Source organism: Armigeres subalbatus, chromosome 2 (genome assembly GCF_024139115.2).
Source record: "Armigeres subalbatus isolate Guangzhou_Male chromosome 2, GZ_Asu_2, whole genome shotgun sequence".
NCBI classification, from domain to species: domain Eukaryota; kingdom Metazoa; phylum Arthropoda; class Insecta; order Diptera; family Culicidae; genus Armigeres; species Armigeres subalbatus.
In genome coordinates this window covers 201735644-201807732 of record NC_085140.1, presented here as the reverse complement: position 1 = coordinate 201807732, position 72089 = coordinate 201735644, and the positions used below count along the sequence as shown (strand labels likewise).

Here is a 72089-nt window from a genome sequence, read left to right as displayed (position 1 = left end):
AAGTCGAACGGTTTTGGGTGATCGAAGAGTTGCCCGACGTCCCACGGCGCACTCAAGAAGAACAGGACTGCGAGGAGTTCTTTCAAACCACATATTGCCGGCTGCCGGACGAAGGGAAAGGACGAAGATTTGCGAAGGCGCTACAACGAAGCAATACAGACGTATTTGGACCAACATCACATGACAGTTGTGAGTGAAAAAGATTTGAAGCACGATCATAAGCTCGCTTGCTATCTGCCTCATCATCCGGTTTTAAAGGAATCGAGTGCAACCACGAAGATTTGACCTGTGTTCGACGGTTCTGCCAAGATGACTTCCAACCCTTCTCTAAATGACAGACTCATGACGGGACCGTTGATCAAGATTTAGTTTTGCGCTTCCGCAAACATGCCGTCGCTCTCGTTGCAGACATCGAAAAGATGTACCTGCAAGTGAAGATTCCTCAACAACGTATTCTGTGGAGATTCTCGCCAGAAGAGTGGGTTGCGACGTATGAAATGGGTAGGGTCACGTTTGGATTAGCTCCCTCCTCGTTTCTTGCAACGCGGTGTTTGCTTCAGTTGCCAGAAGACGAAGGTGATCATCATTCACGAGCGAAGGTTGCGCTCGTCAACAATTTCTACCTCGATGGTTACATCTGGGGAGGGGATTCAGTGCAGGAATCCATATTGTTATTTGGAGCAGCTGATGCATAAAGAAGGTTTTAAGCTGCGAAAATGAGTATCCAATGCTAAAGGTGTGTTGGAAGGTCTTCAGGTGGACGAGTTAGAGACTCAGTCTACGCTCAATTTCGACCAAGAACAGGTGAAGGCGCTAGGAATTCATTGGAAACCAGGACCGGATTTGTTGGGCATTGATGTTTCCAATTCCCCTGCAAACGGACAGTGGCCAAGGCGCAAGTTATATTTCATCATCGTTCAGCTATGGAACCCTAGCAGTATTACGGCTCCAGTCATCTCTTGGGCCAAGATTCATATGCAGCTGTTGTGGGTAGCAGTGCAAGGTTGGGATAATCCTCTATCCCACGATTTAGCGCTTAGATGAAGCCAGTTCTACCAACGACTACCTGTTCTCTCAGTCATCCAGGTGGAACGACATGCTTTCACCAAGCATTCCATGCTAATCCAGTTTTATGTCTTTTCGGATGCTTCGAAGGCTGCTAACGGAGCGTGCATATATGTCCGTTCGATAAACCTAGCTGGACACAACGAAGTGGAACTTTTAGCAATCAAATCCCGACCAGCCAGCCTAAAGAAGACGACTCTAGCAAGGCTAGAACTTTGCAGCGCTCATGTGGCCGCACTGTATCGTGCTACCGTTAAAGCTTTGAAGATGGAGGATACTGAAACATGGTTTTGGTCGGATTCTACCGTTGTCCTTTCATGGCTCAAGATACCGCCGTACGTTTGGCCAACTTTCGTAGCAAATCGCGTTTCGCACATCCAGGAGCTAACGAAGGGACACCGATGGAACCACGTTAAGAGCGTTGAGAATCCAGCCGACCTCGTCTCAAGAGGAGTGATGCCAAAGGATATCATCGACAAGCAGCACTGGTTTCGTGGTCCATAGTGGTTGTCTCTACTCGATCAGCACTGGAATTTCGCTAAGCATTTGGAGTACGAGCCGCCATAGGAAGAACTGCTGGTTGGAAAAAAAATGTTCTAGATTTGGTGGAGCCCCAACATCCTCATCCACTGCTTGATAGATACTCTTGCTACTGGAAACTACTACGGATCACCGGTTACTGTTTGAGATTCATCCGAAGGTGTCAAGCACCAGCATCGCCCCCCGTGACCCCGAGCCTTACCGTTGCGGAACTACAAGAGGCAAAATACGCATTAGTACGCTGTGTTCAACAGAAACCTTTCTCTGTGGAAATCAGGGTTCTCGCCAACCATCGGATTGTTCCTGTTCACTCGCCCAATTCTTCACCTAATTCTGGATACTTCGCGTTGATGGCCGGCTGAAGCTAGTTAGTGAGTCGTATTCCGTTCGGCACCCCATGATTCTCCCTAGCAACGACTCGTTTACAAGACAAGTATCACATTCCACAAAATTGCACTCCATTTTGGCCCCCGCATGACACTCGCTCGGCAAGAATTCTGGCAGTTACGTGGTAAGGCATTAGCAACACACACATTCCGGAATTGCATTCGTTGCTTCCGGAGCAACCCTGTCCCTATATCCCAACTCCTTGGTCAACTTCCAAAAGCCCGTACACAGTTAAAAATTCTGAAAATTACACGCTATGGAAATATTTGAAATCATATTTTTGTGTTTAATAGCCTTTATTTTACGTCCAACTTTTTCTTGTACGCAATATTGAATACAAGCTGCATAGTAACGACAACCAGTAATTTTAAAAAGTGATGGAAAAATGAGTCGAATCAAACGGAGCCTTTTTGTTACATCATATATGCTGTAACATTTTTATACTGTGTACAACACAATCTCGCCCTTTTGCTATCACTGGCGTAGACTACTGTGGGCCTGTCTGCCCCAAGCCCGAACAGCATCGCAGAAGGTGAACATTGCCGTTTTCATGTACTTCTGCACGAAGGCGGTTCATCTTGAGCTGGTAGGGGACCTCACAACTTCGGCTTTCCTCGCTGCTTTGCGGCGATTCATCTCGCGTAGAAGTCTTCCTACTGAGATCCACTCGGACAATGGTCTCAACTTCAAAGGTGCCAGATACCAGCTTCGGGAACTTTATGATCTTCCACGCGATCCAAGCACTGCATCTGCAATTTCCAACGAAACTGTCCATCACGGAATCGTTTGGAAATTCATCCCGCCACGAGCACCAAATTTCGGCTGCCTTTGGAAGGCTGCCGTGAAGTCAGCTAAAACGTCACTTATCCGGGTGTTGGCCCAGCGAAAACTATCGTTCGAGGACATGGCCACGATTCTCATCCAAGTCGAGACGGCTATGAACTCGCGACCGCTCACTCCGTTGTCGGAGGATCCAGATGAATTGGACGTGCTCACGCCTGGGCATTTCCTCACCGGATCGTCGTTACTCGCGATACCTGACCCAGATTACACCGATGTACCCGTGAATCAGCTGCAGCACTACCAAGGATTGCAGCAGCTAGTGCAACAACACTAGAATCGATGAATGCGCGAATACATCTCGCAGCTCCATAACCAAAACCACCGATACCCGCAATCAACACGTCTCAAAGTGGTCAAATGGTTATTATATTTAAACGACGTGAATTGCTCTATCAAAAGCTTCAAAGTTTCGTATGCAGATGATTTTAAACTCTATCATGTAATTCGTACTGAAACTGATGCTTTGTACATGCAATCTCAGCTCAACGCGTTTGCCGAATGGTGTGTTACAAATCGGATGGCTTTGAATGCCTCTAAGTGCTCTGTTATTAGTTTTGCTCGCAAGCAATCAATTATTAACTTCGATTACAACATCTTTGACACAACCTTACGGAAGGACAAAACCGCGAAAAACTTAGGAGTAATGCTTGACTGTAAGCTCTCATTCAAGGACCAAATAGCGTATGATTCTTCAAAAGCGTCTAAAAATCTTGGATTTCTATTTCGAGTTACTAAAAACTTCACAAATGTGCACTGTTTGAAAGCTTTATATTGCTCTATAGTTAGACCAACATTGGAATTCGCAGCCGTAGTATCAATCTATCAAAATGGCATCCAACGCATTGAGTCTATCCAGCGTAAGTTTGTTCGTTTTGCTCTATGTCTCTTGCCTTAGAGCGATCCTCAGAACCTCCCAAGATACGAGGATCGTTGCAAACTCATAGTACTTAAACCGCTGTATGCGGCGTGATGTCGCAAAGGCTGCATTTGTATCTGACCTTCTGCTCTCAAACGTTGACTGTTGTAGTTTACTCCGTCTTATAAATATTGATATTCGTCGTCGTGATCTTCGTTCCCACAATTTTATTCGTCTCCCCATGTCCCGTACAAATTATGGTCAAAATAAACCAATCAGTAGTATGTGTAGAACTTTCAATCGTTGTTATAGTGTACCTATTCGATTTTAATTTGTCTCGTTCCACACTGAAGAAAAGCTATAGTAGATATTTGTCCAATTCTATGTAAGTTGAGCCTTTTGTTATGTTAGACGTAGTTATAATGTATTAAGATTGTATTGTAAAATCTAGTGTTTGTCATCAATTGTTAGTTTTAAGGTTATCATGTATGTATCATTTGGTTGTGAACTGTTGATATAAAAAAATAGAGGTATTATGCCTCCGGGAGAAGGAGCGTAATATTGCCTAAACTCCACTCCCGCCGGCTTTTCCCTCTCAATAAAAGATAAAAATGATAAAAGATCCTTAAAGAGGACACGTCATTCCCAGTGTTGGTAGAATCATGCTCAAATTTCACTCACTGAAGTCTCATGCGCGAGGTGACTCGCTTGCGATTCTGCATGGAGAGCATCACGCAGAATAGCATCTTTTCGCTCATTCGTCGAAAAATGATTTCGCTCTAAAAAGTGTAGCATACCACATTACCATTATTTTAATAAACCCTATAACCATTAACAGAACAATCACATACCAAGCCATCCTAGCACCGAATCAATAATCGAGCATAGAGATGCATGTTATGCAATTTAAACGGCACATATAGAAGTCATTCACCATCAAGCTACATTGCTCTATCGCCTCTTTCTCTACCTCCGCTTGCGAGGTCCGGAGCCGATAGCATGTAGTTCGAAGGAATCAAATTACAAAGCCAAGCCAAATTGACTACGACGCCAATAACCGATATTGCTGAGGGCGCAAGGATGAGCACTTTGGGTTTATTTGTCACTCCCGTCTCACACGACGCAACAAGTTACCTCCTATCATTGTAAACATATAAATATCAGTAATTCAATAAAGAAGGCCAGACCAATTCTGACTTTTGAGCTCGACTCTTCTGGGTCCAACCCTTAAGCCATTCGACAACTCAAAGAAACTGTTTTCTCTTGCGACCCAACTGGTGGACACCAGTATGGCCATCGCATGCCTTTAGAGAAAGCCCCTGAGGTCTAGTAATGTATTTATGGTCTAAAATCGTGGTGTTAAAACAAGTAGTTTATAAAAGTGTCAAAACCCAATCGAAGCGTATTTTATGTTTACGTATGGATTTATTATTTATTGTTTTTAGCAAAGAAAGTTATTCCGATGAACTGACCGAAGAAGAACATGGGAAAATCACGCAATGATCGCGAGTCGAATCATGAACGATTCTCTGGGCCATGAGTCGGGTAAGGTTTGCCTCGTGCTTGATGTGAGAGATTGTGGATGAGATTTGAGAATTCGAGCTTTTACCCACACTGGTGTTACTTACATTTTCCTATTTCTGGAGAATGGGTGATTCAAAAAAAAAGAACCATCTACTTTTTCACGCTATTCCGAAACAACAAGAAGTAGTCAATAATAAATTTTCAAAACGACCTATCTGCTTTTGTTAACAAAGAATTAACCGTAGTTTTGACGAAGATGATCACAATTCTGCGCTAACCAATACCATCAAAACGTAGGTGAAGGCTTCTGCTACCTGTTGCTGGTGTTGACTTGCGTGGGAATTCTATTAATTTTATGACATCAATGTTTGAATCTTTGTTTACAAAAGAAAATAAGTCGTTTTGAAAACTTGGTGGTCATCTATTGTTTTGCCTATTCCAGGCAAACACGCGCTTCAGTTTTATTAGCAGAAAACGGGAAAGGGGAATGTGTGTGTTTTTTTTAGCAAGGGTAAACGGAAATCTGCATCCAGACACCTGAGGAGGTTAACTCAGGTAGTGTGGAGATGGGTGTGTCATGTAACTCTTACCCGACCCACTAAATCCAAAACCCTTTCGCCAGTTCGTACCCCGGCCCGCAATTAAGCAATACATCAGGGGGGACTATTGAGAACGCTCACGCCTATGCTAACGCACTTGACGTTAATACACATCGACTTCAAGGGTGGTAACCTCACCACCCGTCGATCACAAGCTATGATAGTAACCTAGCGGTCCGTATCATAATCTCACGTTGGAGACGAGCACCCCGACAACAACCACCGCGCATGAATGCAAAGACCTCTATATCTACATACGGAGGTCCCACCTACACATTCTGGACACTCCGCAGAATCTGCGAAGCCAAACCTGTGTAGGAATTTTTTAAAGCAACCATGTTCAGACAACACCTGTGTTAGGTGGAAGTTGACCTGACCATGTTTTCTATCGACCCAGTTGGACACATCCGGAATCAGTCTGTGGGTTCAACGACCTTTGACTGCGGTGCCCCATGCTCTTTGCATTTGAGCAGCGAGGCTACTCTGTTGACACGTCGCACTTGCACCGAGTCCCTTTCGTTGTAGCACTCCACATCTTCCTAGTCTATGTCTATCGGCATCATCCCAGCTATAACGCACACCGCCTCATATGATATGGTGCAATATGCGATCGCGATACGTAGGCACATCAGCCGGTGTACTCTGATCAGTTTCTTTACATTGTACTCGGCCTTTAGTGCTACGGCCCATGCCGGTACGCCATAGTGGATGATAGACAATGCTACGCCCGCTATCAACCTACGCACTCGACTATGCACCGCGGATCTGTTGGACATAATTCGTGATAAAGATGTTATCGCCAATGAAGCCCGCTGACATGCATGATCGACGCTTATCGTCGATCATCACACCCAGATGTTTAAGAGACCTCACGGAGTTAACTGTGCAGGTCCCTACTCATATCCTCGCTTGCTGCAACCCATGGCGGTTATGCACCACCACGACTTCCGTCTAGTGATGTGCAAGGGACAACCGCCTACAGATGAGACCATCGCTCCACTCTGCCAATCGCGTATGAAACCTTCAGTTTGACTTCGTCGAGAGTGTCTCCTGTTACCTCTAGCATTACGTCATCCGCGAAGCCTTCTATTTTCACACCGGCCGGGAGACTTAAGCGTAATACTCCGTCGTACATAATATTTCACAGAACCGGTCCGAGGATCGATCCCTGTGGAACAACCGCAGACACTACAATCGACTTTTGACCCGCATCCGTGTCGTATATCAGCACCCTATTCTGAAAATAACTTTTTAGTATCCTGCACAGGTAATCCGGAACTCTCAATCGGTGCAGGGAGTCAGCAACAGCTGCCCAGCTAGCATTGTTAAACGCATTTTTTACATCAAGTGTAATCAATGCGCAGTATCTAATACCTCGCCTGTTCAAACCTCTCGCTATCTTGGCCGTATCCGTTACCGATCAAATTGCTTCGACGGTGGAACGACCTTTACGGAAGCCATACTGGTTGTTTGATAGCCCACCAGTACGCTCGGTATAGATCGACAATCTGTTCAGAATAACCCTCTCAAGCAGCTTACCAGCTCCATCGAGGAGGCAAATCGGTCTGTAGGCCGAAGGTTCTCCCGGGGATTTCTCAGGCTTGGGCAATAGCACCAATTTCTGAAGTTTCCAACGATCTGGGAAGTTTCCTTCATCCAGACAACGTTGGAGGCAGATCCTGAACATATCTGGAGCGGCATGAATCGCGTGTTTACGGGCCAGGTTCGGAATACCATCCGGACCTGGCGCCTTATTGAGCTTAAAACCTCTTGCGGTTTCGATAAGCTTCGATAGTCACTAACGGAACCACGTCAACCGACCTATACGGTGTATCAGGTCAGCCTGGTGAATCATGCTTCGGGAACAGCCCTTCAACGATCCTAGCTAACATCTCCGGCTCTCAGGAGGTGTGCTATTTGTTTTAGCCATCACTATCCTGTAAGCATCCCCCCATGGAGTGTTGTTTGTCATACTGCACAGCCTTTCAAAGCAGGCTCTTTTAGTACACTTTATTTCGTAGTTTAGAGCTCTGCTTGCTGTCTGCAATGTCCGACGTCTATCAAGTCGATCAATCTCGTTTCTTGCACGTCGTAGTCTTCTTTTGGCTTTAAGCCAAAATCTACGAAGTTCAGCTATCGCGTCAGTCCACCAGTACGCTGGTTTGCGGTTCCCATATGGCTTACACTTCCTTGGTATAGCCATGTCACAAGCTCGTGTCAAAACATCGGTCAACTCGTCACCATTAAGGTTCATGGTCCGATCTTCCCACTGTAATGATGAGGTGCGCCATCCTTGATCAGCACCTCTGACCTTTCTCGTAGCTCGAGATCCAGTGGGGGTATAGCTAACCATAAAACGAAGTTCCTGATGGTCACTAGCTCTATACCCTTCATGTACTCTCCAATGTACTCCAATGTACTCTCTCTCCTCTATGCGTTAATGTTGTCTTTCTAGTGCATTATTAGAAAATATAATTTCATAATTTTTGAGCTCATAGTCCGATCCAGCCCATTTTCGAAAGGGAACAATACAATAACATTCTCTGACAAATATCGGTTTAGGGTAAGTGCCCAAAAAGAGTTAAGATCATTTTTGCTCACAAACATACAGACATTCACACACACACACACACACACACACACACACACACACACACACACACACACACACACACACACACACACACACACACACACACACACACACACACACACACACACACACACACACACACACAGTAAACCTCAATCATTGCGACACTGCTCAGCAACTGTTGTGGCAGTCTACAACGGAATCTAACTGTGATGTCGCAATCATTGCAGAGCCGTATCGAGTTCCTCACGATAACGGTAATTGGGTAACGGATAAAGAACGGATAGCTGCGATACAAGTTATGGGCCGATATCCCATACAGGAAGTAGTCGATAGCTCACACGAGGGATTCGTAATCGTCAAAATCAATGGTATCTTTGTATGTAGTTGCTACGCACCGCCAAGGTGGCCTATAGAGCGGTTTAACCAGATGCTGGATGTGCTCACCGACACGCTAATCGGCCGAAATCCAGTAGTTATCGCAGGAGATTTCAATGCCTGGGCAGTAGAGTGGGGCAGTAGGCTAACCAACGAAAGAGGCTACAGTTTGCTGGAGGCTTTAGCAAAGCTGGAAGTTAGACTGTGTAACGAAGGGAACGTTAGCACATTCCGCAAAGACGGTCGGGAATCCATAATCGATATCACGTTCTGTAGCTTGTGTCTGATGGGAGATATGAACTGGAGAGTTAGTGAGGATTACACTCACAGTGATCACCAGGCCATCCAGTACAGCGTCGGCCAGAGAAACCCCACGTCGATACATAGGATGAGATCTTGCGAGAGGATGTGGAAAACGCAGTACTTTGACAAGGACCTTCTAGTCGAATCACTTCGTGCGGCAAGTGGTAATCTAAACCTTAATGCAGATCAGTTAACAGAAACTGTAGCGAGGGCATGTGATGCATCAATGCCGAGAAGATTGGAACCACGCAATAGGCGACGTCCGGCTTACTGGTGGAACGAGTCACTCAGGGATCTTCGTTCTGCTTGTTTAAGGGCAAGAAGACGCGTTACAAGATCGCGAACAGAAGAGGATAGAGAACAGAACAAGGTAGTATTTCGTGCGGCTAGGGCAGCATTGAACCGCGAGATCAAGTTGAGCAAGTTGAACTGCTACAAGGAGTTGTGCCGCGAAGCCGATGCCAATCCGTGGGGCTACGCTTATCGGACGATAATGGCAAAGACCAAAGGACCAACAACGCCAGTTGAAATGTGCCCGGAGAGGCTAAAGATAATAGTGGACGGTCTCTTCCCGCATCACAGCCCAACGCTGTGGCCATCAACTCCGTACGATGATGAAGACGACGCTGTTGATGCTACGGTCTCCAGCGAAGAGCTTGAAGTTGTCGCGAAAGCTCTGAAGGTTAAAAAAGCTCCTGGTCCGGACGGAATTCCCAATGTAGCATTGAGGACTGCTCTACTGGCGTTCCCGGACATGTTTAGGACGGTAATGCAAAAATGCCTGGAAGAAGGCAATTTTCCAGATAGATGGAAGATACAGAAGCTGGTGCTGTTGCCAAAACCAGGTAAACCGCCTGGGGATCCAACATCGTACAGGCCCATTTGCTTGTTGGACACCCTCGGAAAACTCTTGGAACGGCTTATTCTCAACAGGCTATCAAAGTACACAGAAGGTGAGCGTGGTCTATCGAATATGCAGTTCGGATTCCGGAAGGGTACATCGACGGTGGACGCAATCCGGGCCGTCATTCAGAGGGCCGAGATGGCCTCTAAGCAAAAAAGGAGAGGTGGTCGATACTGTGCTGTCGTAACAATCGATGTTAAAACGTGTTCAACAGCGCTAGCTGGAAGGCTATCGCTGAAGCACTGCATAGTATGCGTGTTCCGGCGGATTTATGTAGGATTTGGAAGAGCTATTTCTAGATTCGTGTTCTTACTGACGATACAATCATCGGGCAAAAGGTCGATCAGGGTCACAGCAGGAGTGCCACAAGGTTCTATACTCGGACCCATTCTTTGGAATGCGATGTACAATGGAATACTAACGCTTAAGCTGCCCAAAGGAGTCGTGATCGTTGGATTTGCCGATGACGTTGTCTTGTCGATAACGGGTGAGAATCTAGAGGAGGTGGAAATGCTGGCAGCTGAAACGATCGATATAATCGAAAACTGGATGGCTAGTGTCAGTTTACAATTGGCTCACCACAAAACACAAGTTGTTTTGGTGAGTAACTGCAAAGTCGCACAGAGTGTGGAAATTTCTGTCGGAGGGCACGTAATTCGGTCTCAGCGTTCACTGAAACACCTGGGGGTGATGATAGACGATCGGTTAAATTTTAATAGCCACGTTGACTATGCCTGCGCGAAGGCTGCGAAGGCAACCACAGCGTTAGCCCGAATCATGCCAAATGTTAGGGGTCCGAGGAGTAGTAGAAGGCGGCTTTTGACGCGTGGGGTAATGCGCTCAAAACCAAGCGTAACCAGGCAAAGCTAAAAAGCGTGTATCGGCTCATGGCTATGAGAGTCGCTAGCGCCTATAGGACTATATCGTCGGAGGCAGTATGTGTGATCGCCGGGATGATTCCCGTCGGCATAATGCTGGCTGAGGAGATTGAGTGCTACCATAGAAGGGACATTAGAGGTGTGAGGAAAACAGTGAGAATAGAATCAATGGCCAAGTGGCAACATGAGTGGGATAACTCGGACAAAGGAAGGTGGACCCACCGCCTCATTCCAAACTTGACGAGTTGGGTAAACAGAAAGCACGGCGAAATAGATTTTCATCTGACGCAGTTCCTGTCGGGACACGGATGTTTTAGGAAGTATCTACATCGCTTTGGTCACGCACGTTCACCATGCTGCCCGGTGTGCGAGGATACGGAGGAAACACCTGAACACGTTCTATTCGAATGCCCTAGGTTCGAGACCATACGAAGAGAAATATCAGCTTTGAGCGTGGAGAACATAGTCGGTGAGATGTGTCGCGATGAAGCCACTTGGGATGTCGTCAAAATGTAGTATCGCACATTCTTACGGAGTTGCAAAGAACTTGGAGACGGGACCAGCGAATGAATTGACAGCGACAGCGACCACGCGAAGATAGGGAGAGAGTGATACAATCGGTAACTGGGGAGGTTCCACTGTCGGGGAGCCTCTTGTCGGAAAAGGATAGATCCGCCGCCGGGGACTATTCGAGTAGTCCGCGATTAAGCTGGGAGCTTAATGGCTCAAGGTTATTGATTATCAATCTCGTAATAACTTTCGTCGCCGGGGAGGTGCGTCGGTGTAAGCTAGATCCACCGTCGGGGACTAAGCCGAGTAGACCGTGACGCGTAAGAGTACCGGGTTCGGGTCGTCGAGGCGCCATTGAACCGGACGTTATGCCCCACCCGGAATCTCTGGATAGACTTCGGCACTCGACCGGTCACTCGCTGAAGTGAGAAAGGACTGAAGATTGGAGAAGACAAATTAGATGTTAAGAGTAGTTCAGGCTACGCAACAGCCTTCCACGAAAGCGGGTCGTCGGTTTCGAGGGAAAATCCTTCGCCGGGGAACTCCCTGACGGAGTAGGATAGATTCGCCGCCGGGGATCATCTGAGTAGTCCGCGACGGAACTGGGAGCTAATTGGCTCAACGTTGATAGATGATGATGAATGGCACGAGAATGTTGTTAAAAGACTATGATTAGACCTATATCAGGCTAGGAGCTGAATGGCTCATAGACAAGGGAGAACAGATCCGGGGGAGATTTCGCCGCCAGGAAGTTTTTTCGTCGGTGTAGGCCAGATCCATTGCCGGGGACTAGGCCGAGTAGATCGCGACGCGTTGAAGGGCCGGTTTCGGATCGTCGAGGCACCATTGAACCGGACGCTATGCTCCACCCGGAATCTCTGGATCGACTTCGGCACTCATCCGGTAACCCGTTGACGTGAGAAAGTGCATAGGACCTGCTGACCAGGTGTATTAATGGTGTTGATAACGAAATAGCCTTCCAAGAATGCGGGTCGTCGGTTTCGGGGGAGCTTCCGCCGCCGGGGACTCTCCGTCGGAGTAGGATAGATCCGCCGCCGGGGATTATCTGAGTAGAGTGCGACCACGTTGGGAGCTAAATGGCTCGAAAAGGAGATGGTGCTGAATGGCACGAGGAAAAGATAAAGAATTTTGTGTGCTTACTGGTACAAACAAGAGAGCCAAATGGCCCAGAAGTAAATAGAAAATCGAAGTGAGGCGCCGTGGAACGTGCCATTTTGGGAGGAGTACATTTAGTACTGCCTATCCCCCAGAAGTAATACTGGAAGGTAGTCCCGGGGGGTTCAGGGTATTAGGGGAGAGGGTAACTCAAGTAACCTTCTGTTACTTGGGTGGGTTTAGTGGGTCCGGCGGTTTGGCCTTCTGCCTAACGCGTCAACCCCACTCCCTGAGTGATAATTTCAGGTGTCTGTATGCAGATTTGCCTTCATCCCTCTATAAAAAAAAAAAAAAAAAAAAAAAAAAAAACACACACACACACACACACACACACACACACACACACACACAGAGTCATCGCCTCAATTCGTCGAACTGAGTTGATCGGTAGACAACACTATAGGTGTTCGCGCTTTCGTTTAAATACTTTTGGAGCGATCATATAGATTTTTTTATCTCACTCAATTCGCCTTTGTGTACTACTTGTAGATAATATATACACAATTATGGACAAGATAATTATTGTGAACATTATCAAGCTCTTATGGACATTATGGGTATTATATTCTTGAAAATTATTCGCAAATTAGATATACTCCGTGATCGACCAGAACAATCGCAATTGCACAGGGAACCAATAGATGGAAGCATGGGGTTTGCTCTCCAGCCTCAATGTGCACAGTCCGAGAGCTCTAGTATTTTGGATGGTCGATAACGACGCTGGCCGCGTGCTCACGGTCATCGGGGATGGGAAGGAATTGATAATGCAGTCACTCGCCCACTACAAGCCGAGAACACCTCTGCACTCGCCACGAGTTCCTGCGGAATTTTATTGGAATCTGGGGGTTATGTTTTATGGCAGAGGTTCGTCTTGGTTTACGGGTTGCCAATTTGATAATAGTAATGAATGGATGGTATATTCTTATTGGATGTCGAAACGAGTTTTTTCGCTCATTTCGTATTTTAACAGTTGCCTGCTAGAACTAAATGTAGATGTAGGGATAGAAGATGGAAACGGTATGAAAACCCATGTCCAATTCTAGCGATTGCTAGAACATGAGAAAGGGCAGAAGCGGTAGTTATATTACTACCAAGCCCGTTGATTCATGGCTACTATTCACTAAAATATTCTGTACAATGTTGGATAGTGCTCCTTGTATATTTATAGCGTAATAAGCTCGATATATAAAATATGAGTTTGCATTTCTTTTAAGGCAATATAACTCAGAAATCATTAAAATACAATAATATGGTGAGATGTATGGAAAACTAATGCGATCGAACGAAAATTGATCTAGAGTGTGGCCAGCGGCGTCACTATAACTCATGAATTCACATTTAACATTCAATAAACGCGAACAACGCAATGTCGTTCTGTTAGTATATTATAAATAATAGTTAGTTTAAATAAAATAATCAAATTAAACTACATGACGAGCTCGCAGAATTTCCAAAAATGAACTCTTGTTGTGATAACAGTCTTAACTGGCGTTTCGGTTAATTCTTATGTAGGAACAACAATAGTATTTGTACTTATCAAGACTGTTATCACTATATAAATCGTTGAAATAATTTGTTCTTAATGGTAAAGCTGCAGTCGTCAACCCCCAAATTAGAAATCTAATTTTCTTTTCACATAGTTGTAGGTTATTCCATATTTAAATGTAAGCTCTTTAAAGTTAAACTTTTCACTCACATCTCTAATTGTTTCTTTATTACATCATCATACAACTGTAAATTGAATTGAATGTTCAAAATTATCCTTTGGAAGCCCGCAATACCAGCCTGTTATGTTGTTTTGTGAGAAACTTTCGAGCAGAACCGAAATGAAAGCAAACAAAAAACCTATTTTATTCATTCTATACTCTGTCGAAGCAGAAAAAAGCAGCGGAAAACTGTTTACACTTTTAGAGGAAAAGTTGTGCTGGGCGAGCATCGGCAGACAACAACAGAGCCGCAAGCCCGTGCAGACTTTGAAAACACCTTACCTTAGCAGTGCACCCTAACTGAACCATCAGAGCAGTGCAGAGCAACCGTGGCAGGAACTTGGTGGCAAATGTAAGTGCACTGTGTGCAACATCCGAGGTGAAGTCCCACTCCCGTCCACCCGTCCGCCTCGTTCCTAATGCAGCAGCGGCAATGTGGGAAGTTGAAATGTATGTCGAACTCACTCCGGTGCACTCTCCAGCTTCGTCAGATGTCTGCCGGAGCTCTTGTATCCAACTTTACCTCGGTGCCGGGGCCGAACAGGGCAAATCAACTTTTCTCTCTTGCCGGCAGTTTCTTCCTGTTTGGATATTATTAAATTTCGCTACTAACAGCATTAAATTTGAAATGTTTCTGCACAACAGCGTCTTTATTTGCGCTCAAACTATGCGTTCGGTTTAATTTTTCGTACGGAGAAAGCAGAAAAGCGGAACAAAATGCAACACTATGCTGTAATTTCTATGAAAAGAAAAGTTTCCGTTTCGGGAAAATTCTGTTTGCTGCGGTGGCTTCATGGTTCCGTTTATTGGAAATATTGACTACCGCAATTTTTTTCTTAATTTTTTTTTTTGTTCCTTTCTTTATTTGGTAGGCACTCTGTGTTACTTAACCGCTACTGTGCCGGAATCTACTGTGGTATTCTGCTGCCAGAATCCACACAGAATCTATTTTTAGATTTTTCCATTATTCATTATTGTTGTCGTTGCTGGTCCATCTCACTGTGAGTCCATTGTGTCCATTTGTCCGTGTCGTGAATCCAATGATCGTTGGCATTGTTCGGTTGCCATTTATCCGGGTACGTTGGAGGAATGCCTCCGAGAAGAACAATTTGTCAGTCGTCATCAGGCAGTCGTAACGGTAAGAGCGCTCCCCAATACGCCACCGTATAGGCTGCGCATCTGGCGACTGACGAGGGTTTGGTGGAGGGGCTGGGAATCGAACCCATGACCATTCGCTTGTAAGGCGAACGTGTAGCCAACTACGCTACGGGACCCCCCTATTTCAGAGAAGGTCATTGTCAGTTCACTTCTTTTATAATTGGAAGCACCCAGATGGAAGATCCATCCGACGAGCCGTTATTCATTAACTCAATCGACTACATGAAACGCAAATGAAGATTTTTGTGAATGATTTCCAATGCTCGTACGATGAAGTTTTGCAACACATTCATCATACGTACTTTGTCAATAAATTAAGCAGAGAGAAACAAATGAACAATATTTGGCCTCCCAATATGCTGGAGCTCATCAAATGTAACGACGCCATCAAAATGAGTAACGGTTTTAGCAGTAACCGTCGTCCCCCTCCTTAGTCATGGCTGAATGGCATCCGAACGCTTATGATAACCATTTGTCCGAGAAATAGCATTTCGCAGTCCGGAGGAATTAATTTATCCATCATAAACCGCACAATAATACTCTCGATTCCACAAATAATATCCGCACATCATTCGCCGAAAAGGATAACCGAGTGGGATGATGACCGGAGCGTGTGAAACACTAGATCCTTTAGCCAACAGCGTCCGACCGGATAAGGATTGGTGAACTCATGCCTGGTCCGATTTCTCTGCCCCGCAGTGGTCTCCACCGTCGTCGTCGGCCCGGTCGAATCGAGTGCGATCACTAATAGATTGCTTTTCCAATTGGTGCAAATATTTGCGGAACGTGCCGATATCAAACGACTGAATTCCCATCGCAACCCAACAATAACTCCCCAATCACGCTGGCACGGCACGAGGAGAGGCTTCGAACATGACGGAATCCCGACGGACGGTTTCGACACTCACTCGCGCCGCCGCTGTTGCCTTTTGCTTGTGTTGCTTTCATAACCGTTGCCACTTTCTGGCACCTTGGAGAGTGCAAATCTTTACCGCACTTGTTGGGTTTATCGACTCGAATGTTGCTCAATCAACTCCCCGACATCAGCACGGGCCTGGTAACCTTCAAACTTGCTAAATTACCGAAAGGAACTAATACCCTGCTCCATTTCAGCGACGGAACGTTTCTTTCAAAGCCACAGACAAATAGAAAGCAATTGGGAGTAGACAAACAGAGCATTGAATCTACCGCACGAGTCGTCTGATTCAATTAGACAAGCAATTTTAAGTGCAAATATAATTTACGCGGGAATTAATTTTGTTTTTGTTGATTTTAGGTTTAATGTATTTGCTATTTCTGTGTCAGTTTCTTTTGCTGCTGAAAGTGTCAGCGAAAACTGAATACGCTCGTAAAATACCAAGCCCGTATCATGAAGCATGGCTTTCTTATCAGCGCATAAGTTCTACTCTGACGCCTCGCAGCAGGATGTTTGATAAGCACTTCCACGGTTATACACTGCGAGGTTTCGAAGTCAAGTTACAATTTTCTTATTCGTTTACCATGAGGCTAATATTGTATGACCAGGAAAATCGGGATAATTCCCAACTCATACATTTCCTAGCTCGACCCGGGAGTCGAACCCAGCCACATTCAACATGGTCATGCTTTGTAGCCACGCATCTTACCTATATTCTCACATTCGTTACTTTATAGTTTTCCCGTTCAGATAAAGAACCTACATGCCTTTAGCTTAAATAAAAGGAAAATAATGTTAACGGAGAGTAAGTATATAATAAATATCAAAATCAAGCAATTAATTACCCTTGAATCTAAAAACGAATGACTAATGGATCATCTCCGCATTTTTCAGCTGAAACTATCAGAAAGTTTCAGGAATATTGAAGCCAGGCCTGTGCGCCGACTGAAATTTTATCGGCGGTGGCGTTATAGGGAAATTATGATTTTAGCAGGTTTTGTTCTATTATTGTCAGGGGGTTTTCTATGACTAATTATGCTCAAATTTGGCCTAAACATTCTTTGCATATCAAAGAATATTGTGGCCAAAGTTCATAATATTTGGTCAACAAAAACCCCCCTGACAATAATAGAACAAAACCTGCCGAGGTCGTCATTTTCCCTATATCATTTTCAACCGTTTATAATCAGCTGCAGCGTGGGCCAATTTCATGCTTCAATAATTTACCGGATTTCTTCGGAAGCTCATTCAAAAATTCCCCAAGAAGTTCCTCTGGAAGTTCCTAAAGGAATTATTCTGCAAGTTTCTTAAGGAATATCTCTGGAAGTTCCTCCAGAAATTCATCCGAAAAACCCTTCTGAAAATGTTTGGGAGTTTACGCTGAATGTTCTTCCAGTAATTCCTCCTGAAGTTTGTTCAGGATTACCAACCTTCCGAAGGCTTGTTCACAAATTACTCCAAAGGTTCGTCCAGAAATTCCTCCGAAGTTTCTCCTAGATTTTTTCCAGAAGTTCCTTTGTATGTTCCTCCGGAAGTTGGTACAGGGTTTTTCCGGAAGTTCCTACAGAAATTTTTCCAGAAGCTCCTTCGGGAATTCCTCCGAAAGTTTGATCAGAATTTCCACCGAAAGTTCGACCGGAATTTTTTCTTGAACTCCTCCGAAAGTTTCTCCAGGAATTCCTACGAGAAATCCTCCTGGAATTACCCGCGAACTTCCTCAGGATATGCCTCTGGAAGTTATTCCAGGGATTTTTCCGCAAATACATCCAAGAATTTATACGAAAATTTGATCAGAAATTCGTCCAAAACTACGTCAAGAATGTTCCTCAATAAGAACCCCCAAGAATTTCTCCTGAAAATCCAGAGTTTTCTCAAGTAGTTTCAAGAATGGTGGAAGAAGTGTTGAGCCTACCGAGTATAGCTATTAGACCCGAGTTTAACAGATGCCATCGGTCAGTCGTTTTCGAAAGAAACTGCTTTACCTGAAGAGAAGACCAAAGAAGCAATTAACACAAATGCAAATGGTGAAGTGCAAAAATGTGCCCAAACTGCTGCTGTACGTGAGCATCAACAAATCGAACCCTAATGGCTATCGGACACTGGGCACTGGGCAGTGCTGACGAGTAAGAGGATGATGGCGAAAATAAGAGCGGAAAGTTAAGGGGAAGAACTTTATGGAGATTGTTTTGTTTCTATTCGAAGTCGAAACAGGATGAGCGGTGGGAGAATCGCGAGTGAAATTCGTTGGTACATTTCGACGAGCGGAACATTTGAGCCGGTGTAACACAAATGATTACATACTGATCCGTACTACTACAACCCCACAACCAGAAGCTTCTTGTGTTGCTGTTCTATTTCCGTTTCCGCTTTACTATTCTTTGCGCTCGTGTAATGGGGAATGAGGAGATCAATATGGCGAATATGATGCATGAATTGGTCTGGCGTGTCCTGTTTTGGAGATGGACAAAATTTGCTTTAATTTGGTCAGCATGTTCCAGTTCCCTTCTTCTATATCATTAATTAATTAATTAATTAATATCATTTATTTTCTTTGGGGCTTTTTTCGAGAACCGCTCCATTTCCCCCCCCAGAAAGCACGGAGGATAATTCGATCGACCGTTTGAAGCGCAGCTGCAGTATAAAGAACCTCTCAATACGACAATGTTACAACAGAAAAGTGCGTGTGAATAGCCGACGCCATTTTGTCTCGGATTCCTCAACCGCTATTTTGCATCCCTCATACGGGAAAATCGAGGAGAAGAAGCGTGTCTTTCCTGGCCATCAACCGGTGTCCCGTTGCAGTTGTTTTCATTTGGCCAACATCCGTCCGAAATCATCGTCATTCGATCAAGGATCGCCATCTGTATTAATCCCCCGCCGAGAGCCCGTTGGCAGCCATCTGCCAACAATTGCCACTAACAAACCATCGATACAGGAACGCAGCTACCAGGTACCAGGTCGCCGCCATCGTCAAGAACGCCGCCCTCAGTACACAACCGACACCACCGTTTAGGAAGCCACCCCCGGTACAGAAACGTCGCCGTCTGTACCAGGCCGCCGCTCTCAGTACCGCCACCACCGTTCAGAACGCCGCCGCCACCACGAGCAACCTACAGACCACTACTGGCCACCAACCGCAAGTTTACCCTAGTGTTAGTGACGTTCTTAGGGGCTGATAGGTTTAATAAAATCAAAAATGTTGTTCAATTTTAAAAAGTGGTAGGCGAATAATTTACACGAGCATTTCCTTTAGTTGGTAAAATTATCACTTTTCTTGTTTCCGCTCTCCGGGCTCGAATTGAAGTTCTTCCTGAGGGCTTTTGAAGTCGTTTATAGAAAAAGCTTTAATTCACTTGTGTTTTTACTCGGGTCTTCAACAAAGGCAAGCGTTGCATTTTCCATTGAAATCCCGTCATTCAGTGAGTTCCTCAGAGTTGGTATTGGGAAGAGATTATAAGCTTATTGGAAATACGACCCTGAATGAAAGTCAATTCTTATTGACACTATTGAGAGAGAAGTTTCAAAGAATATTCGAATATCCAGAAGGACATTCCAATGGAAATTCCCAAAGTTTTTTTTCCAGTACATTAAAATCATCTGCACCATGTTCCTACAACTCAAAACTGTGAAAGCTGCTACTAAATGTTATGTGTACATTCAACGTTCTCTTATAATACTGGAAATCTAACGAAAATCCTGGAGAAAACTTGGAAAAATCAGGGAATTTTTATTTTGAAGATGAGTCGACGCACTGACTGACCCAGCTCCCGGGAGTTCCTGAAAGATTCCATGAAGCAATTTCTGCAGGATCTGGAATATCTGGTTTGAATCACTAGAGGATTTTCTAGATACATTTTTGGATGAATTTTCAAAGTACATACCCCATTCAATTTTGGCAACATTGAGTTTTGACATCATTCCATTTTAGCAACATTCGATTCTGGCAATTTTTTATTTTATTTTTTAATGTTCGATATTGTTTATAAACCGTTTTAAACTTATTTTCTTATAAAAAAAAATCCTAAGTATAAAAACCCGTGTAAAAAAATACGTTCAAAAAATAATAAATGAATTCATTAAATCGAGAACAGAACGAGGATTTCTACCCAACAGTAGCCCAGCTGTCGATTTGTTGTCGAGTAACGGCGGATTCAAGGTTCCACGATAAGTTTTAAGAAAAACGGCAAAGCGACTTCAGCATCTCTTCTCCTACCTTCAGAAGAGTTATCAATCATGTGTAATTATCTGTTAAAATACTAACCTTGCTGTTAAATTTCAAAACTGCAACTGATGGAGCAAACTGCAATCGAAAAAAGAGCAAGGGGTAATCTGCCCATGATCACATAGTTGACGTATAAGCCAAAATTACCAAAACACACTTTTTTGCGGATATGGATTCTTCGTATGATTATACATATGCTCCATGAAAAAATATTCATGTTTTGTTCGGAAACATTCGAGTTATGGCGATAATTGTTTTTGGAAAAATGGTCATTTGATCGCATAAGTTGACGTACCTCCATTACCTGCTGCAATATGGAGCAAAAACCTGTCTCATATTTTTTCGACATTTACAATCAACTAATTAAGCACAACAAAGGTTTTAGTTTTACTTTGTCGTCTTTCAGGACTACTTTATGATTTGGGCGTAACTGATTTTGTAATCAAAATCTAATAAGCAAGTTCCTGCTAAAGCAAGCATTTCTTGTAAAAACACATTAATAAAGCTTAAAAAAATTCTAGTGAAATCCACGGTATAATCCGATAAAATAAGCTTTCATCCATCGAGGTGTAGGCTTATTTGAAATAAACGTTTACATTCTTTTGAATCAATAAAAATATTGTGGCCAAAAGTTTTTAATTAAGACAATCGCGATGATTCAAAAGGAAGTATAATATAAAAGAAGAATGAAAATCCAATAATTATTGAAAACGCAGTGAATAGCTATTTGTGTCACACTTTTTTTAGAAGCATATCAAAATTGTGTATGGGAAATCACACTTATCTGAATCCCCATTCCTCCTCTAAAGTGTAGTAATTTATTTTTTGTAGCTTCATTTTTCGCGTGGCAGGAGAGCCACTGAGGACTTAACACATAAGAATTAGTGCGTGTTAAATGGCTTTTTATGTGTACCTCAGCTTAATAATATTGGTATGTACCTATATTTTGAGCACATTTACCGGGAAGGATCCTAGTATATTCCACGGCTGTTATTTTAGTTTTTACAATTGCAATGCAATTCTTATTCATGTTTTTCATTACCTTACCAGGACAGAACTGAATTATAAAACATGATATGGACTTTGATGTAAGATTCAAAAGAGCAGGCAAAATATCGAAGTGTTATTTAAATATCAAGATGTATTATGGATAAAAACAAACTAATAGCTCGAGATATTAATCACTTCTTCCAAATACCATTAACTGATAACCTCATGATATTTCAGAGCAGATTTGGATATTGTCGTCTGATATTTTATGCTTTTATATCCTACATATAAATCAGACCCATATCTCATTTTGCAATCTAATCACGATTGATTTACTTCTAATCCTCGTCTACTCGGGTATTTTAAAATAGGGATTGGAACCATTTTTGCTTTAAATTTGGTTGGAACGAGAGCTTTGGCCAATACATGAAAACGGTAACTGCTTGCACACTTGTTACAGAACCATTCTAATGCTGTAATATTGCAAAACTCCCCGTACGGTACTGATCAAATTCTTTGCAACACGAACTCTTCTACACATAATTTTATCTTTACCATATAATTTTAATTTTCACGGAAAGAGCTTTCCCGGAAACTCGAACTTTTCAAAAGATTTCCCTTCTTCAATCAATAAATCTTAAGAAAATTATTTTGAGCTTTTTAGTGGAATGTCTTCACTTGTCATAAGACGAGTTTTTACTATCCCATTTAATTCCACCACTTAATTGTACCTTGACAGAAACGTATTTCGACCTCAACAGTATGGTCGTCTTCAGTGTCTCGTAATTGACTCGACTTAAGTCGAGTCGAGTCAAGTACGAGACACTGAAGACGACCTTACTGTTGAGGTCGAAATACGTATCTGTCAAGATACAATTAAGTGGTGGGATTAAATGGGATTCTACAAACTCGTCTTATTACAAGTGATCAATAAATCGTTGGAACTAACTACAATTATTCTTTAGCGCTATATAACCACACGTAGTAGCCTGGTTTTTACGCCATGTTATGGGAACAAACATTTGACAAAACGATTGTTTGATCGCATAAACTGTCGTATGCATATTTTGACCACTTCAATCAAAGGAATAATAATTAATTCCCCGCGGCCTTTAAATAACTACTAATATTGTCCATTTAGACAGATTAGTTCATCTATTTTGTTGATTGATATGATGATTTGGGTAAAATTAATAAAAATGCGTTTTCCCAACATCGATGGTGCTGGTTGTTACGTCAACTATGAAATCATGGGCAGTAATGTTTTCAACATAACCGCGAGTAGTATAAACGTGACTGCATACTGTCGCTGTGCAGGTAAACACAGCGAACGAACAAACGAAACGAAAAATGCGCGAGCAAAATGCCCGTCAGTACGCGCTGCTGTTACAAATTGCAATGACTCGCACATGTCAGGCACTGCTTCTTTTATACACAAAGAAATTCCGGTAGACCCGAAGGCCCGTGACATATCGCATTCTGATGTCCGTGTTAGGACACTGAAATTTTTACTGGCTTTGACAAGAATTTAAATTTTCAATATCTTATCGTTAATAATCTTAAGTTTCAAAGAAATAGGCAAAGAGTGTCCGAATCGATTGATATAAAAATCCACCGAAAGATAAAGGCGCTAGTAACGTTCAAAATCTTCCCTTCCAGCGTAACGCTCTTAATTTCCAAAAATCTAAATGACACCCAGTATAGTGAAGAAAGACGTAAGTCCTACGTCAAAATATCACAGGGAAAGTAATATCCAGAAGTTGAAGACGATCAGTCCATTTTTAATCTTCTGTACTGAGCTGAAGCAAATGGGACAGGTCGTTTCTGACGAAAAACTGGTTGCGATGATCGTAGCTTGAACTTTAATTATACTCGCTTCTTCATACCCAGACCCAAACTCTATTCGAAAACGTGGCTGTATTTAGCTTTTGAACGATCGACCAAGCCCTCAGCTATGGATATTTCTTAAAGGATTTTTCATTGGCTCTCCATAATACGTAAAAGGAATGCTTCCATCTTGGGACCCAATGTTCTACGGATATATTGCGTGACTTTGTTAAAACCTAGGTTAAAACCATCGTTGCCAAAAACTGTTATATAATGAAATAATGTATCCCCAAGTTGGTGGTTTAACAAAGAATAAATTTATTGCTATTTGACATAATCACCTTGAAAATCATGGTTTGCTTGTTCTGCTCCAACGCTAAAGCTTCTGCAGTGTAATATTTTGAGGTAGGATTGCATTCTTCGGGAAAATAGGGGAGTCACTCTGCAGATTCAAATCTGAGACCGTCACGAAAGGTTTAGAGAGTTTTTGTACACTAGCCAGTTAGCGAATGCCGGAGTTCAATGCGAGATTTCTCTTGTTTCGGACACCAGAACGATCGCGCTATCGGCCGAAATATTGTGTTGTGTTGTGTCATATTGTGTTCTGCATTGCGCGGCCGGTAATAAAGTTATTCAGTTCAGTGCATGATTTCTCGTGTTTCAGATTCTCCAGTAAGCAGAGCGATTGGCCGGTCGTCGAAATTTAGTTTTGCTTTGTGCGGAAAGCAAAACGATCGGCTGGTCACCGAACTTTTGTTCTGCTTTGTGCGGGTGAGTAAGTTAATCAGAAAGTGAAAATTTAGTTCGCATCTGATAATTAAAATATTCAGCGTTTTTCGATTGTTTTTGTTTTAAATCAAACTACACGCTATACATGGCAGACCGTTTACCAAATCGAACCCTGCCACACTCCCTACCCCATATATCCAACATCCCAGTGATTTCTCGTGGAAGTGCGGATGACTCGTCGGCTTCTATCAAAGCGAGCATCACGTCAACAATTTCCTACCTATTCCTTAATTGACCTGCATTCGGACACGGCCGGCGCTGGTATTGCTTATTTTTGGGTCACCAGTTCTTACACATTGAAGATGATGTTAGTCCCAAACTTCATCTGTTGGTTCTATGTGTAATTACAGCTGGCCTGTCAATAACGGAGTAGCAACCGTGGGCGGGCAATCATGCTCATGCTTACTAGCCAGTTAGCGAATGCCGTTCGATAACTGAGACGCATTTTTGACGTCAGTTATCAGTGGACGTCCGATGCAATAAAAGTGCATCTGATTATGCAGCGCGATGCAACTTTAGTTTGACATCGTTTGAAGTTTAGCGGTCCGATAACTGCAAAACTGTTGCAGTTATCGAATTGCACACCCAAAAAACAAATCTGACAATTATTGTTTAAGTTCGTGGCATATACAATTCTGTAAGCTTTTTATACAGAATATAATACAAATCTGTAAGATTTCAATACAACAATTGTATAAAAATCTTCCAAAAATTATATATGCCACATTATTATACAGTTTCTGTAAGGTTCTTATGCAGAACTGTATTAAAATCTGCCATCCGCTGGTTGGGTGCAGCTTAAAATCATTGCAGTTAAATGTTAAATGACTTGAAGTTATCAAACTTCTACTGTATCAATCGATCGAATGACTTTTTAAGAGGTGCTCGATGAATTTACCCAGGGACTGTTAAAAATTGTTAAAATCCGGAATGAGCATCACTAGCACAGACATCAAAATCGTGCAACTAACGGGCTGCGCTCTTATCTTCAGCTCAATCAAAAATTCACGGAGAGCAGACGCGAGAGCCGTACAAAAGTGTTTTATTTTAGTAAAATACGCTAGGATAAATGTAAAAAAAATAGAATCCTAAAAAACGAACAGTGGGTAATGTCTGTGACATAACCTCTAAGTGGACGTAGGACTTGACTTGACCATGCCTTTAAGATACATAATATGTCCAAATTTCTCACATCAACTATATTGGATAAATAATCGGCGTTGCATACCATTCCTTGGCAAAATCTTCTCATCAAACCGACACAGAAATCAAATAAGAAAACGTAAGTAAGTAAGTAAGTAAGAAAACGATCTTTTCAAATAACCGTGAATTTCTAGTGATGGTATAAAAAAGACTGAATGCTCTGCGAGCGAATGCACTTTTCTTTTATACCTTATTTTGAATCTTCTCTGCTTCCCAATTGGTGGGCCAATCAGCTAGTATCTTGTATTCCGCTTCTTTGTCAGCCAAAGCGTCATCATCATCAACGCGTTCGAGAAGGGCTTCTTCTTTTTTACGCTTGTTGCTCGCTGCTGGCGTCTATTTCCTTACGGGATTTTTCGCTTGATACAGGCCAATAAGCCGGGCAAGCGAGCTTAGAATTGCAGTTCAGGTGGGAAGTAGGGTGTTCTTTTCTGAGACAACATTGTTAGTAGTAGAAGGAAGGAAACACCCGGACATGGGATTTCGGGTGATAAGATTAAGAATTCATAACATGGGACGATCATTCAGTCACGTTCGCTTTGTGTGCGGTCAGTATCAAACAATGTTTATCTACATATTTTTTTATCATTGCCAAAAAATCCAACATTTGATGAAAAATCGATTGGTAGTTTATTAATGTTTGAGCTGTTATCGGTGTTTTTTTTTATCCAAATAAGATTATATGAGAGATTTGGACATTTTATTAATCTTTAAAGGCATGGTCAAGCGAAGTCCTTCGTCCACTTCGCAGTTAAATCAAAAAAATTGTCCACTGTTAGTTTTGACGCTGTTTATGAAAATCACGCATAAAAATTTTATCTCTAGAATATGGGATTTGGCACCCAAGTACAATTTCTATCCCGAAGGGTATTGAAAGCATTTATATTGATCTCTATTATTGGCTCTCTGAAGAACCGTTTGTTTTTTGGACATACATGCTGCATCATGTGGCTTTTCTTCAGCCTGTCTCGTCTCAGCACCGATGCCGGCCGGTATCTGCTCAGCATTGCTGCTTTGTCGGGTCTGTAGGGTGGACTGCTGCTGTACTGGCTAGGTTTCGGCTGATGATGGTCGCTTCGATGTTGTCGAGCCGAAAAAGCGGTCGGTGCAGAATTCATTCCCTGAGTGAGTGCTGTTCAATCGATGATGCGGTTGCTTCGCTTGTCCCGGTCAGAATGAAGGGAAAAATCGCGTTGCGCTATTTTATGGCTTCTCGGCAGACCCAGAGGCTGCTTGTAGTAGGCAAGGATATGTAAGGATAATAGAGCAGGCCATGCTACGATACTGATTAATAAAAACCATTCATCTATTAAGCAACCTAACAACCAGACGTGTTATTTGGGAGCCACTACATTGGCGACGAGTGAAAAATCGGACGCACTGAAGAAACGAAATTAGTAAAAGCAAGAAGAAGAGAAAAAGAACTTTTGGAAAGTCGAAAAAAGGAATATTTTCCAGGAGTACAAGAAAAGAGTATTCGCTGTATTTGTCGGGACCTGAAAAAAAAATAGGATCCAATCGTCAAAATACATTTTGCATCGCAACACGAACATTATTCGGAGTCAACATGTCCATGGTAACGAGTTTTCCTAATAATATTTTCTTGACAATAAGTAGTTCAACAGGTTTTGAAAAAAAAGAAAAAATCACGAATTTAGTGGTTCTCTATCCAGTGGTTTGTAAAGATAAATCTAAATGAAAAAAAAAGATGAACCTAAATGAAGGGATTTTGAAAATCTAGGCCATTTAGGGAGATAAATGTAGGGAACATAGATTCCAGGCCATTTATCTGAGACTCACATAGATGAGGTAACTATAATGGTTCTAAATGTAGGGAACATGAGTTCCAGGCCATTTAGAAAGTCAAATGTAGGGGACATTGATTCCAGGTCATTTGACTTGTCCCAAAGGTGGACAAAGAAGAAGTGAGTTTGAAGTACAAATCACTGTCATAATTCAATCCGCTATTTGAAAAGCTATTGTATCGAGCTATATACATATATTATATATAATTAATATAATTACAGCTAAATTTCAATATCCTACCATTCCACGAAGCTGGTGATGGCCTTACGTCTGTACGATGGGACGAATGGAAAGGACAGTTCGTGGCATACTTGGCGTTGAAAGGAGTTATTGATCACGAGGAGCTGTACAATGCGCTAATGTGTTTTGGTGGCCCGGATGTTAGAAAAATAGCGAAAAATATAGAAGTTACTGGAGGCATATTGGATTACAAGTATAGAGCTGCAATGGAAGCCTTAGACAATTATTTCGCCCCTCGTATGTCGCTACGTTACGAAAGAAACAAGTTCCGGCAACTCCAGTGCAATCCGAAGGAGAAATTGGACCAATTCGTTTTATGTCTCAAGCAGCAGTATGCAACTTCGGAGAATAGGTTAATGAGACGATTATGGATCGATTAATGTACGCGATGACAAGCGACGATAAACTAAGGGCGAAATATTTGGAAGCCGATGTCACCCTTGAAGAAATGCTGAAAATTGGACGAACCCATGAATCTGTATCTGCCCAAGTGCAAGAGTTCCGTTCAACATCTTCCTGCGAGCCTACGGAGTTTCAAGATTTGCAAATGGTTTCTAAACCAGGTAAACTTACAAGTTATAGCAAAGGTGCGTGTAATCGGTGTTTGGGAAAACATGAAGCGAACGACCAACAATGCCCTGCTCGAGAATCGAGGTGCAACAATTGTGGCAAGATAGGACATTTTGCTCGGAGCTGCTGGAAGCCTTGGAAAAGCAGTAGTCCGTATAGCTGGCAAAATAATCGAAAACTGATGTGAAGAATTCGAAACCTCCAGTGAACCGGATCAAAGGACATGATATGACCAGGAAGCAGAAGTTTGTGAGAGAAGTTGATGATGTTTCTAACCAAGTGGAAATTCGCGAACTATTTCATTTGGACGGCAAACGAAAAGTAGTTGCAGCAGTTGGTGGCGTAAACCTCCAGTTTGTTGTGGATACAGGAGCAGATGAAAATATTTTATGTACAGCGGACTGGAAGACTTTAAAGAAGGTGGGATTTAAGGCATTCGATGTGCGAAAGGGTAGCAGAAAAATCTTTCGTGGATATGGATCAAATTGCCCCTTACCAGTTCTTGGTGAAGTAGACGCGGAAATCGAGATTGACGACCGGGCCTGTTCTACAACGTTTTTCGTAATTGAAGGCGGGAATTGCTCTTTGCTCTCCGGAAATACAGCTGAGAAGCTAGGTGTACTGAAATTTCTCAATGCAACGAGCAGCTGTGCTTTACCCTGTATCAAAGGTGAGAATTAAATATTGTTTTAATTTGTTCAGTAAATAATATAAACGAGAGTATGTATAGATATGACGGCATATGTTAAAATAGATAAATCGGTACCGCCAGTAAGGCAAGCTTATAGACGCATACCGATCCCCCTTGAGAAGTTAACCCTTCTAAAGTTGAAAGAGTTAGAAGAACAAGATGTGATAGAAAGAGTTCATGGAGCATCGGAATGGGTTTCTCCAATGCTGATTAAGAGGAAAAATGCAAATGAAGTTAGAATTATCATCGATTTAAGGGAAGCAAACAAAGCGATTGTTAGAGAAGTTCACCCATTACCGACTTTGGAACAAATGGTTTGTCATCTAAAAGGTAGCAAATATTTTACCAAGTTTGACATCAAGCAAGCATTCCACCAATTAATATTACATGAAGAGTGTCGGTATATTACCACATTCATTTCCCCATTAGGTTTGATTTATTATATATAAACTGGTTAAGAGATAATACAATTCAGATTTATTGCTAGGATTGATGCGGTACAAAAGGCTGGTTTTCGGCTTATCTGCTGCTCCAGAATTATTCCAGAAATGCATGGAGACTATATTAGCGGATATGCCATGGCTAATAATTTATATCGACGACATTTTAATACATGCACCAGATCCAGAAACTCTTAAATTCAGGACAAATTTGGTGAAAAAACGTCTAGCAGAGAAAAACATTTTTTTGAATAATGACAAAACTATTGAATGCGTTGAGGAGATAGAATTTCTTGGTTACGATCTATCAGCCAATGGTGCGAAAGTTTCCAATGGAAAGCTGGAAGCTATCAAACAGTTTCGTCAACCTCGTTCAGCAGAAGAAGTCCGAAGTTTTATGGGTTTAGTCACCTTTGTCAACAGGTACATTCCTAATCTATCCACTATTGCAAGTGTTTTATACAATCTCACGAAAAAAGGCGTACCTTTTGAATGGACCTCAACGCATCAAAAAGCGTTTGATGATCTGAAATCTGCATTAGCAAGAAACGAGACGCTAGCATATTTCAATCCCGACCTAGAAACTTTTGTTGTAGCTGACGCAAGTCCAGTCGGTCTTGGTGCTGTACTGTACCAAAAATCTGATGACGGATGTCTTAGAGTTATTAGTTACGCTTCCAAAACATTATCACAAGTGGAAAAAAGATATGCTCAAACAGAGCGGGAGGCCCTAGCCCTTGTATGGGCACCTGAAAAATTTCATTATTACCTTTATGGAAAACAATTCTGGATAATTACGGATCACAAACCATTGGTAACGATTTTTGGAGACAGAGCAAAACCAAGTGCACGTATAGAAAGGTGGAAGCTTCGTCTAATGTCGTATAATTACAAAGTAATATATCGCCCAGGAAAAACAAATATTGCTGATCCTTTTTCACGGTTATGCCAAGAAATAAATATTAGCAATCACAGTTTCGACGAAGAAAGTGAGAGAATCATACGCTTGGTGTCTTCTGATGCATGTCCTGTAGCTATACCATTAGAAGATATTATTGATGCTACTAGCCAGGATATTGAATTGACAGAACTTATGAGATGGATTTCATACCCAATTCGAAGATGGCCTAAGACTTTATCAAGATACAGAGCGGTTGCACATGATTTATCGACTGATGGAAAATTAGTATTGAAGAATAATAGGATAATTATACCAAGATCCTTACAAGCAAAAGTTTTGCAACTTGCTCATGAACCACATTTGGGCCGTGATGCAATGAAAAAACGTCTTAGGGAAAAAGTCTGGTGGAATCGTATGGATCTCATGGTTCAAGATTACGTTAGAGGCTGCACAGGATGTTTATTGGTATCAGAAGTAAATATTGAACCGATGACCAGAACAATTTTACCTGACGGCCCTTGGCGTAAATTGGCGTTAGATTTCACCGATGTTACAAATGGAGTTCATCTATTAGTAGTTGTTGACTATTTCACGATATCCCGAGATTGAAATAATGACTTCAACGACAGCAGAGGCAACAATATTCAAATTAAGAACTATATTTTCAAGATTCGGATATCCTGAAGAGATTGTATGTGATAATGGTCCTCCTTTTGCTTCAAATGAGTTCAATGAGTTTTGTAAGATAAGCGGTATAAAAATATCGCATTCTGTACCATATGCGCCGTTCCAGAATGGTTTAGTCGAACGACATAATAGAACTTTGTTAAAAACGGTGAAAATAAGTATCGCAATGGGAAGAAGTTGGAGAGATGATTTACAGGTTAGATTAAACTATCAAAATAAAAATAACTCGATTTTTTTTCAAGAGTTTAATTAATTTCTTTTATTTTCATGTTTATAGGATTTCCTTTTAGCTTATCGTAATACGCCTCATTCAGTAACAAATGTTACCCCTTCAAAGCTGTTACTCGGAAGAAATCTTAAAGATAAAATTCCTATGAACACTCCAGTTTATAATTCCGAATTCGGCAACAAATTGAGAGATTTTGACAAAACAAAGAAAGAAAAAGAAAGGATATATGGAGATACAAAACGAAGAGCGAAGGAATCCAAAATTGATGTTGGAGATCACGTTGTTGTGAGAAATTTGGGAAAACCGAAACAAATTGGAGACAAATTCCAATCCACAACCTCATGTAGTCGTTAAAAAAGTGGAACTCGTATTACTCTGAAGAATTTATCCACGGGAGTATAATTTGATCGCCATATCAATCATGCAAAACTTCTGATCTCTTGCAATCCTGTCAATACAAGAAGTACAATATTAGATGAAGTTATCACTAGTTCCACAAAGACGAGTATTGCTAATGAATTGAAGGAAGCACCGACCAATGGTCCTCTTGAAAAACGAAGTCAAAGGAGCAAACGCAAGCCAGAATATTTGAAGAACTACGAAGTTTATAAGATCACCAAACGAGACTACTTCTTCTTCTTCTTCTAATTGGCATTACATCCCCACACTGGGACAGAGCCGCCTCGCTGCTTAGTGTTCATTAAGCACTTCCACAGTTATTAACTGCGAGGTTTCTAAGCCAAGTTACCATTTTTGCATTCGTATATCATGAGGCTAACATGATGATACTTTTATGCCCAGGGAAGTCGAGACAATTTCCAATCCGAAAATTGCCTAGACCGGCACCGGGAATCGAACCCAGCCACCCTCAGCATGGTCTTGCTTTGTAGCCGCGCGTCTTACCGCACGGCTAAAGAGGGCCCACTAACCAACGAGACTAAGAATTGTTAAAAACAAATAAAATAAATTGTAGTGAAATAAAACAGTTGGAATAGATAAAAAAAATAGAGAGGAAGAGGGATGTAGTAGGCAAGGATATGTAAGGATAATAGAGCAGGCCATGCTACGATACTGATTAATAAAAACCATTCATCTATTAAGCAACCTAACAACCAGACGTGTTATTTGGGAGCCACTCATACGCCACTCATATTTGGGAGCTCATTCGCTGGTGTCTGCACCAATCAGAACGTGGTAATGGAATGATGCAAGAATTATGCGGTACCCATATTTATAGGTTCCCTTGATCTCAATGTTTTTCATTGAAAACAGTTTCATGCCTATTGAAACAAGTTTTTCGGGTCTTTTCAAGCATGGACATGGAAGGCATATTTGAAATCTGTCGATTGAGGGGCTTACCGCAGAAATTCGTCCACTGAGACGAACGCTATTAACGTTTAAAATCTTTCAACACAGCGTAACGCGGTCGATTTGAATATTTTGAAATGACACCCGGTATAGTAAAGAGAGACGTAAGTCCTACGTCAAAAAAATTCCACAGCGAGATATGGGATGCAATTCTCAAAATAATTTAAAAAATTTCTAAATGATATGTATTTGTAAATAATTTTGAGCACCGGGTTAGACTTTTGGTTATATACATTGTAAATATATTTATTTGATTGTTCATGATAATAAATGTTTTTCTCGAACTGATCCCGGAAATGGTACTATTTTTTATGTTTATTGAATTTAAAATCTTGAGCTTGAGCTTGATTGACTGCTCGTAGTTGCTACTCCATTATGACCAGATCAGCTGTTCTTGCACAGGGAACCAACAGATGTTTGCTTGGGACTAGCACACATCTTCAATGTACAAGTACTGGTGATCTCATTTGTAAGGTCATACTGGCGCCTGCCACGTCAGAATGCAAGTCAATGTAGGGAAGGGGCAGGAAATGTTGATGCAATCACTCGCCCACTGCAAGCCGAATATACCTCTGCACTTGCCACGAGTTCATGCGGAATTTGTTGGAATTTTTGGGTTAGGTTCGAGAGGCAGAGGTCCGTCTTGATTAACGAGCTGCCAATGTGATAGATAGGAGAATGTAACTGATGGAATTTCTAATTGGATGTAGGAAACGAGCTCTATAGTTCATTTCCAATTCTAGCAGATTACTGCGATCCTGCCAGTCTACTTTTTGGATCCTGTCGCTGATTTCATGAGGTGAGTTGAATTCAAGTGGTTAAATTGTTAAGAGTGATATATTTTAGTTGCAAAATCACAATGCGCGTCTCGAAGACCGTCGGATAATGGTTTGTGGTTTGCGAAATTACAAGATGCGTCTTGAAGACTGTCGGAAAATGGTTTGTAGTGGCGCCTCTGAAAGACCGCTGGAAAATAGTATAAGGTGTGTCTGAAGGGCCGGAAAATGTATTTCAATTTTTGAAACTACAAGGTTCGTATGGAAGACCAACGGAAAATGGTTTATGGTTTAGAAAATCTCAAAGTTCTGCAAGCATTGATTTTGTTTGGAACATATTTAGATTTCATGTAGCCACTTGGCGGCGTTAGTGTACATGACCACTGAATCAATATTCGAGCAACGCCCAACAATATACCATTTGTCGTCAACAGCGTTTGTTACTGACAAACGCATCTCGCAACAAGCCTTTGTCAGAACCCAAACACAATATGACTAGAATCATTTGGCTTGCATGCTCTGATAATTCCGAAAATACGATGCCAATTTTGTAATAATAGTTAGAATCTCGAATATTTCCATAAAAGCAGAGCCTACGGTAGCTTAAAACCGAAATTTGCTGCAAATATAATGCAAAATAACAGGATGAAAATTAAGCAACAAAATCTTCTTTTTTTGTTGCTGACAAAAAATTTTGGATCTTTGTCACTATTATCTGCGTCAAAAACAAAGCTTTGTCGTTGGTTCTCTTTTGTCGCTTTTTTCGTATGCGCATCCAAGAAAAATTGATTCCCTGTACATGACACAACCAATTGAGCTGTGATATAACGAAATCTGATTTGGGAGGAGGAAGTTTTGCCGCAGGAGTGGATGGAAGGTGTCGTGTGTCCCATCTACAAAAAGGGAGATAAGCTGGATTGTAGCAACTACCGCGCAATCACATTGCTGAACGCCGCCTACAAGGTACTCTCCCAAATTTTATGCCGTCGACTAGCACCAACTGCAAGGGAGTTCGTGGGGCAGTACCAGGCGGGTTTTATGGGCGAACGCTCCACCACGGACCAGGTGTTCGCCATTCGCCAAGTACTGCAGAAATGCCGCGAATACAACGTGCCCACACATCATCTATTCATCGACTTCAAAGCCGCATATGATACAATCGATCGAGACCAGCTATGGCAGCTAATGCACGAACACGGTTTTCCGGATAAACTGACACGGTTGATCAAAGCGACGATGGATCGGGTGATGTGCGTAGTTCGAGTTTCAGGGGCATTCTCGAGTCCCTTCGAAACCCGCAGAGGGTTACGGCAAGGTGATGGTCTTTCGTGTTTGCTATTCAACATCGCTTTGGAAGGGGTAATACGAAGAGCAAAAATTAACACGAGTGGTACAATTTTCAATAAGTCCGTCCAGCTATTTGGTTTCGCCGACGACATAGATATTATGACACGTAACTTTGAGAAGATGGAGGAAGCCTACATCAGACTGAAGAGGGAAGCTAAGCGGATCGGACTTGTCATCAACACGTCGAAGACGAAGTACATGATAGGAAGAGGTTCAAGAGAAGACAATGTGAGCCACCCACCGCGAGTTTGCATCGGTGGTGACGAAATCGAGGTGGTAGAAGAATTTGTGTACTTGGGCTCACTGGTGACTGCCGAAAATGACACCAGCAGAGAAATTCGGAGACGCATAGTGGCTGGAAATCGTACGTACTTTGGACTCCGCAAGACGCTCCGATCGAATAGAGTTCGCCGCCGTACCAAACTGACAATCTACAAAACGCTAATTAGACCGGTAGTTCTCTACGGACACGAGACCTGGACGATGCTCGTGGAGGACCAACGCGCACTTGGAGTTTTCGAAAGGAAAGTGCTGCGTACCATCTATGGTGGGGTGCAGATGGCGGACGGTACGTGGAGGAGGCGAATGAACCACGAATTGCATCAGCTGTTGGGAGAACCATCCATCGTTCACACCGCGAAAATCGGACGACTGCGATGGGCCGGGCACGTAGCCAGAATGTCGGACAGTAACCCGGTGAAAATGGTTCTCGACAACGATCCGACGGGCACAAGAAGGCGAGGTGCGCAGCGGGCAAGGTGGATCGATCAGGTGGAAGATGACTTGCGGACCCTCCGTAGACTGCGTGGTTGGCGACGTGTAGCCATGGACCGAGCCGAATGGAGAAGACTCTTATATACCGCACAGGCCACTTCGGCCTTAGTCTGATTAAATAAATAATAACGAAATCTGAGCGAAATGGAGAAATATTCTATGCTGCACTGCTCATAACTTTTCGGAAAGCCAAATGTTTTTTTTTTGTTAAATATCTTGGCTGTGCATATGCACAGCACATGTTTCGAAATGGACAAATTAATATTAAATTTGCGAAAAAGAATCCACGTGTCTTGGAGGGACTCGAACCCTCAACTCTCTAGATAGGCGTGATAACCCCTACACAACAAGACCACTTAAAGGTCACGTTTGCAGAAAAGCCATAAGAATCCGAGTACCAACCTCCACCGCGGTTAGCTCTCTTTTTTGCAAATTGAATATCTTTCGGATGCTTGATTTGTTCAATCTACACATGTGCTTTACTGTTGTATATCCCCAGTCAAGCGAGTGCACATTGTTTATTAAACGAGAGGATCGCACTACATGCCCCCAACAACGGGCTGGGCGGACTGGTATAGAATGCGAATAAATCGCACTCTGCTGTGCCAAAGGCTTGCTTGGCTAAAGCATTTGATGAGTTTGATTGCCATACGTGTGCGGTCGCGTGTACTCAGACGACTAATATCTGGAAATTTATTGTGGAAGAATGTACAAGATGAATACAGTAGGTACTAAGTGCTCCAATCTGACAAGTTTGTGGAAGAGAAGGCGGCGGGGGTGAAAAATTCATGTTCAGTGCAAAACGAAAACAAACCGGCTGGCTCCCCCATACTAAAATCCAAGATTACTGAACCGTGAATTCAGCAGATTGGAACACCTAGTGGTGTATTCATCTTGGTACTGACTTAGTTTAGCCAAAACGTGATCACCTGTAGAATCAGATATCATGAAATTAGCAAAGTTCGAATTTAGTATACGTAAAATTAGTTTGGAGTTATTGGAATTCCGAAACGTTGGTAACGTCTGCTATGTAAACCAAATGAAGCTATAACCAAGATGAATACAAACAGGTGTTGCAGTGTGTCAATTTTGTGATTCAGCCATCTTGGATTTTTGTATGGGACAGCTACCGAATATGTTTACGTTATTCACTGAAGATGAACGTTTCACACTCGCGCCAATCTCTACCATTTACTGTCGAAGTGCGTGAACCCTGATATAAGAACCCTGGTCAGGAGCGCAATCATTCTTCAACATTACTTGTCCTATATAATTGTACATAACCTACTCAAGAAATGCATAGGAGTTTTCCTATGGGGAATCTGCAAATCCCAACGCAAACGTTTTATCTGGGAGGCTACCTAGAAGGCCTCAGATTTCTCAGAATACTAATCAGTTCATTCAACACCACATTCAAGAGTGGTTGTGGCTGGTATGTCAATGATTAGTGTATTTGAAATGCGTTGATCCTGCGATTTCTGGAGCGATTTTGGATTAGGAAGGAGGAATCGAACGATCATAAAATCTTGCAAATCGGTCAACCTCTTCGTAAATTGAACTGTGACAAAGTTCAACTTATTTACTTATAGATACAAACTAACAGACCAACTATACTACACCATATTGTCATTATGGTGAGTTAAAATAGGCAACCGATTTAGGTACCCATTATGTTCGTAAAACCCCCAAAATATGTTTTACATCTGTCGTATGAGCGCAACTTGAGAAGCAGTTATCTTTGCAAAATATTGCCGAGTTAGCCATCAAGGAGAACACAACAATACAGACACTATGTCGTCTCGGTATGTAGGCGTGAAAAGTGATTCAATTTCAGCACCCACAGGCTGGTGATAAAAAGAATTACCCATAATCATATTACGTAATTAACGTTGAAAAGATCTGGACATGTGTGACTTCTGGTGCGACGCTATTCGCCAAGCCCCGACACAGACGCACAGCCGAAGGTGCTAATGCCCAATAAAGACCCGAAGACCATTCCAGATACCCTATTTTATATATGCTTTCCAGCACATGGCACTCTGCCACATGAGAAGCATACCAGCAAACGCCGGAGTATGGAGGACCGACTTTACACGGAGCAAATCGGGAGGGCCCCCGAGAGGAGTGATTCATAATATATCTTTGCCATCTTAACAACCCACTTTATGCATTTTATTCCTCCAAAATACACTTGTTGTGGCATTTTACGACATTATTAAAAATCTCCTGAAAAAAAGAAAACCCCCGCAGACGGTTCTTGGCATCAGCCAGTGAAGGAACTTCTACGGTTCTTCTCCATCACAGATCCCATCGCTCGCCAGTTGGTCTTATTCGCGTTGGATTGGTATTCCTCTTCTTCGCCTAGTCCTTGCAATCTGTCGGGGTTTTTGCCTTGTCGGGGCGCAACATCTTTCCTTGATGATGGCATGCTTTTGTTTCTCGGCGGAGGTCGTTATTTTTACGATTTTTACGGCTGGCGAAGCAGCGACTGCTTTTTGTAAATCGCACAATATTCCACCTTGAGTACACGTTTCGGCACTGGCACTGGAGTAGATGTGGTTTGTTTGAAGTGCTACCTTCATGGACCAGAAGAGCACCATTCCCATTAGCCATGCTTTGAGATGCCTGTCGTCGGAGTGATTGCCGATATGGCCGATGGACTAGTGCGAGGCAATGTTTGTTGTTTCAAAAGCTTGGCATAATGTTGATGAAGTGCATGTGGCATGACGGAAAAACAGATAATCGGAAGGCCCAAAGCAGTTGGGTGGGAGTTGATCAATAATTTCTTGTAGCTTTGATACACACTTTGGGTACACTCAGTTACATACCTTTTCCGATAAAATTAACCTATCATACATGTATTCACTGCTTTAGAAATCTTTGGAAATTGCAATTACATCTGTCAACAACGAAACCGTCCAATGCAGAGTACTAGGCAATAACTAGAGACTTTTATCTGTAAATAGCCTGAATCCACTCATCAGGAAGATCAATCGAGTTCACTGTATTGACCGAACTCCTCCCAGAATCAAAGAAGTACGCCTCAATGGTCTCAACCTGTTCCTACAATTTCCAAGCCTCGTTTTGGACTCCTCCAGCAAGCTTCTATTTTGCAGCAATTTGGTCATTTCTCTTCGGATGCAATTGCACAAAGTGCTGCTACACCTTGCAGCAGTGATGCCTTTCCAATTGCGTTCCGATCATCGATGCCATTCAGGGCCCCCGGCTCACGGTAGGCATGTCCGAGCCGAAATGCATCGTTCAAATTAATTTCCCTGAAATGCCTAATAGCCATTCACCGGTTGCTGTCTAATCGGAATGGTTTAACTTTTCACCTTACGATGCCCGCCTGCAACGCCCTCCTCTCGTTCATCGGTCGGGAGGGAAGTGCAACAACATGGAACCCGACCGGAAATGCCCTCCAGGAACGGCAGAAAAACATGTACTGTGTCGGTTGGTCGGTGGCGACGTTGTTTCCCGGTAATGCAGTTCATGCAGTTTACCCCCTTTCGTCGGGCAAATGGGAAAGCCATTTTCCAGATGAGAGAGAAAGCGCCGGGAATTGACTGCAATTAGGTTAGGGTCCGGCATGGAAATTTGACTGCGCGTTAATGGATTCTTTATTAGGTGCAATCGATTGACACTGTTGATGGCATGATTTGAGTTGAGCACTGGCCGGGATTCGCAAAATTCATCAAAACGCTTTTAATTGAAGTGTACGATGTGATGAAATCTTTGCATTGTAGCAACTATGCCAAAAAGTTATTTGGTGAAAAATATGGTCATGAAAATTTGATAATTTCTCAATACAGTATTTAAGCCAATATTTGTCAATCATGCTTCAGTAGATCTACTGGTAGATTTTGTACTGGAAATCGGGAGCTGGAAATTTCGAATCCTGTAGTAAGAGCACTTATAAGATTAGAATTGCTACAAGGAGTTCAAGTCAGCTCTACGATAGAGAGGACATAGGCGCAGAAGACCAAAACAGTAGGGGAAACGATTATATACACGGCGTCAATGTAAACGTGCCAGCAGAAGTTAAAGATGTTATCCAATAGCTCAAGAAAAAAATAGGTATACAGGACGATGTCGAAGCTGAATTACCAACCAGCATGTATATGGCCTTCTATACATCATCTACTAAAAGGACACAAACTAGAGAACGACAGTAACCAATTGTGAACACGTCGTACAAAATATTATCTTCGAACAACCAACAGGTAGTATTAGACTGGGTTTCGTAAGAGACATTGCGAGTGATCTCACATCATTTTGAGGAGTATAACTTTAAAGCTCACCGTCTGTTGGGTAACTGATTTTATGAACTGACGCACCATTGCAACTGAAAAGTATTTGAATGTAATCAACCCTCACTTTTCATCAAAAGATCTAACAAATGATACCAAAACTACACATTCAGCTGCAAGTCCAAATTTATTTCAACAAATAAATCCACGTTACATAACCCACATCCCAATTCAGCATGCAACCATACTTCGGAATAAAATTCGTCCAACCGCTCGTTAAATTCCCGATTGAACAGGAAATGCCTCCGAATCTAATTTCAATGCTCGTCCATAAATGTCACCCCGCTAAATGAACGGCAACGAAAACTTAATTACTGCAAAATAAAGCGAAACCGGCGAAACGTCGTCGGCCGTACCTCAGTGCTGTTGGGCTCTACAGATACGCTGCCGCTACAGCCAGCAGCGGGACCGGGACGATGGCGACCAAACAAATAGGATATTAATTTAGTTATCCTTTCAAGTGAAAATCTTTTCACCGCATCGCAAATTTACCTCTCACACACCCACACACCACTGGTTCTCCTGCATCGTCGTCGCCGCTGTCTCCGATCGTTGGTTCGGTTTCGAACGCCTCGACGACAGCATTGAGTGCATCATCTGCTGTGGATAAAGCGAATAAGTTAATGGGCCAAATTAGGCACAGTGAAATATTGTGCCCAATAAATGAAGATCTTAAATAATGTTGATTGCTTCTATACGATGCGTCAGTCATCGTTATTCAATTTTTCCAACTCATTGAACAAATGCGTCACACAGTGATCATAATCATCACAACCCATCCAGAAAACAAATCTCACAAGTTACAATTGTTGAATTAAATGAAATCCTTTTTTAACAGATACTGTAAAAAAAATACAAAATTATAAGATGCCAATACAATGATTGTATTAAAATCTTCCCAAGGAAATTTGAATGAATTTCCCAAGGAAATTCGAATGAATTTCCCAAGGAAATTCGAATGAATTTCCCAAGGAAATTCGAATGAATTTCCCAACGAAATTCGAATGAATTTCCCAAGGAAATTCGGATAATTTTCCCAAGGAAATTCGAATGAATTTCCCAAGGAAATTCGAATGAATTTCCCAAAGAAATTCGAATGAATTTCCCAAGGAAATTCGAATGAATTTCCCAAGAAAATTCGAATGAATTTCCCAAGGAAATTCGAATGAATTTTCCAAGGAAATTCGAATTAATTTCCCAAGGAAATTCGAATTAATTCCCCAAGGAAATTCGAATTAATTTCCCAAGGTAATTCGGATGAATTTCCCAAGGAAATTCGAATGAATTTCCCAAAAAAATTCGAATGAATTTCCCAAGGAAATTCGAATGAATTTCCCAAGGAAATTCGAATGAATTTCCCAAGGAAATTCGAATGAATTTCCCAAGGAAATTCGAATGAATTTCCCAAGGAAATTCGAATGAATTTCCCAAGGAAATTCGGATAATTTTCCCAAGGAAATTCGAATGAATTTCCCAAGAAAATTCGAATGAATTTCCCAAGTAAATTTGAATGAATGTCCCAAGGAAATTCGAATGAATTTCCCAACGAAATTCGAATGAATTTCCCAAGGAAATTCGGATAATTTTCCCAAGGAAATTCGAATGAATTTCCCAAGGAAATTCGAATGAATTTCCCAAAGAAATTCGAATGAATTTCCCAAGTTAATTCGGATGAATTTCCCAAGGAAATTTGGATGAATTTCCCAAGAAAATTCGGATGAAGGTAATACAAGGTAATACGGATGAATTTCCCAAGGAAATTCGAATGAATTTCCCAAAAAAATTCGAATGAATTTCCCAAGGAAATTCGAATGAATTTCCCAAGGAAATTCGAATGAATTTCCCAAGGAAATTCGAATGAATTTCCCAAGGAAATTCGAATGAATTTCCCAAGGAAATTCGAATGAATTTCCCAAGGAAATTCGAATGAATTTCCCAAGGAAATTCGAATGAATTTCCCAAGGAAATTCGGATAATTTTCCCAAGGAAATTCGAATGAATTTCCCAAGGAAATTCGAATGAATTTCCCAAGGAAATTCGAATGAATTTCCCAAGGAAATTCGAATAAATTTCCCAAGGAAATTCGAATGAATTTCCCAAGGAAATTCGAATGAATTTCCCAAGGAAATTCGAATGAATTTCCCAAGGAAATTCGAATGAATTTTCCAAGGAAATTCAAATTAATTCCCCAAGGAAATTGAATTAATTTCCCAAGGAAATTCGAATGATTTTCCAAGGAAACTCGAATGAATTTCCCAAGTTAATTCGGATGAATTTCCCAAGGAAATTCGAATGAATTTCCCAAGGAAATTCGGATGAATTTCCCAAGGAAATTCGGATGAATTTCTCAAGGAAATTCGGATGAATTTCCCAAGGAAATTCGGATGAATTTCCCAAGGAAATTCGGATGAATTTCCCAAGGAAATTCGGATGAATTTCCCAAGGAAATATGGATGAATTTCCCAAGAAAATTCGAATGAATTTCCCAAGGTAATTCGGATGAATTTCCCAAGGAAATTCGAATGAATTTCCCAAAAAAATTCGAATGAATTTCCCAAGGAAATTCGAATGAATTTCCCAAGGAAATTCGAATGAATTTCCCAAGGAAATTCGAATGAATTTCCCAAGGAAATTCGAATGAATTTCCCAAGGAAATTCGGATAATTTTCCCAAGGAAATTCGAATGAATTTCCCAAAGAAATTCAAATGAATTTCCCAAGGAAATTCGAATGAATTTCCCAAGGAAATTCGAATGAATTTCCCAAGGAAATTCGAATGAATTTCCCAAGGAAATTCGAATGATTTTTCCAAGGAAATTCGAATGATTTTTCCAAGGAAACTCGAATGAATTTCCCAAGTTAATTCGGATGAATTTCCCAAGTTAATTCGGATGAATTTCCCAAGGAAATTTGGATGAATTTCCCAAGAAAATTCGGATGAATTTCCCAAGGTAATTCGGATGAATTTCCCAAGGAAATTCGAATGAATTTCCCGAGAAAGTTCGAATGAATTTCCCAAGGAAATTCGAATGAACTTCCCAAGGAAATTCGAATGAATTTCCCAAGGAAATTCGAATGAATTTCCCAAGGAAATTCGAATGAATTTCCCAAGGAAATTCGAATGAATTTCCCAAGGAAATTCGAATGAATTTCCCAAGGAAATTCGAATAATTTTCCCAAGGAAATTCGAATGAATTTCCCAAGGAAATTCGAATGAATTTCCCAAGGAAATTCGAATGAATTTCCCAAGGAAATTCGAATGAATTTCCCAAGGAAATTCGAATGAATTTCCCAAGGAAATTCGAATGAATTTCCCAAGGAAATTCGAATGAATTTCCCAAGGAAATTCGAATGAATTTCCCAAGGAAATTCGAATGAATTTCCCAAGGAAATTCGAATGAATTTTCCAAGGAAATTCGAATTAATTCCCCAAGGAAATTCGAATTAATTTCCCAAGGAAATTCGAATGATTTTTCCAAGGAAACTCGAATGAATTTCCCAAGTTAATTCGGATGAATTTCCCAAGGAAATTCGAATGAATTTCCCAAGGAAATTCGGATGAATTTCCCAAGGAAATTCGGATGAATTTCCCAAGGAAATTCGGATGAATTTCTCAAGGAAATTCGGATGAATTTCCCAAGGAAATTCGGATGAATTTCCCAAGGAAATTCGGATGAATTTCCCAAGGAAATTCGGATGAATTTCCCAAGGAAATTCGGATGAATTTTCCAAGGAAATTCGGATGAATTTCCCAAGGAAATTCGGATGAATTTCCCAAGGAAATTCGGATGAATTTCCCAAGGAAATTCGGATGAATTTCCCAAGGAAATTCGGATGAATTTCCCAAGGAAATTCGGATGAATTTCCCAAAGAAATTCGGATGAATTTCCCAAAGAAATTCGGATGAATTTCCCAAGGAAATTCGGATGAATTTCCCAAGGAAATTCGGATGAATTTCCCAAGAAAATTCGGATGAATTTCCCAAGGAAATTCGGATGAATTTCCCAAGGAAATTCGGATGAATTTCCCAAGGAAATTCGGATGAATTTCCCAAGGAAATTCGGATGAATTTCCCAAGGAAATTCGGATGAATTTCCCAAGGAAATTCGGATGAATTTCCCAAGGAAATTCGGATGAATTTCCCAAGGAAATTCGGATGAATTTCCCAAGGAAATTCGGATGAATTTCCCAAGGAAATTCGGATGATTTTCCCAAGGAAATTCGGATGAATTTCCCAAGGAAATTCGGATGAATTTCCCAAGGAAATTCGGATGAATTTCCCAAGGAAATTCGGATGAATTTCCCAAGGAAATTCGGATGAATTTCCCAAGGAAATTCGGATGAATTTTCCAAGGAAATTCGGATGAATTTCCCAAGGAAATTCGGATGAATTTCCCAAGGAAATTCGGATGAATTTCCCAAGGAAATTCGGATGAATTTCCCAAGGAAATTCGGATGAATTTCCCAAGGAAATTCGGATGAATTTCCATAGGAAATTCGGATGAATTTCCCAAGGAAATTCGAATGAATTTCCCAAGGAAATTCGAATGAATTTCCCAAGGAAATTCGAATGAATTTCCCAAGGAAATTCGAATGAATTTCCCAAGGAAATTCGAATAAATTTCCCAAGGAAATTCGAATAAATTTCCCAAGGAAATTCGAATAAATTTCCCAAGGAAATTCGAATGAATTTCCCAAGGAAATTCGAATGAATTTCCCAAGGAAATTCGAATGAATTTCCCAAGGAAATTCGAATGAATTTCCCAAGGAAATTCGAATGAATTTCCCAAGGAAATTCGAATGAATTTCCCAAGGAAATTCGAATGAATTTCCCAAGGAAATTCGAATGAATTTCCCAAGGAAATTCGAATGAATTTCCCAAGGAAATTCGAATGAATTTCCCAAGTAAATTCGAATGAATTTCCCAAGTAAATTCGAATGAATTTCCCAAGGAAATTCGAATGAATTTCCCAAGGAAATTCGAATGAATTTCCCAAGGAAATTCGAATGAATTTCCCAAGGAAATTCGAATGAATTTCCCAAGGAAATTCGAATGAATTTCCCAAGGAAATTCGAATGAATTTCCCAAGGAAATTCGAATGAATTTCCCAAGGAAATTCGAATGAATTTCCCAAGGAAGTTCGAATGAATTTCCCAAGGAAATTCGAATGAATTTCCCAAGGAAATTCGAATGAATTTCCCAAGGAAATTCGAATGAATTTCCCAAGGAAATTCGAATGAATTTCCCAAGGAAATTCGAATGAATTTCCCAAGGAAATTCGAATGAATTTCCCAAGGAAATTCGAATGAATTTCCCAAGGAAATTCGAATGAATTTCCCAAGGAAATTCGAATGAATTTCCCAAGGAAATTCGAATGAATTTCCCAAGGAAATTCGAATGAATTTCCCAAGGAAATTCGAATGAATTTCCCAAGGAAATTCGAATGAATTTCCCAAGGAAATTCGAATGAATTTCCCAAGGAAATTCGAATGAATTTCCCAAGGAAATTCGAATGAATTTCCCAAGGAAATTCGAATGAATTTCCCAAGGAAATTCGAATGAATTTCCCAAGGAAATTCGAATGAATTTCCCAAGGAAATTCGAATGAATTTCCCAAGGAAATTCGAATGAATTTCCCAAGGAAATTCGAATGAATTTCCCAAGGAAATTCGAATGAATTTCCCAAGGAAATTCGAATGAATTTCCCAAGGAAATTCGAATGAATTTCCCAGGAAATTCGAATGAACTTCTCAAGGAAATTTGAATGAATTTCCCAAGGAAATTCAAATGAATTTCCCAAGGAAAGTTCAATGAATTTCCCAAGGAAATTCAAATAAATTTCCCAAGGAAATTCGAATGTATTTCCCAAGGAAATTCGAATGAATTTCCCATGGAAATTCGGATGAATATCACAAGGAAATCTGAATGAATTTCCCAAGGAAATTCGAATGAATTTCCCAAGGAAATTCGAATGAATTTCCCAAGGAAATTCGAATGAATTTCCCAAGGAAATTCGAATGAATTTCCCAAGGAAATTCGAATGAATTTCCCAAGGAAATTCGAATGAATTTCCCAAGGAAATTCGAATGAATTTCCCAAGGAAATTCGAATGAATTTCCCAAGGAAATTCGAATGAATTTCCCAAGGAATTTCGAATGAATTTCCCAAGGAAATTCGAATGAATTTCCCAAGGAAATTCGAATGAATTTCCCAAGGAAATTCGAATGAATTTCCCAAGGAAATTCGAATGAATTTCCCAAGGAAATTCGAATGAATTTCCCAAGGAAATTAGAATGAATTTCCCAAGGAAATTCGAATGAATTTCCCAAGGAAATTCGAATGAATTTCCCAAGGAAATTCGAATGAATTTCCCAAGGAAATTCGAATGAATTTCCCAAGGAAATTCGAATGAATTTCCCAAGGAAATTCGAATGAATTTCCCAAGGAAATTCGAAAGAATTTCCCAAGGAAATTCGAAAGAATTTCCCAAGGAAATTCGAATGAATTTCCCAAGGAAATTCGAATGAATTTCCCAAGGAAATTCGAATGAATTTCCCAAGGAAATTCGAATGAATTTCCCAAGGAAATTCGAATGAATTTCCCAAGGAAATTCGAATGAATTTCCCAAGGAAATTCGAATTAATTTCCCAAGGAAATTCGAATGAATTTCCCAAGGAAATTCGAATGAATTTCCCAAGGAAATTCGAATGAATTTCCCAAGGAAATTCGAATGAATTTCCCAAGGAAATTCGAATGAATTTCCCAAGGAAAGTCGAATGAATTTCCCAAGGAAATTCGAATGAATTTCCCAAGGAAATTCGAATGAATTTCCCAAGGAAATTCGAATGAATTTCCCAAGGAAATTCGAATGAAGGAAAAAAAAAAAAAAAAAAAAAAAAAAAGGAAATTCGAATGAATTTCCCAAGGAAATTTGAATGAACTTCCCAAGGAAATTCGAATGAATTTCCCAAGGAAAATCGAATGAATTTCCCAAGGAAATTCGAATGAATTTCCCAAGGAAATTCGAATGAATTTCCCAAGGAAATTCGAATGAATTTCCCAAGGAAATTCGAATGAATTTCCCAAGGAAATTCGAATGAATTTCCCAAGGAAATTCGAATGAATTTCCCAAGGAAATTCGAATGAATTTCCCAAGGAAATTCGAATGAATTTCCCAAGGAAATTCGTATGAATTTCCCAAGGAAATTCGTATGAATTTCCCAAGGAAATTCGTATGAATTTCCCAAGGAAATTCGTATGAATTTCCCAAGGAAATTCGAATGAATTTCCCAAGGAAATTCGAATGAATTTCCCAAGGAAATTCGGATGAATTTCCCAAGGAAATTCGAATGAATTTCCCAAGGAAATTCAAATGAATTTCCCAAGGAAATTCGAATGAATTTCCCAAGGAAATTCGAATGAATTTCCCAAGGAAATTCGAATGAATTTCCCAAGGAAATTCGAATGAATTTCCCAAGGAAATTCGAATGAATTTCCCAAGGAAATTCGAATGAATTTCCCAAGGAAATTCGAATGAATTTACCAAGGAAATTGAATGAATTTCCCAAGGAAATTCGAATGAATTTCCCAAGGAAATTCGAATGAATTTCCCAAGGAAATTCGAATGAATTTCCCAAGGAAATTCGAATGAATTCCCAAGAATATTCGAATGAATTTCCCAAGGAAATTCGAATGAATTTCCCAAGGAAATTCGAATGAATTTCCCAAGGAAATTCGAATGAATTTTCCAAGGAAATTCGAATGAATTTTCCAAGGAAATTCGAATGAATTTCCCAAGGAAATTCGAATGAATTTCCCAAGGAAATTCGAATGAATTTCCCAAGGAAATTCGAATGAATTTCCCAAGGAAATTCGAATGAATTTTCAAAGGAAATTCGAATGAATTTCCCAAGGAAATTCGAATGAATTTCCCAAGGAAATTCGAATGAATTTCCCAAGGAAATTCGAATGAATTTCCCAAGGAAATTCGAATGAATTTCCCAAGGAAATTCGAATGAATTTCCCAAGGAAATTCGAATGAATTTCCCAAGGAAATTCCAATGAATTTCCCAATTTCCCAAGGAAATTCGAATGAATTTCCCAAGGAAATTCGAATGAATTTCCCAAGGAAATTCGAATGAATTTCCCAAGGAAATTCGAATGAATTTCCCAAGGAAATTCGAATGAATTTCCCAAGGAAATTCAAATGAATTTCCCAAGGAAATTCGAATGAATTTCCCAAGGAATTTCGAATGAATTTCCCAAGGAATTTCGAATGAATTTCCCAAGGAAATTCGAATGAATTTCCCAAGGAAATTCGAATGAATTTCCCAAGGAAATTCGAATGAATTTCCCAAGGAAATTCGAATGAATTTCCCAAGAAAATTCGAATGAATTTCCCACGGAAATTCGAATGAATTTCCCACGGAAATTCGAATGAATTTCCCACGGAAATTCGAATGAATTTCCCAAGGAAATTCGAATGAATTTCCCAAGGAAATTCGAATGAATTTCCCAAGGAAATTCGAATGAATTTCCCAAGGAAATTCGAATGAATTTACAGAATAATTTCGGATGAACTTTACGAGTGAATTCAAATTATTTTTCTGAGGAAATTTCGAAAAATTCGGATGAATTTCACCAAGAAAATTTGTATTATTTCCGTGACGATATTAGGATGAATTTCCCGAGAGAATTTGGATAAACTTTCCTTTTATTTTCGGAAAAAAATGCTGATGAAATTTGAATTAATATTTCGTAAAAACTGATGACATTCGGATGAATTTCCGTGGAAATTCAAATGAATTTTGATGAATTCGAATGATTCTCCCGTGCAAGTTCAGTCCTTGGAAATTCGAACGAGTTTCCCGTTGAAATTCGGAAGGAAGAACATGAAAATAACGAATAATCCTACATGTTAGGGATGTTGCTCATATCATTTGAATTGATCGGTGGTTTGCAATTCTATTCTAGCAGGAAACAGCAGTTAATTGATTAATTAATTTGAACGGTACAAAGACTTGATGGTTGGATAGTCAAGAGAAATAGCAAAGATTTTATTTGGGACTCATTGGCGAACAGTTGCAAGAATGGCTAACCTGTGACAGGATTATTTGGAAAACGGGCCGCAACTTGTACATACGAGTACACGAAGAATGGCGAAGAATAGCTCCACAAATCTGCATGCGAAAATGTGGGAAACATTTTTCTCTTTACCTGTGGTAGATCATCAATTTCCTGATTATAATTTGAAGCGATAAATAGTCTTTTTCTTGATTATTCAGAAACTTTAACAATTTTAGATTCACCCAATAAGGTGTTTATTGGGTCCATGCAATTTTTTGCGTTTGCTCGATCATAAATATCTGACGACCGCATTCGTACCGCGAATCCACTGTGCAACGCAAAGTTTCAATTTCCAACAGCAATGATCTTCCGTTCGTGAACCATAGTGCGATGGGATTCAATTTTTCATGCAACTTTTCCATTACCATCCGGAGCGGGAACCGATCCGTTCGAGTGCCCTCCCGGTTGCCGTCGGTCGAGATGCCGAAAAATTCCTTCGGGAGTGACGACAACGACGGAGTGCAAGTAAATAAATTGATTAAAATCCGCAAAAGGCAGCCCCACTCGAATTCCCCACCAGCGTGCGTGGGTGTAGCTTTCGTCGTCGTTTCAATAGTATGTAAGGTGGAAGAGCCAATAGTGCGCCTGTAGCATTTGTTTAGTTCGGAATTACTTCTCTTCTGTTTGGTTATGGTTTTGTATTCCTTAAAAAACATACTTGACAAGTGTTTTAAAATTGTTATTTTTCGAAAGTTTTCTATAGATACCATTTCATAAATTGGTTTTACTGGAGAATCATAACGAATAAACAAAAAACAAAATCTGAGGCCAAATCTAAAGCCAAATTTGATAGAACGGTTTTACTCAAAGATTTAATGAAGATACGAATTACGAATTGATCAGTAGTTTATTTCACACTGACATGTTTGGTTTCGCTTTAAAACGATGCTTTTGATATCAAATAATATTGACTTCAACTACTGTTGTACTAAATAGTTTCATTATTTATTGTATTTCTTCATTCGTGTACCTAATGGTTGATTATATTTAAGTAAATTTTGGAACCAAACAATTCGTTGAAATTATAAGAAATGCGTTGTTGCATCGATAACTGTTTCGACCATTTACCCTAGTGAATAATCGTGAAAGGAAAAACTTCTGCTCGACACTTCTTCTTGGCGTTCAGCCCGGCATCTTGTGTCAATAGAAATTCGTGTCTGGTTGATGATTTTGTGTGTTGAAATTTAATGACTCAACAAATTGCTTCATTTGTCGACGCCAAATGAAATGTGAAATCTGTTCGATAGGATAAGTTCGCTCTCTGCTGCGGTTTGAAAGTGAGGGGATGGTGGGTAAGGAACTATGCAAAGCAAATACAGCATTTTCCGCTGAACACTGATCGGGGAATGATTAGAGAACTAAGTCAAGATTTCTTAGTCTGTTTGTTTGGTGGTTGGTGAATGGGTTTCTCACGTTCAATTTCTAATGCTATTTTTTTTCTGTTTCATTTCAGGTATGTAAGATTGTCAACCCGAAGAGAATGCCTTCTATCGTTTATGTGAGTATAAATTCACGTAAAGGTGCATTCTTAGATATGTTGAAAAAAATATGTTCTAAAATTTGTGACATTTTTCAACTTGTATTCTAAAAATGTGATAGTCACACATATGTAGAAATGTCTAAAATATCTAAAAATGTAAGATTTTTTGTCGTTGACTGACTGTACCCGAATGCAATGCTGCTCCACTGTTGAACGTTTTTTCCCTCCGCATCTCCCTTCCTGATATTGTTGCTAATGTGTTACCGATAGTTAGAATCATTTAAAATTGCCATTTTGCGACGTTTCCTGGAAGGCACTACCAAGTTCGTTGCTTCGAGCGAGCATTGGAAGGAAAAGACCATCTCAACAATCATCGTGTTTCACTCGCATTTTTTTTCTGCTGAGTGCTGATGCACGGTCCCCGGGTAAAATCTATTTATTACGCTAAAATTCAGTATTTACGACTGATGTGTAGCAAAACATTCAATAAGTATTCTAACGCTCATTTAGACCTTCGACCACAATTGCGTTACGTTGTTTATGGATGACGTCGTACTGGGAGGACCTCGGTGTTGTTGTCACGATTCGCGGCACAGATAGGAAGTTGAATAATTTGTTGGAAATACAATTACCATCCTTCCGCTTTTTCTGTTTATTTTCCGGGACGTGAAAGTGCAGCTGCATTTAACGGATAGGTACTTGGAGCATGCCGCACCGCTAACTGGGTCTACGGCTTTACTTTAGGGTCGAAGTAAGTTGGTTTGAAACATTGTCCACTGGTAGACATGATTGGATAATTGAAGAGCTTCTTCTAATTCTTCTAAACAGAATAGTCCAATTGAATGAAAAGCGTTGGATTGAATACATATTGAGAAATTTTTGTTTCAATCATGAAATCTTTCCTGATGGGGATAAGATTCCACAATTCAGAGCAATTCAGATATCTAAGCAATCGAATTCCTAATTCGACTATTAAAATTTCTCATCAGAGGTCCATAGTTCTCAAAGCACTCGCATTAGTTGCCACTTCCATTTTGCTTAACAGGCGCTGCATCAAAAAGCAGTTCTGCATACATATCTCACAAGGATTAGCTCCTATAAAACATACAACCACAAATCTTCCACTAGGACTAGGGACATCAGTAACGAAAAAAGACAATTTTAACCAACTCCGCTTCCCGGTTTACAAGTTGAAGACACAAAAAAAAATCAGAAACTTTGAGACGATGAGTCAAAGTGCAACCGAGAAAGCAGCGGAAACTCTTCCCGCTGGCTCTGTCCAGGCGGAGGCTCTCGTTCTGCCAATTCGCACTTGTCCGAGCGATTCGGGGCTGCTGTGTTGTTCATTGGAAAAGTTTCCGCGGTGCAATTTTCAGCTTGCGGTAGCTTTGAAGTTGAATTTCCGAACAACCAACCGGCAGCACGACGACGCGGCGATTGCGGCGGTCAAGGCTGGCGAAAGGAGGACGTGTTTTCGCTAACTAGCCTTTTGCGGTTGACTTTTCTTGCTTTTGTGTGGCGCATAGTTCTGCCTGTGGTGCGGCGGCCTCACTTGACTCGGAAGATAGGAAAAGTTCTCCGGCGGTTGTCGTCGTCGTCGTCGGTTCGAATGATGTCCCCATGAAGTGTAACAAATGCAGAAGTGGAATTTCTTAATTAGCTTCTTTGTGTGGCGGCAGCGGGAAAGTTTGTAAGCTGCTGTGATGTTGGACCTGTTTCATCTTTTCTTCTCATTGAACTGTAATTATGAGAACGAGTTTTTAAAACAGGTGGAAGCGTGTTCTACTTAGAGTGATTGGTCAACAGCTTACTTCATCTGATTAGATACAGGCCATGGATGCCAACAGTGATGTCATTTCACTGGGGTTTTACACTAGAGTGTAAGAGATTCTATCGAAATGAGGATAAGAGAATCAAAACGCAGCGCGTAAAATGAACCTTCTGCTGTGAGTGATCTGGTATGCGTGCTTAAGAGAGCGCTTGCGTAGAGAAATCAAGGCAGCGTACACCCACTCACCACTCTAGAGAATTGAATTTTAGGTGCACTCAAGTTCTCTCACTTCAGTGAGATCCTCAGCGTGCCTCACTCCAGTGTACCACTGCAGTGATATCACCACAGAGTTGCGTTCGAACGATTCTGCTGCTCTGTTATTCTTTCCCTGCTCGATGTTGTGCTGAAGGACTCGCATGAGTCGCATGCAAACAGTCCGGATTCCGGAATCAAGGTGAAACGGGTACGCTGTATGAAAGTATCAACAGCAGCAATCGACTGTAACATGAAACGTTCCTATTTTAAATTACACGTAGCGATTGCGTAGCGTTGTTAAATAGATTTTATGAATCTTTTCGGTTGCCATTCTTCGTTTTGATCTATCTTTCGGATTGCTAAAGTATAGCGATAAAAGAAATGCTATTGTAAACAAGTACCACAGGGATTTTAATAATTTAAATTTGTGAATCTGATAGATGAGCAGAGTTGTCAATCATCATAGTTTTTAAACAAGGATGTTTTTGATCATTTGGTAACTTGGGTTCGATCACTTAGTAGTTTATCAATAACTCATTCCAGAGGCTAAATTTCAAAATGCAATGAATGATGTACTTCTTCCAAACGTCTAGCCAAGCAAGCCGTTGGCATGTCCACGAGTCCCTCCAAGACACGTGGATTCGCAAAGTTAGTTTCAATTTGTCCAATTTTACATGAATGAATATAATGCAAAACAAATGAAAAGAGATAAGATATATTAAATCAAAATAGTGATGAATCAAAAACATGACTAATCAAAAAGAAATACATTTTAAAACCAATTTAAAAAAAACATTGAACCATTTAACCATTTAACCAGAAGTAAATAAATTCCAATACGAAAGTCTGCAAAAGCCTAATTTGATTGTATTTTGAATATGTATCTACTATTTGCATTTTATGTGAAGACTATGAAAAAGCAGCACTTTAAAAAAATATAAAATCCAACATTGAATATAGACAATTTCATAAAAAGTGTTCCTTCCATCGTTCTCAATCAAATCGTATCGTCTTGTGAATCACAAAGCATTTACCTATGCGTTAAACCAGTGATGGCCAAAGAGTGGCCCGCAGGCCGCATGCGGCCCTCGAAACCTTCTTCTGCGGCCCGCGAAGTATTTGAAAATATACACAATATGTGGCCCAATGATAAACATGAGATGACACGAAAAGCCAGGGAATTTATCATGTTCACAACATTGAATGTTTAAGCACCCTATTGCAAGAATTATGTTATCATCATGATTAACAATATTCATTACTTCATAGATATTACGTAAGCCAACAGCAAACAACTTCGGGCTGAAAATAGCTAATTCGTCCTTTTTTGTTCGCAGATTCAAATGTTGAACTTAAGATCAAAATAATGAAAACATTACCATTACATCGCTCTGAAATAAGAATGCATTCAATATAAGTTAGGCCTTAGCAACATTCAATTGAGAAGTAACTTGATTTCTATCCCAAGAAATTATTGACTATTAACGTACTTAACGCAACGAAAAATATTTTACAAAGTCAAGATGTATTAGTTGATGAACAAAAGGTTTCAGTAAACTTCAATTGTTCGGAAATTTGGAAACACGGTAAATAGTGCGGAATGCAGATTTACTCGATTTCTATTCAACACCGCTGGCAAGTTCACCTGGCTTCAAAATCATGTTTCTCGTTATTTCGCGCGACAAGTCATAATCAATGAGGTTTAGTAATCTCACTCAATCACTCATCTCAATGTTAAATGACACAGAATTGGAAGATTCATTATTGTTGTCTCTACTAACGAGTTTTTGGGCCCTAGTCCGGCTTACCTCGGGTAGGAATTGGACGATTTCAATTTTGACCGCTCAAATAAGAAATAAAATTTTCAGAATCAATTATCTAATCAAAATCTCTTATTTACTTTTTTTTGCATTTTCCATGAATTTCGCATATTTGAATTCCTTGAAACGATAAATTAAAGTTGAGGAATCGTTACTGTTTTGTAACGAACAATAAGCTTTCAACAAAAGCTCAAAATCCTAAAGATCAGACGAAAATATGCTCATTTGGAAAATAGCTTAAAATATGTTCTGCAAAAGTATGCTGAAGAAATGTTGCGAAAAATATTTTTCGTCTCATGTCCGCTACAAAGTTTCTGTTAGTATGAATCTTAAAATCAATTGGCTATAAAACTAAATAAGAATGTTCTTACAAACATATTATTTGAAGAAAACCCAGGCAACGAATTTGATTCATTGTGTAATAGGTATAAAATTCATTTTGATGAAACTTTAAATTTCTTTTTAAAACACGCTTTAACAGTTCAAATTTGCTGTACGGCCTTGATAAGTAAAAAATGCTGGGGACAACTGCGCTAGACCTAGAACCTAATATCAATGGGATGCAAATAATTGCCTTGTGCGAAGAAATACGAAGCAAGAAGAAAAAGAAGAAAAAACAACATCGGCAGTCATGCCGCTGCGCCGTCCATCCCAACGATCTCAGCAATCAACTGGTCGGGGTTCAGCTAATTGCAGAAGGAATCGCACCATTTGCAGAAGGTTATCCTCAGTTATGGGGTAGAGGGATATCCGATACGATTTGTGATCAATTAAATCTACTAAATGAAAGTTTGAGTAGAAAAATCGGTAATTTATCATTGGCGCTTGGTGCGATTTGGCTGAACCCCGACCAACTGTTTCGCTCACTTCAGTTCGCACTGCAGTGCGGAATCTTCAGTGGTGCACTGATATAGTTCACTGAATTAGTTGACACTCAATCACTACAGCGCATCCCAGTGCTCTTTGTTCACGCTACAGTTTGGGACAGTGTGGAGTGCTTTAAATTGTGAGCGCAGCTAGTTCATCGCTGCGCGCGGGAAAAGAGTGTAGTGATAATCAATGACGAGTGCGATGCTCTCAATTGTAGAAGAGTGTTGAGAGTAATCTGGCACTCGCTCTTTGCTACACAGAGGAGAATGACAACACTGGATGCCAAACATTGTAGAGCTGTAGCGCAGAGTTCCGCAAAAAGTTAACACAAAGTGAATTCCAGTATTATTAATAGAGGCCTGTCATTTTTAACACCTGTTGGTGTTTTGCTTATGCATTTAGGCCGTATAGGCCGACTGTGCAAATCAACGATGTATACAAAGCTAGTTTGTCCGAGTCTGTTTGATACTTTAGCTGGCTACGCAAACCGTAAAAAAATCCTACTTGCAGCCGGAACACGTCTTTTCACTTCGCGTATTTTTGATTTCGTCAACAACCTCGAATCGCATCCCATCCATTTTCACTTCGGAACCAACACTGTTTGGACTGCCCCGTTCTCTGCCAGCCACCTTAGTTTTGATAGAGTTTATTTCCAGCTCTATGCATTCATCCCCTCCCCTTCAAAAGGCACCTTCCACTGCTCTGCGATCTACAAACCAAAGAGCATTTAAGACTTTTTGATGATGGTTCCGTTTCTTTGCTCAGCAGATCTTCATGTTGCACCTCGAGAGCTATGTTGAATAGTGGATTAGAGAGCGCATCGCCCTGGTTTAATCTATCTTATGCCACGAACGATTCGGATGTCTCACCAGATATTCTGACGCTCAATATGAATCAATTAAGCGCCGAACAAATCAGCCTGATGAGCTTCGCCGGGAAGCCATTTCGGAATCTGAACGCAAAATCGTTCGGTATTATCACGGCTGGTGATTACAGTAAAATGAGACCCACAAAGCGTTCCTTTGACGGGAAAGTGCTGCTGAATAGTCAAGATTTCCATTCTCAGAAGTATTGATTTTCGAGTGAACTGATGCTACAAACAAGGACAAAGCTGATATGTGCCGACGGTGTCGATCCAGTCTTACTGGACACGACCCACCCGAGGACGGTTTTCTGTAGCACTTGAATAGTTCACTCTTTGGTGCTGAGTGCCTTGGCCGGCCGCTCATGAAATGATGCCTGGCAGTACATAGAACAAGACATCTATGACATGACTGGAACAAAATTACTCAATCCTTGGATCGACGAGGTACGATGAAATGACAATAACATTCATACCCCTCCGAACTCCTGGTGTGTCTTCCGTCGCAGACGCTTCAGTTTTTGCGACAGGTACCCCGTCTTCAAATTAAATTGCGGCGCAGGGGCCAACAGTTCACCATGGCGCGGCGGTTTGTTATAAAACGGTCAAGGTAACTCGGCAAACATTTCCGAGGAAACCTGCCAATACGTAGGTGCTAATTATTTTATTTATTCAGACTAAGGCCGAAGTGGCCTGTGCGGTATATAAGAGTCTTCTCCATTCGGCTCGGTCCATGGCTACACGTCGCCAACCACGCAGTCTACGGAGGGTCCGCAAGTCATCTTCCACCTGATCGATCCACCTTGCCCGCTGCGCACCTCGCCTTCTTGTGCCCGTCGGATCGTTGTCGAGAACCATTTTCACCGGGTTACTGTCCGACATTCTGGCTACGTGCCCGGCCCATCGCAGTCGTCCGATTTTTGCGGTGTGAACGATGGATGGTTCTCCCAACAGCTGATGCAATTCGTGGTTCATTCGCCTCCTCCACGTACCGTCCGCCATCTGCACCCCACCATAGATGGTGCGCAGCACTTTCCTTTCGAAAACTCCAAGTGCGCGTTGGTCCTCCACGAGCATCGTCCAGGTCTCGTGTCCGTAGAGGACTACCGGTCTAATTAGCGTTTTGTAGATTGTCAGTTTGGTACGGCGGCGAACTCTATTCGATCGGAGCGTCTTGCGGAGTCCAAAGTACGTACGATTTCCAGCCACTATGCGTCTCCGAATTTCTCTGCTGGTGTCATTTTCGGCAGTCACCAGTGAGCCCAAGTACACAAATTCTTCTACCACCTCGATTTCGTCACCACCGATGCAAACTCGCGGTGGGTGGCTCACATTGTCTTCTCTTGAACCTCTGCCTATCATGTACTTCGTCTTCGACGTGTTGATGACTAGTCCGATCCGCTTAGCTTCCCTCTTCAGTCTGATGTAGGCTTCCTCCATCTTCTCAAAGTTACGTGCCATAATATCTATGTCGTCGGCGAAACCAAATAGCTGGACGGACTTATTGAAAATTGTACCACTCGTGTTAATCCCTGCTCTTCGTATTACCCTTCCAAAGCGATGTTGAATAGCAAACACGAAAGACCATCACCTTGCCGTAACCCTCTGCGGGTTTCGAAGGGACTCGAGAATGCCCCTGAAACTCGAACTACGCACATCACCCGATCCATCGTCGCTTTGATCAACCGTGTCAGTTTATCCGGAAAACCGTGTTCGTGCATTAGCTGCCATAGCTGGTCCCGATCGATTGTATCATATGCGGCTTTGAAGTCGATGAATAGATGATGTGTGGGCACGTTGTATTCGCGGCATTTCTGCAGTACTTGGCGAATGGCGAACACCTGGTCCGTGGTGGAGCGTTCGCCCATAAAACCCGCCTGGTACTGCCCCACGAACTCCCTTGCAGTTGGTGCTAGTCGACGGCATAAAATTTGGGAGAGTACCTTGTAGGCGGCGTTCAGCAATGTGATTGCGCGCTAGTTGCTACAATCCAGCTTATCGCCATTTTTGTTGATGGGTCACACGACACCTTCCATCCACTCCTGCGGCAAAACTTCCTCCTCCCAAATTTTGGTAATGACCCAGTGCAGCGCTCTAGCCAGTGCCTCACCACCATGTTTAAATAGCTCTCCTGGTAGTTGGTCGACCTCAGCGGCTTTGTTGTTCTTCAGCCGGCCAACCTCCTCCTGGATTTCCTGGCGATCCGGAGCCGGTAGAATTATGTCCTGCGCGCGTTCTCCCCGGTCCATCACCATACCGCCATCTTTGTCTGCCACATCGCCATTCAGGTGTTCTTCATAGTGCTGCCGCCACCTTTGGATCACCTCACGCTCGTTCGTGAGAAGGTATTCGTTTATGTCCTTACACATATCGGGCAATGGCACGTGGCCCTTACGTGAACGGTTTAACTTCTCATAGAACTTTCGTGTGTTATTAGCGCGGTACAGTTGCTCCGTCTCTTCACGGTCTTGATCTTCCTGCTGGCGCTTTTTCCTCCGGAAAATCGAGTTTTGTCTGTTCCGCGCCTGTTTATATCGTGCCTCGTTCGCCCTCGTACGGTGTTGCAGCAATCGCGTCCATGCTGCATTCTTCTCTTCCACTAACTGCTCACATTCACCGTCATACCAGTCGTTTCTCTGATCCGGGGGCACCGTGCCAGGTACAGCGGTTGCAGTGCTACCAATGGCGGATCGAATATCTCTCCAGCCATCTTCAAGAGACGCTGCGCCTAGCTGCTCTTCCGTTGGGAGTGCCACTTCCAGCTGCTGCACGTATTCTTGGGCTAGTCTACCGTCTTGTAGCCGCCCAATGTGAAGTCGCAGCGTCCGTCTTCGACGCGTGTTGTACACCGTCGAGAGTTTTGAGCGTAGGCATACTGCAACGAGGTAGTGGTCGGATTTAATATTCGCACTGCGGTAAGTGCGGACGTTCGTGATGTCGGAGAAAAATTTACCGTCGATTAGAACGTGGTCGATTTGGTTTTCCGTTTCTTGGTTGGATGATCTCCATGTGGCCTTGTGGATATTTTTGCGGGGAAAGACGGTGCTTCGGACTACCATTCCGCGGGAGGCTGCGAAATTTATGCATCGTTGGCCGTTGTCATTCGATACGGTGTGCAGACTATCCGGTCCTATGACCGGTATATACATTTCCTCCCTTCCTACCTGTGCGTTCATGTCACCGATGACGATTTCGACGTCCCGCGGTGGGCATCCATCGTATGTCTGCTCCAGCTGTGCGTAGAACGCTTCTTTATCATTGTCGGGTCTCTCTTCGTGTGGGCAGCGCACGTTGATGATGCTATAGTTGAAGAAACGGCCTTTTATCCTCAGCTTGCACAACCTTGCGTTGATTGGCTGCCACCCAATCACGCGTTGGCGCATCTTACCCAGTACTATGAAGCCGGTTCCCAGCTCGTTAGTGGTGCCACAGCTTTGGTAGAAGGTAGCCGCTCGATGCCCGCTTTTCCACACTTTCTGTCCTATCCAGCAAATCTCCTGCAGCGCCACAACGTCTAAGTTGCGGGGATGTAATTTATTTATTTATTTGCCGTCAATCAAATGTAGACCAATTATACTTTGTACAATAAATACTTATTTTCTAGTCTATGTGTACTTATTACCTAACTTGTCTAGAGAAGAACACTTTTTTTAGATTAGTTTTACTCATCGTTACATCAATTGTTTCACAATGTGCATTATAACATGTCATCATTCTATTTATTGGGCCATTTCTGCCATAGTTTGTTCTTTGATTATTGATATAAAATAGACTTCTATTTCTAAGTGGACGGATAGGGGCGTAAAAATTAATATTTGCCAAAATTTCACTACTATCCACTCTTTGTGCGATAATATCGTTCATGAAAGCTATCATTGAGAATTCCCTGCGTTTTTGAGTTCTTCTAGGTTAATTAATAAACACCGTGATTCATAAGGAGGCAATGGTAGAGACGTCCACCCTAGTTTTCGGAGCGCAAAAGTAAAAATTGTTTCTGAACTGATTCTATGCGGTTTACATGTGTTTCATGATACGGAGCCCAAACTACACTGCAGTATTCTAAATGAGGCCTAACATGTGCAACGTACAAAGTTTTGATTGTGTAAGGATCATTGAAATTATAACTGAATCTTTTGATAAAACTAAGCATGTTGCTTGCTTTATAGATAATATTATTATAGTGATCTATAAACGATAATTTGGAGTCCAGAATGATACCTAAATCTCTAATTAGTTTGCATCTTTCAACTGTTTTCTGACCTATGTATATTTGTTCTTGTGCCGTATTGATCTTTCTTGTAAACGAGATTGAATGGCACTTTTTTATATTCAGTTGTAACAGATTTTTCTTACACCATTTATAAAAATCGTTGATTTCATTTTGAAACACTAGTAGATCAGATTGCTTATGTATTTCTAAAAAGAGTTTCATGTTATCTGCGTAAATTGAAACATTCAGGTAATTCAAAACATGATTCACATCGTTGACGAATAAGATGAATAGCAATGAACCAAGGTGGGATCCTTGTGGTACTCCAGATGTAACCTTAACTTGTTTTGACAAACATCCATCAAATCTTACTCTCTGGGTTCTGCCAGTCAAATATGATTCAATCCATTTTATTAACCTGGGATTGAGGCCTAGCTTGGATAATTTGAAAAGTAAGAGAGAAATATCAACTCTGTCAAACGCCTTACTGAAATCAGTGTATAGAGCTTCAACATAATTTCCTCTATCTAAAGCGTTTATCGAAAATGATACAAATTGCAGCAAGTTAGTCGTTGTTGACCTTCCTTTAACAAAACCGTGCTGGTTACGGGTAATTAAACCTTGAACTTGTGTGAAGATTTTATTGTTAATAATGGATTCAAATAACTTAGGAATGCAAGACAATATAGCGATGCCACGGTAATTTTTAATGTCAGATTTTTGCCACTTTTAAAAATTGGTATCAAAAACGATTGTTTCCAAGTAGAAGGAAGCGTATTGTGTTTCAGAGATGAATTAAATAACCAAAATAGAGGTTTGACAAACTCATTTGGAAGTGATTTAAACAGTATGGGTGGTAGGTGGTCAGGGCCAGCACCCTTCGAAGAGTCTAAAGATTTGAGGGCATGTAGGATTTCGTTTGGAGATATGTTATCAACTGCGACATCATTTTCTAACTCAGGAAGGTAAGAGAAATAAGAGTAATCACGATCACAGTTATCATGTATTGTGTAAACGTCTTGAAAAAAATCAGCAAATAAGTTACTGACTTCAAATGAATTATTCCCAATCTTATTGTCAAGTTGCATTTTTGTTGGAAAACTACTGGATTTTTGTTTATCTCGAACATAGTTGAAAAATGATTTTGGGTCTGATTTAATATTGCGTTCAATCTTATTAGTGTAATCATCATGTGCCTTTTTAATTTCTAAATTCAACTCATCACATAATGACAAATAATATGCTTAATTTGAATCGTATTATTCTCATACGCTTTATGCGCTTTTTGTTTTCTATTTTTTATATTAACTATATTCCTATTGTACCATGCTGGAATCTTATTTTTATATTTTTTGTTTTGCTTTATAGGTACTGCCATCATTAATACATCGCTCAATGTTTGATAGAATACATTTACGGCTTGGTCAGGATTTAGGTTGCCGATAAGGGTTTGCCAATCGATACAGTTCAAGTTATTTTTAATAAGCTCGTAGTTTGCATTTCTAAAATCGAGGTAGGGTTCGGATAGATTGTCATCAAATGTTCTAGATGTCTCGTGGTTGAAAATGGAGTATTCAATTGCAATATGAAACACTTCGTTTTTCCATAGAGGGGAAGATGACTCGGTCACGCAGAAATCATCAGTCATATTAGTAAAAAGTAAGTCTAGGTAGCAATTGTTATGATTTCTAACATGATTCACTTGATGCAATCCTATGTTTGAACTTTTGTCAAAGAGAGTTTGAAGTGTTTCATTATCTCCTACAATTGGTATCAAAAAATGGTCATTTTCGTCGTCAACAATAAAAGTAGCTGCTCGCTGATTAAAGTCACCATATATGTGAACGTTTGTTTCGGCATTAAATTTTGATACGATTTCTTCAGCAATTTTCAAATTTCTTCATATGACTCCTTTTTTGCATGTTCAGGAGGAAAGTACACTGTCGCAAAAATATGTACTTGGTTCCCAATAGCAGACTTGATCCAAATATGATCAAATTCTTTACATTTAACTGATTCAATTTCTTCGGCCTCATAATCTGTGCTAGCAGCGATCAATACTCCTCCACCAGATTTCTTATTAGATAGCGATTTATCGCGATCATCTCTAAAAACATTGTAGCGATTCCCAAACACTTCTTCATTATTCACACTAGAATCCCAACTAGTCTCAGTTCCTAAAATGAAGTTATAATCACAAGATGCTACCTGTTTGTAAATTTCATTAATTTTACAGGCACTTTTCATCCTGTTAAAATTTTGACAATAAATCGTTACTTCTTTAGTTGAACCTAATGCGTCAATGCCTCGTTCTTCAGAATCTTGCGTCTCTAATAAAGAAAATTTGCATTACCTACATTCGACGAAGCTATATGGTTTGAATGACCTATGAACCAGTTGGGCGAGGAAGAGCCACACGTCGGTCTGATGAGGGGTTGAGTGTCTCTCCTCGTTGGAAATTGGTGTATCTATTATTGCCATTTGATGTCAGGGGCCCGGCAAATTGTCGCTTCGCTGCGTTGAGTAGTTCTCTATCGGGCGCGTAGTTCCTATTATTGTTGTTGTTGTTGGAGGTGTTGGCGGCTCCGTGGTAATTGAAGTAAACGCTGTTGTAATTGGTATCGTTGGTTTTGTTGCTCCTCGATCGGCGATTTCGTGCCCCTATATATGTTTTTGTTGACTTGTCATATTCACTCCAGTCGGCTCTCCACACCTTCCATAATGTTCTGCGCCCATTTATCCACCTCCAATTCGTGTCATTAGAAGGATTCGGTTGTGGAGTAAACATATCCATATCCAGGTCAATCAGTTTATCGGCTATGTTTGGTGCAGGGTCTTGTATCGTAGGCTTTAAATTCGACTCCAGAGCACTGAAAGCCACAGATAATGCTTTCAACTCGTCTAATACTTCCGAGTTGATTGGATTTATCTGTTCCACTACTTGCGAGTGATCAGCAAATTTAGACGCAATCTACTGCGTGCATATTCCTAAATTGGTCACTTCGAGCAGAAGATTGGCCATCATCGATTTGAGCGAATCGGTAATGTTTTGCTTAACGACCTCCAGTGTGTCATCAAAAAGTGTTGATACGTGGTTTTTGAGGGCGGTGACCGCGACCGTTGCATTTTTATTCGCCTTCAGCTCGTTTTTAATACCGTCAAGCTGGGACTCAAGACGATCAACTGCTTCGTGGAATACACTGTCGTTCTGCATCTTCAGGGTAGACCTGTGATTGGCCTCCGTTTGAGCTTTAATCTGATCTGAGAGAAGTGACTGTTGGCAAATCAATTCTTTCAGATTAAGTTCGATGCCGACACGGGATTGACAATCTGTGCAAGCGGGCAGCATGTATTCGCGCACCAAATCTTCATGCTCCCGTTTAACTCCAATACAAGCAGCGTGGAATCGCTTTGGACAACTTTCACATTTCCACAAAAAACGATTGTCACTAACACTGCTTTTACAAATTTTGCAACTCATTATGCACTAAGTATAATTGAGGCTTCACTTAAAGATTAATTATTTAATTACACTAAATAAAAACGCGGACCGAATCGAAAATGCGACCGCACTGTTTGGTGTCTACGACCATCGTAGATCATCCTGTCTCAACCTGCGAAACCTAGCGACTTGCAGTTCCATGTTCCAAGCTTCCAATCGTGTTCCTTTATTCGTCGCCTAGGTCTTTGCCGATTATATCGAGTCGCATTATCTCTTATATTGTTCGTAATTATTGGTTTTCCAGGCGGTTTATTGGGCCTGCGCAAACCTCCTGTCTCGTCGGAGGGCCGTCGTGTCAGGGCTGTTTAGCGTCCCACCTAACACCAGGACTTGAGCTTGTGCGCTTTGAGCGGCACACGGTCGCTTTGGTAGGGCCCACTTGCGGATACATGCAGCTTTTTATAGGAATTTAACAGGGCCCACTGTCAAACCCCACCACATCCTAGGCAAGCCCCACAACTCGCAGATGGCCTGGGGAGGGATCGTCAAGCCCTTGGACATAGTCCCTGCTGCCCGCAACAGTCGTAACAGTCACCAAATGGCGTTTTTCAATATTACCTAGAACTTCATAGAACATGCAAAAAATGGAGAAATGATAATAAAAAAGATTTTATGAAAAAAAAAAACATTTTAAGGGGTTGTCGGCATAAAACGTGAAATATCTCAAACAGTAATGAAATTACAAACTTGCCGTCTTTGACATTTGGCCATCTACGGATCATTCTGCATAACGTTGGTGTCTTGTGTTGGTGCCCCACTGCCACCCATGGTCTGCAAGTCACACTCGAAAACCGGAAAACGATATCCTTCGACAGTTTGTTATCGATGATATTGTAGATATCCTGGTTCAGATTGACGCTGGTCTTGTTCATGTCCAGATAAGAAACGGGTCTTGGTTGTTTGTTGGAGGAATCGAATTCACTGCCAGTTATCACGCAAAAGGACGTTGCATCCTTGAATTTGGAGAGCAGATTTGCTGGAGGAGTTTATGTAGATAGTAGAGGTCGATGAGGGTGGAGAGAAGTTGAAGATTTTGCCGCAATAGGACGTCGTTTTTGTATCGCAATTTCTGCTCGGTTGTTGCAGTCTCAATCAGTAGGCGAGGCGTGTCACAACGTGTTGATTATTGCTGATTTTTTGTCCATTGTGGAAGAATGTTGCGCTGTCAGCCATCGCTTCATACTGGGCAGTGTCCAGAGGTTTTCGAGGCGAGCTTTTTCATTCTTGACGAAAGACAATTTGGAGCAATTGGTTTCGTCGGTATTTTGGCCGGATTTCGAATGAAATTTTGTTCCATATGAATGTACTTTTCGGTGCGATCCAACAAATTTTCAAATTGACCAACCAAATATTTGAACGACGGTCGCAGTTTTGGGTCATCCAACCACCAAGAACGAATTATGCCATTTATTTGTTCCGATTTTTTTTCGGAAGGAATCGAATCGGTACCCTTGCTTCGGCAAGGTGTACAAATTTTGTGGTGGAATGCCAGGGTAGTGCGAGGTGCCAAGGGTGATCAGTTCCCAGCACACGACTCTGAAAGACCAAACTTTGCTTTGTAATGTAGATGTGATCCGAAAGCGTATCAGTTGCCATCCACTGGACCGGTACTTGATCCTTGCTCTTCTTCAAATAAGCGTCATCTTCGTGCACATCTCGCGTAAGTCCAAAGTCGGATATCTTGCACACTTTGCCCTCGACGAGAAGCACATTCCGCGCGGCCAGATCGGAATGAACCAATTTGAGTTCGATTAAATAGGCCAGATCGGAATGAACCAATTCGAGTTCGATTGAATTTCCTTGCTGATTTGCCAGGTGAAAGACAGAATCTTTTTGCCGTGATAAGTTCGATGGCATTCTCGTAGTCGGTAGAGTCCATCACTTCCAGTTTGCGGAGATAGTTTTTTAGTGATCCAAACTGGCAAAACTCTATAATATAATGATAGAGGGAGGTTCCCTTTTGGTATAGACACCGAGTAGTCGGATCACGTTGGATGGGTCACTTCTTGCAGCAGTTGGTATTCGGACAGCAGCGATAACAACTTTACAGAATAGCTTTGCTTTGAGAACTTTGGCAAACTCTCCAGGGCCGAGCGTTATGTCTAGAATCAGTTTCGCGCGAGGAAATTCCCACTGCGAGACAAGATCAATTTTAAGGTTATATTATCATTGATCCTCGAGTTGAACGGTAAGTCCGCCACAATTTTCGAAATGACCACAATTGGCGCATCAACCAATCCATTCTGATCAATCCATTCTGGTATTACATAATTACCATCCGTATCGTTGTTGTACGGTACAACTGGCTCAGTGGAGGCCCTCGTTTTGGTTTTGTTTTTTCCCATGTTCCTTTTTTTATACCGAGCCTACTGAAGCAATTGCACTGCACTGCTGCTGTCGATCGGCATGTGCAAGCTGCTGCTCCCGGTATGTTGATTTCTCGGGCTGAAGTATGCAGGCATTCGAAGACACCGGATTATTCAGTCAGGATAAACGCAATCCTGTGGACAAATTTGGATCATCTGGCCATATCTGGCCATGTCCTCCAGCAGATCGCATACGTTTTCCGGATAGTAGCTAAAGTCCGGTGTTCAGGTAAGATATTGTCGAATGTAAATAGATTCCTTTTGTTTAGCAAACATTGAGAAACGGCTGGATTTAGGAATTTGCAACATGCAGTTACCCATCAGGCTGACAACTCCACAGCTGTTGACACAACTTCTCAAATTCGGATGACGGGAGCAAAAACCCTCGAAAGGATGTTGCACGAGACTCCAACGGTATATTTGATAGATATTCCAATCGTAGCGCTGTGATCCAGCCATCTAACCAACAATCGTTACATGACGTTTGTCGGTTGCTTTCGAAAAGCTGTAGCATCTTTAAGATGGACGATGCTTTCACACTCAGTAGTATCGAAAGCATTGAGTGAGTTGAAGATAATCCGGTTGTATATATTCGTTCTCCTCTCCGTAATCAGTTCATACATGTTGCCTGGCCGAGTCACACGCGCATACTGAGAAGCATTGTTGAAGAATTCTACTCGGTTCAGATAGGTGAAATTGACAAAGGCCGCTTCTATTCTATTGCTTGATCGTTTCTTCTCACCTCCGCCCGATCGTGCCAATTTACTGTCTACTGTCTTATGAGAGGTTCCGGTTGTGGCAGCAAAAACAATTGTGATTGGAATCGAAGCAAATCGTCGAGAAACTGTATCATCCGAGGCTCGCAGCACAATGCAAGAGCGCCCATTAGGAAGGATGCCGGTTTTGAGGGCGATTAGTGTATACAACTGAAAACGGTTTACCTCTCGCGATTGATTTCGTAGGTGATGCATTTGGGTTCGAACAGTTGGTAGGATTCATTCAGTAGTTGATAGTGCACATGGCTGTTCAAAGAAATGGTGTCTCTGCCAATGAACCGAACATTCAAATGCTTCAAAGGTTGCCCTGCTGCAATATGTGGAGCATCAAACACCATTGTATAAGTTGTTCGTCGTTGGTGCCCAGAACGGTTTTTTTATGGACGACTTCTGCTTGATTTCAATTAAATCAGCTCATTCCGGGCAAGCTAGGCTGTTGGCTGCATGAATGAATCCACATTTGATGATTAATAGATCAGATTAATCACCCAGTTGAGTGCACTGTAAGGTAGCATAGAATGAAAGAGCCTAAAGTTTGCGCCCTCAAATTTCGATGATGGTTTTGCTCCAGCTCATTCAATTTGTTCGTAACCAAAAACCAAAAATGTTCATAGTTTTAGAAAATTTATCGATTATACGCGTCGAATCTGCTGCTTTGCTAAAACCAAAGATAGCTTCTCAACCTAGGCTTCGGGTATGCAGAAACAAACCGTTTTGTGCCACGTTTTCTAAATTTGTTTATTTTAAACACACAACGGGTGAACCTTTTCCGATCAATTTCAGGAGCCCCCATTCCACTCACTCCAACAACCAATAATAGGACAGTCTTCATCAACAATGTTTCTGTGAAACAGAATCTGTCGCCCGGCCAAAACAATGTTAATGATCAGACTAATTGCTTCAATGCAACCATTTTAGGCGCACCTAATTGTTTGACTCCTGGAATCAACAACATTTTGCTCCTCCACAATTTAGTTCGCGGAACGATTCGTCCGAACCAACGCGCTACATCTGGAGGAAGATTTTTTTTCAACTAAGCATCCGCTGTTATCCAGTCTACCCACATAGGGTTAAAAAAAACTTATTTTGAAAAAAATGAAAATTTCCATAGTGATTCCGGAATCGGCTCCGGTTGTCCCGGGATATTCCGTGCGATATAAATGATCACATACATCTAAAATTAGTGTTGCAATAGGTCTTTCATAAAAAAACAAGAGATTGAAATGCATATGACTCATCATACATTTGAAAATTTTCTTACATATGCCTCGGAGCCGGTTCAAAACTGGCTGTCATGCTTCGTAATTATTTTTAAGCATTGCAAATAAGTTTTCAGCACAATACGGTTATAAAAAGACGCCTCCCGACATTGTTTTTCTAGTTTTTATTTTTTACACACTGTTTTCATCTAACCAATCTTATTTTAGGTCTTGTTCTGTAACAGTGGGAGACGTATATAAAGAGAAACTTCCTATCATGTGATGCTTTACCTCTAAAGAGGTCCCAATAGATAACGTTCAGCCATGTTTAATTGCTAATTGGAAATGCACAAATCATGTTTCTAATTCAATTTTAGATTTGTTATTATCAACTACAGTGAGCTCATCCATGATTGCTGAGAAGTTTATGACTAACTTGTTTGTTTCCAACTTCTTTCATCCTTCCACGGTCTTTTTATTGGCAGTCCGGAAAAACTCATTGAATTTGCTTTGCGATAAAATCTCCCTCTTTCGAACTTTTGCACAGTTTAACTTTTCCGCCATTATCTTCCAGCAACTCACATCAAAATAGGAAAGATGTCATTAATTTTATTTGTGTACCATAAAGTACAGGAAAGCATCGAAAGGAAGTTCCACGGTGTGCGCACTATCGCAAAAAATAATCGAACTTCAGCCCGACCGGAAGACAGGGTGCTTAAGTTCAGCTCGACCCGTCCTTGTGCAGCCGTTGTCGCCGCCACCGTATTCGGATCAAACTGGCAACCGACCGGCCGTCCAAGGTGATGCTAGGGAGCCAAGAGAAAAAAAAACTTTTAATATGCTTATTGGCTTCCTGCCAGTCTCCGTCAATATCGTCGTCGTTCGTTATTCGGTCGACAACTTCCTCCAGCAATCAACTCGCGTCCTCGCCGTATCCTTTCTTGTCTGCGCCCGGCTCATCGATGACAATCAATAAATTCATAGCCCTGGACTGACACTCGAAACATCACCATCTTATCATTCAATTCAATGACGCGTTTTTATCCGTCCATCCATCTATCCCTCTGCGGCAGAAGAACAAGGTTGGCTGTCGATCGAAAAATGCCGCCAGCCCTAGGCAGCTAGAATTATTTTCCAAACAACGCAATCTAGAAATGTACGAGGTCTTGCAAAATAAATGCAGTGGCTCATGCCACTGGTACATGGGCCAAACAAACCCCCGAGCGATTGTATCGGATTGCGAAGTTCCACCCCACACTGCACTGACGTCGGCATCGAGTAACCGTTTGGCGTCGTTAGAAGGGATCAAGCCCCTTAGAGGGACGAAGCAGCTTTTGTTGACGAATGTCAACAAATTTCTTTGATATATTGAACAAGCATAGCACAGCTAAAAATGACACATTATATTGTAAGTTTACATTTAAATAATTTAAACATTCAAACGCTTTTAAGCAATTCGAAGAACAAAACTCAATTGAATATGTGTAGAAATATTTCTCAAAAAATTATCCGTTTCTAGTACTTTCTCTACAAAACTCAACTACCTACGCCGATGCTACTCACTTGGTCACTCTTTCTCCAACCGTGCGCTTGGAAAGTGTAAACAGGAAAAGAGGATAGATAAACATCCGGCCAAACGCGAACACAACACCGGACACATGCTCCACATAGCGCCCGACTATGACGACGACGACGACGACGACGACATCGGTCGAACAATTTCTGCCCGGTAGAGACGATGCGATGGAGATAGATGGACGTATCGGAAACCCTCCTCACCGACAACTCAGGCGGGCAAACTATCTATACCAAGTTCGATCAACCACGATACGAGAAGTACTGCCGCCGGGCGACACGGCCACGAAATAATCTCACCACTCGAATTGTTGCGTTGGTTGGCAGGCAACTGACGAAAACATGCTCTGCGCAAATTCTAATGCGGGTGGGATATTGATGCCTTGTGCCGATTCGATTCGAGCGGCCATGATTGACCGGCCGGCCGGTTGGTTGCGGCCGTAGCTGTCGATCACGTGCTTCGAATTATGGTTTCATTCGATGCGCAACTAGTCCGATGATGTTCAGAGAATTGGCTGACATGGTGAGTTTTGGCATAATATTATTTAGACGAATAAATTAATCCACTTCAAGTAAGAAGTTGGCTTTGTTGACGTAGTACTACGCTGCCCCTCCCCTGTTTTCATAATTTAACCATGTTAGCTGGGACTCCTATGATTTTGGCATAGTAAAACGTAGTACGTGTACATTTCTTTTTATTCCAATCTTGTTAGATAAGCTAGTATAAAGTTATTTAACTTTTTCAATTGCCTGCTCGTTCGTGAACAAAACAATATGGAACAAAGAACTAATGTGAAATGTTTCAATACAGAGAAATTGCTTAACCATCTAAATCTGTTTGCAGGTCAAACTTCATTAGAGCTGAATTTCATTTCGGGGCTGGGTTCAGTCTCTATTGAAACGTTCTTATGAGTTGCAATCAAACGCTTGGTTTTGGCGTCCACGCAAAGTGTGCCTGGCATCTCTCCATTTTCGTCTACAGAACGAGTTATATAATTCGACGGGAACAAGAAGACGAGATAGGCCGCGTACAACAATTTTCAAATCCTTTGCAGACGAATGACGTGTGACTATGAATAAAGCGAAATGAACAGAACTGTTGCGTACAACACATGTCATTCTGAACTCAGCCTTCTTCTTCTTCTTCTTATTGGCATTACATCCCACACTGGGACAGAGCCGCCTCACAGCTTAGTGTTCATTAAGCACTTCCACAGTTATTAACTGCGAGGTTTCTAAGCCAAGTTACCATTTTTGCATTCGTATATCATGAGGCTAACACGATGATACTTTTATGCCCAGGGAAGTCGAGACAATTTCCAATCCGAAAACTGTCTAGACCGGCACCGGGAATCGAACCCAGCCACCCTCAGCATGGTCTTGCTTTATAGCCGCGCGTCTTACCGCACGGCTAAGGAGGGCCCCCTGAACTCAGCTTATTGATCATTTTTAGTAGGACAAGAAATTTTATTCGAAATAATCGGTATGGGTTCATGTTTTTCCAATATTCGCCGTGTTTACATCCAACGATTTGGTTTTGTTGACGCTGATGACATAACCTGCCGAAGAGGAGCGATCGGCAAGGTCGTTGAGCTTACTCTGCATATCGGAGCGCCGTTGAACGTTGAGAGTCGTCAGCCGAAGTCGTTTAGTTGCTCCATGATTATGGGCTGCCATAGCAGCCCTTGTTTTAGTTCACGGTCAAGCACACCAGAATCTCGTCGATTACGATGTGGAGCAGTAGCTAGATACACCCTTGACTCACACCAGCTACAACCGGATAAGGTCGGATAAAGCCCCATTGTGCAGCATTGTGAGCATCTCGGCTGATATGCGATCGACCCCTGGGGCTATGTTCGGTTTCATGCTTTGGATGGCTGTTTGAATCTCTGTGCAGAATCTCTGAGCAGTGATGGAGCTTCGGTATAGACGCTTGTTATACGTCGGATCCTGGGCCTATCATGCTGGGGTGGTGGTGGCCTGGATGGCACTTGGAAAAGTTGTTCAATGTGCTCGAACCAGTGTATCAGCTGGTCAGTTGGGTCGTTCAATAACTGACCATTCGCGTCTTTCACAGGCATCGTTGCATTCATCTTCGCCTCGCTTAAGCGTCGTGAGATATCGTAGAGGAAGCGAATGTCCCCGGTTGCTGCGGCTCTCGCTCCTTCGTCGGTCTGAGAGTCCTCCCACGCTCGCTTGTCCCGTCGACATGAGCATTTCACTGCCTTGTCCAGAGCCGAGTATCATTGACGGACTAAACATTTTGCTCCTCTGGTTTTTGTTCACTCCAACGCGGCTTTGGCTTCTCTTCGCTCCTCTACCTTCCTCCAAGTCTCATCGGTAATCCACTGTGTTGCTGGGTGCGCAGTTCGCCCAGATTATTCTTGATGGTGGAAGGCATTTTTGATGGCACTGGTCTTCCACGCTGCTACCATCCGGAACATCTGCAACAACTGTCTCCAGTTCTTCAATAAAGGACCGTTTCAACGGCCATCTTGCAGTCGGCGTCGTTTTGGGCCGTCGTCCAACTCTCTCCTCCTGTCGACGAATCCACGCAATGCGCAGGGTATTTCGCCGATGAGGAAGCGATTATCTGACGTGATATCGACACTACGTTTATTCCGTACATCAAGAAGGCTCCGTTTCTATTTTCGGCTGACGCAGATGTGGTCGACTTTATGTTATACTGTAAAGCCGTCACGGGAGACCCACGCTTCCAACTACCACCCATGTGCGGACTACACGGCGGTAGGAAGGTCTACTTCGTATGC

General features: G+C 41.5%; 1 pseudogene; it reads right to left on the bottom strand.

The window, feature by feature from the left end:
• Positions 1-19585: 19585 nt before the first annotated feature.
• On the bottom strand, positions 19586-66882 carry LOC134209502 (uncharacterized; annotated as a pseudogene).
• Between the last annotated feature and the right edge of the window lie 5207 nt (positions 66883-72089).